General features: G+C 43.0%; 3 protein-coding genes across 5 annotated transcripts; 1 reads left to right on the top strand and 2 right to left on the bottom strand.

The window, feature by feature from the left end:
• Positions 1 to 13,984: 13,984 nt before the first annotated feature.
• On the bottom strand, positions 13,985 to 17,512 carry LOC120026484 (C-C motif chemokine 19-like). The gene is made up of 4 exons (XM_038971357.1): positions 15,077 to 17,512; positions 14,684 to 14,804; positions 14,432 to 14,556; positions 13,985 to 14,271 (listed from the first exon to the last, which is right to left on the bottom strand). Exons 1-4 carry the CDS (start codon positions 15,135 to 15,137, stop codon positions 14,255 to 14,257), a joined length of 324 nt encoding a protein of 107 aa, XP_038827285.1. The 5' UTR covers positions 15,138 to 17,512; the 3' UTR covers positions 13,985 to 14,254.
• Positions 17,513 to 21,675: 4,163 nt separating this feature from the next.
• On the bottom strand, positions 21,676 to 40,424 carry pigo (phosphatidylinositol glycan anchor biosynthesis, class O). 3 transcript variants are annotated; one of them, XM_038970905.1, is made up of 11 exons: positions 40,346 to 40,424; positions 39,256 to 39,734; positions 38,970 to 39,113; positions 38,750 to 38,873; positions 38,381 to 38,540; positions 38,072 to 38,254; positions 34,831 to 36,427; positions 24,557 to 24,760; positions 24,132 to 24,322; positions 23,308 to 23,378; positions 21,676 to 23,101 (listed from the first exon to the last, which is right to left on the bottom strand). In XM_038970905.1, exons 2-11 carry the CDS (start codon positions 39,731 to 39,733, stop codon positions 22,972 to 22,974), a joined length of 3,282 nt encoding a protein of 1,093 aa, XP_038826833.1. In that variant the 5' UTR covers position 39,734; positions 40,346 to 40,424; the 3' UTR covers positions 21,676 to 22,971. The 3 variants fall into 3 exon arrangements, with proteins under 3 accessions (XP_038826833.1, XP_038826832.1, XP_038826834.1); XM_038970904.1 differs by having other exon boundaries at positions 40,226 to 40,411; XM_038970906.1 differs by having other exon boundaries at positions 22,985 to 23,101; positions 23,308 to 23,400; positions 40,226 to 40,411.
• Positions 40,425 to 41,958: 1,534 nt separating this feature from the next.
• LOC120025779 (stomatin-like protein 2, mitochondrial) lies at positions 41,959 to 60,377 on the top strand. Its single transcript, XM_038970421.1, has 10 exons — positions 41,959 to 42,131; positions 51,708 to 51,869; positions 52,010 to 52,109; positions 52,217 to 52,275; positions 52,370 to 52,471; positions 52,556 to 52,690; positions 52,853 to 52,997; positions 58,858 to 58,937; positions 59,021 to 59,149; positions 59,282 to 60,377. Exons 1-10 carry the CDS (start codon positions 42,021 to 42,023, stop codon positions 59,390 to 59,392), a joined length of 1,134 nt encoding a protein of 377 aa, XP_038826349.1. The 5' UTR covers positions 41,959 to 42,020; the 3' UTR covers positions 59,393 to 60,377.
• Positions 60,378 to 67,736: the final 7,359 nt, after the last annotated feature.

Here is a 67,736-nt window from a genome sequence, read left to right as displayed (position 1 = left end):
AGGCTTGTTTCAACATCATGCTATCAACCTAAATGAAGAGATGTATTGAAATACAATGTGAAGCTACAGTTCAGCTATTTCTGCCTGAACAGTGACTCCTACTGGTACATGGGTGAGTAATACACTTCAGTGAGAACAAGGCTACCATCCAAATGCCTACAGTACCTTTATGTAACCTGCTTATCGTTAGAAATAAGCTGTGTTCGTTTCAACACATTTAGGTATTGATCAGCTTTCATACTCATTTGCGTAGACTATCTAAATAACATTGAATAGTTAAAAGTAACTCTAACTTTTCTTATACAAGCTGTATGTGAAAGTAAATTCAGAGTGAGGTTGGGTTTATGTCGGTTACATTGACATCTGATTTGCCAAACAAAGAACATCATCATTTCAATATGAAGCTAGGTATACTATAATTCATCCATGGTTGATTGGATCTTTGGAAGTTTAGAAGTAGTTACCATTAGCCCTAAAATTAGGAAGCCAAATTAGGAAAATTAGGAAGCCAAACATTTACCTTTGAATATTGGATATAAAATATATATGGAATATTGGATGAGATTTTAAAAAATATTTAAAAAAATATTTGTAATGTGTCTACATGGAATTTTCAACGCAATTTCAACATATGGAGCAGGTAGCCTCGTGGTTAGAGCGTTGGGCCAGTAACCGAAAGGTTGCTAGATTGAATCCCTGAGCTGCTAAGGTAAAAATGTGTCATTCTGCCCCTTAACAAGGATGTCCCTAGGCTGTTATTATAAATAAGAATTTGTTCTTAAGTGACTTGCGTAGTTTAAATGTACACTGAACAAAAATATAAATGCAACAATTTCAAAGATTTTACTGAGTCACAGTTCATAAAAGGAAATCAGTCAATTTAAATGAATTAATTAGGCCCTAATCTATTGATTTCACATGACTGAGAATACAGATATGCATCTGTTGGTCACAGATACCTTAAAAAATGGATCAGAAAACCAGTCAGTATCTGGTGTGACTGCACATTTTACAGTGGCTTTTTAATTGTCCCCAGCACAAGCTGCACCTGTGTAATGATCATGCTGTTTAATCAGCTTCTTGATATGCCACACCTGTCAAGTGGATGGATTATCTTGGCAAAGGAGAAATGCTCACTAACAGGGATGTAAACAAATGTGTGCACAAAAAAATCTAGAAATAAGCTTTTTGTGCATATGGACATTTTCTGGAATCTTTTATTTCAGCTCATGAAACATGGGACCAAGACTTTACATTTTGTGTTTATATTTTTGTTCAGTGTAGTTCTGAAGATTATGTTTAAATCAGATTTATGTAACAACCTGCTAGTGAGGTTAGTCAATGTATTTAAGTCAACGTTTGACCCATAATTTCAATGTTTACAAAGCTGGTTGAAATTAGATGATGTACTGGTTGATTACTTTTTTCAAATCCATTGATTCCACGTCATAATACGTTGACAAATTACGTTGAAACAACGTTGATTCAACCAGTGTATGCCCAGTGGGATTGCCATAGATTCTTTATTATGACATATCCCATTCTGAGGACAAATCTATAATTAGGAAGTACATAAACACATTGAGTCGTTCTCGTTCAGATTGTGAATTACAAAGTAGTAATTGGCTGTGAGAGAAACATTTTGACAAATTACAGGTACAGGCAATACTGACTGGTCTCAGACTTATATGGTCCTTTTTTCTCTCTATGTTATTTTTTGCCCCAGCTGGTGTTGTGCTGAGTGTGGCTGCAGAGAAAAGCTGATAAAGATAGATTGTCCCTTCACCACAGTTTAACATGGAGATTACAGTACCAAACTCCTTCCATTTGTTTTAAATGGTTATCGCTCCAATTCTGAGACCAACATATGCTGGCTTGTTTGTGTCCACAAGCACATTTCTATTTACTTGATAAGTGAACATCTGTTGCAGTTTTGATGGTGCACTGTGATGTAATGACGCTGGAGAGGATGGCTGCTGTTTTATTGGCTCAACCGGGTTATTTTGTTAGTTCTTTCGCATTGTTTGTAACTTATATTGTACATAATATTGCTGCTACCGTCTCATATGACCAAAAAGAGCTTCTGGACATCAGAACAGCGATGACTCACCTTGAATTGGACTAAGAATTTTTCTTTAATGAGTCGGACGAGAGGGATTTACTCCAGACACCCGAACAGGCCCTCATCTCTGTCATTTGCAGGAGAAAGAGACGGAAGAGTTATCGCGGAAGGAAATCAGGGCGCCTTGTGAGGATCCGCCGACTAGTGGTTAATCTGCCTTTGCCATCGGTTCTATTGGCCAACGTACAATCACTGGATAATAAATTGGACGAACTAAAAGCACGTATAACCTACCAACGGGACATTAAAAACTGTAGTATCTTATGTTTCACCGAGTATGGCTGAATTACGACATGAATAACATACAGCTGACGGGTTATACACTGTATCGCCAGGATAGAACAGCAGACTCTGGTAAGACAAGGGGTGGCGGTCTATGTATATTTGTAAACAACAGCTGGTGCACCATATCTAAGGAAGTCTCGAGGTTTTGCTCACCTGAGGTAGAGTATCTCATGATAAGCTGTAGACCATACTATCCACCTAGAGAGTTTTCATCTGTATTTTTTGCAGCTGTCTACATACCACCACAGACCGATGCTGGCACTAAGACCGCACTCAATAAGCTGTATTCCGCCATAAGCAAACAGGAAAACGCTCTTTCAGAGGCAACGCTCCTAGTGGCCAGGGACTTTAATGCAGGGAAATGTAAATCCATTTTTACCTCATTTCTACCCGCATGTTAAATGTGCAACCAGAGGGGAAAAAACTCTAGACTACCGTTACTCCACACACAGAGACGCGTACAAAGCTCTCCCTCACCCTCCATTTGGCAAATCTGACCATAATTCTATCCTCCTGATTCCTGCTTACAAGCAAAAATTAAAGCAGGAAGCACCAGTGACTCGGTCAATAAAAAAGTGGTTAGATGAAGCAGATGCTAAGCTACAGGACTGTTTTGCTAGGACAGACTGGAATATGTTCGGGGATTCTTCCGATGGCATTGAGGAGTACATCACATCAGTCACTGGCTTCATCAATAAGTGCATCGATGACGTTGTCCCCACAGTGACTGTACGTACATACCCCAACCAGAAGCCATGGATTACAGGCAACATCCACACTGAGCTAAAGGGTAGAGCAGGACTCTAACCCGGAAGCTTATAAGATATCCTGCTATGCCCTCAGACGAACCATAAAACAGGCAAAGCGTCAATACAGGACTAAGATCGAATCGTACTACACCGACTCTGACGCTCGTTGGATGTGGCAGGGCTTGCAAACTATTACAGACTACAAAGGGAAGCACAGCCGAGAGCTTCCCAGTGACACGAGCCTACCAGACAAACTAAACTACTTCTATGCTCGCTTTGAGGCAAGTAACACTGAAACATGCATGAGAGCATCAGCTGTTCTGGACGACTGTGTGATCACGTTCTCTGCAGCCGATGTGAGTAAGACCTTCAAACAGGTCAACATTCACAAGGCCGCAGGGCCAGACGAATTACCAGGACGTGTACTCCGAGCATGCGCTGACCAACTGCCAAGTGTCTTCACTGACATTCTCAACCTCTCCCTGTAATACCAACATGTTTCAAGCAGACCACCATAGTCCCTGTGCCCAAGAACCCTAAGGTAACCTGCCTAAATGACTGCCGACCCGTAGCACTCACGTCTGTAGCCATGAAGTGCTTTGAAAGGTTGGTCATGGCTCACATCAACACCATTTTCCCAGAAACCCTAGACCCACTCCAATTTGCATACCGCCCCAACAGATCCACAGATTATGTAATCTCTATTGCACTCCACACTGCCCTTTCACAGCTGGACAAAAGGAACACCTTCAGTATGTGAGAATGCTATTAATTGACTACAGCTCAGCGTTCAACACCATAGTTCATTCAAAGCTCATCACTTCGCTAAGGATCTTGGGACTAAACACCTCCCTCTGCAACTGGATCCTGGACTTCTTGATGGGCCACCCCCAGATGGTAAGGGTAGGTAACAACACATACGCCGCGCTGATCATCAACACGGGGTCCCCTCAGGGGTGCGTGCTCAGTCTCCTCCTGTATTCCCTGTTCACTCATGACTGCACGGCCAGGCACGACTCCAACACCATCATTAAGTTTGCCGATGACAACAGTGGTAGGCCTGATCACCGACAACAACGAGACAGCCTATAGGGAGGAGGTCAGAGACCTGTCCGTATGGTGCAAAGCCAACAACCTCTCCCTCAACGTGATCAAGACAAAGGAGATGATTGTGGACTACAAGAAAAGGAGGACAGAGAACAGCCCCATTCTCATCGATGGGGCTGTAGTGGAGCAGGTTGAGAGCTTCAAGTTCCTTGGCGTCCACATCACCAACAAACTAACATGGTCCAAGCACACCAAGACAGTCATGAAGAGGGCACGGCAAAACCTTTTCCCCCTCAGGAGACTGAAAATATTTGGCATGGGTTCTCAAATCCTCAAAAGGTTCTACAGCTGCACCATCAAGAGCATCCTGACGGGTTGCATCACTGCCTGGTATGGCAACTGCTCGGCCTCCGACCGCAAGGCACTACAGAGGGTAGTACGTACGGCCCAGTACATCACTGGGGCCAAGCCTCCTGCCATCCAGGACCTATATACCAGGTGGTGTTAGAGGAAGGCCCTAAAAATGTTCAAAGACTCCAGCCACCCTAGTATTAGACTGTTCTCTCTGCTACCGCATGGCAAATGGTACCGGAGCGCCAAGTCTAGGTCCAAGAGGCTTCTAAACAGCTTCTACCCCCAAGCCATAAGACTCCTGAACATCTAATCAAATGACTACCCAGACTATTTGCATTGCCCCCCCCCCCCCCCTCTTCTAAGCTGCTGCTACTCTCTGTTATCACCTATGCATAGTCACTTTAATAACTCTACCTACATGTACATATTACCTCAATTACCTCGACTAACCGGTGCCCCTGCACATTGACTCTGTACCGGTACCCCCTGTACAATATATAGCCTCGCTATTGTTATTTGATATTTTAATTTTTTTCCCTATTTTTTGTTTTGTTTTTTATATATATATTTTTTATTTTTATGTTATTTTTTTTATTTTGATTAAAACAGTATTGTTGGTTAAGGGCTTGTAAGTAAGCATTTCACTGTAAGGTCTACACCTGTTGTATTCGGCGTATGTGACAAATAACATTTGATTTGATTTTAATAAGATTTTTACTGTATGTCTTTGATTTGCTTTGGTTTCACTGGTTTACACCAAAAGATCATATGCAAACTATCTTCAGTTTTTCCTGAAAAACATTTAGCTCTTTCCTCAGACTCTTGATAATCTGATGATATTAAGCTCATCAGTTGCTCAACAGCTTTTAAAGGCTCAATTATTTCCAGCAAAGTTGGTAGTTTCTGCTTCAGCGTTTTATTACAAGTAAGGTCAGTTAACGCTGTAAAATTCCAATATGCTATCTCACTGGACTAAACAACAATTCAGACCGTAGACTGTGCACACACTTCAAAAGAAGACAGGTGGACTAAAACACACTGCAAAAACACAAAACACACTCAGCAAAAACACTGTCCCTCTTTTTTTCTCTCCATTATAAATTTTCCAACACTATCGATTCTGCTCGCTCCAGGAAGTGAGTGGTAGCCGGTGAAGAGGCTTTCACCCTGTAGTCCTGAAAACATCCTTCCTCTGTGTTGCCAGTAGCTGCAGTAACATAACAGAGCCGTGATAGACAGCCTCTGGGAATCAGGCAGGATTTCATGATCCAATCCGCCAAGAGTGGTGATCCTGAACAGGCTTCATTATCATTATGGTCCCCTGAAGACCTCCAGGGCTATGATCAGCCATGCACATTCCTCTTACATGGCTTCTTAGGAGCACTTAAGGGGATTACTGGAGAATAAGGGACTCCCTGAGTATCCACTCCCGGACTTGGACATTTAGTATGCAACAATAAGACACGGAGCTTTCTGCAATCGACAGCCGCGCAACCCTTGACTGTGGTGTGATGCACTTTAAGCTTATTATAGAAGGGATAGGACTTCTGTATATTTACAATAGAGACTTTAATCTCATCTGCTTAAAAGCAGATAACTGTTAGAATGCCAGTTGGTGAAGAGAGGTGCTGTCACGTTCGTTATAAGGATCGGACCAAGACGCAGCGTGGTATGCGTACATTCTTATTTATTAAAAGAATGAACACTGAACTAACTAACAAAACAAAACATGAAGCTATACAAACGAGTGCTGACAGGCAACTACACATAGACAAGATCCCACAAACACCAAAGGGAAATGGCTACCTAAATATGATCCCCAATCAGAGACAACGATAAACAGCTGCCTCTGATTGGAACCATATCAGGCCACCATAGACATACAAATCACCTAGACCTACAAAAACCCTAGACATACAAAAAACCCTAGACAAAAACTAGCGTACCCACCCTAGTCACGCCCCGACCTATGCCAAAATATAAAGAAAACAGAGATATCTACGGTCAGGGCGTCACAGCACCCCCAAAGGTGCGGACTCCCGGCCGCAAACCTGAACCTATAGGGGAAGGTCCGGGTGGGCATCTACCCTCGGTGGCGGTTCTGGACGCAGCCCGGTTCTGGACGCAGCCCCCCCTCTTTACGCTGATCCCTCCACCTTTGTAGAAACGGACCGTGGATCATCGCCGGAGGCTCCGGACCGTGGATCATCGCCGGAGGCTCCGGACCGTGGATCATCGCCGGAGGCCCTGGACCGGGGACTGTCGCCGGAGACCCCGGACCGTCGGTGGAGGTTCCGGACCGTGGACCGTCGGTGGAGGTTCCGGACCGTGGACCGTCAGTGGAGGTTCCGGACTGTGGACCGTCGTTGGATGTTCCGGACTGTGGACCGTTGTTGGAGGTTCCGGACTGTGGCCCGTCGTTGGAGGTTCCGGACTGTGGCCCGTTGTTGTCATTTAATGATGACATACAAATCATTAAAATCCAGAAGGAAAATATTTACACAAGAAGCCACCTAATATCACACAGTCAAACTCTTAAGTCATTTAGTAAGTTCACCATTCTGCGATTCTCACCGTTAAACATGGCACGGTGTTTCAACACAACGGCTCTTTATGTCATCATTCCGGACTGTGGCCCGTCGTTGGAGTTTCCGGACTGTGAAACATTGCCGGAAGCTCTGGACTGGGAACTGTCGCCGGAAGCTCTGGACTGGGAACTGTCGCCGGAAGCTCTGGACTGTGGAGGCGCACTGGAGGCCTGATGCGTGGGACCGGTACTGGTGGTACCGGACTGATGACACGCACCTCAGGGAGAGTGCGGGGAGGAGGCACAGGACGTACTGGACTGTGGAGGCGCACTGGAGGTCTGATGCGTGGTGCCGGCACTGGTGGTACCGGGCTGGGGACACGCACCTCAGGGCGAGTGCGAGGAGCAGGAACAGGACGTACTGGACTGTGGAGGCGCACTGGAGGTCTGATGCGTGGTGCCGGCACTGGTGGTACTGGGCTGGGGACACGCACCTCAGGGCGAGTGCGGAGAGGAGGCATAGGACGTACTGGACTGAGGAGGTGCACTGGAGATCTGGAGCGTAGAGCTGGCACAATGCGTCCTGGCCGGATGCTCACTTGAGCCCGGCAAGTGCGGGGCGCTAGCATAGGACGCACTGGGCTGTGCAGACGCACCGGAGACACATTACGCAGAGCCGGCGCCGGATACCCTGGTCCAAGGAGGTGTACTAGAGACCAGGAGCGCTGAGCCGGCACCATCCTTCCTGGCTGGATGCCCATTCTAGCCCGGCAAATGCGAGGAGCTGGAATAGAGCGCACCGGGCTATGAATGCGAACTGGAGACACCGTGTGCATCACTGCGTAACACGGTGTCTGACCAGTCACACGCTCCCCACGGTAAGCACAGGGAGTTGGCTCAGGTCTAACCCCTGACTCTGCCAATCTCCCCGTGTGCCCCCCAAATTTTTTGGGGGGGTGAGCTGCCTCTCGGGTTTCCGTGCTAGCCGTGTCCCCTCGTATGGTCGCTGTTCCTCCTGCGCTATCTCCACCTGCTTCCATGGCAGGGTCTTGTCCCCTGCCATTACCTCCTCCCAGGTCCAGGATGTCCTCCAGTCATCTTTCTCCCGGGCCCAGGATGTCCACTCCTCTTGAACACGCTGCTTGGTCTTTTTATGGTGGGATCTTCTGTCACGTTCGTTATAAGGATCGGACCAAGGCGCAGCGTGGTATGCGTACATTCTTATTTATTAAAAGAATGAACACTGAACTAACTAACAAAATAACAAAACGAAACATGAAGCTATACAAACGAGTGCTGACAGGCAACTACACATAGACAAGATCCCACAAACACCAAAGGGAAATGGCTACCTAAATATGATCCCCAATCAGAGACAACGATAAACAGCTGCCTCCGATTGGAACCATATCAGGCCACCATAGACATACAAATCACCTAGACCTACAAAAACCCTAGACATACAAAAAACCCTAGACAATACAAATACTAGCGTACCCACCCTAGTCACGCCTGACCTAACCAAAATATAAAGAAAACAGAGATATCTAAGGTCAGGGCGTGACAGGTGCAATTGGAAGGTAAGCAAAGGAGCCCTCCACAAAGATCCACATCTGGAAAAGAGGCCTATTTGGTGATTTAGTTTGGTTCTTCCTTTGCTTTCCTCCTGCCTTGCACAGACAAACGTAGAAAATGCCTGTCCTTTGCTCTCATCAATAATGATGGTTAGTTATGGAGATTATTTACTCAGCATCCTCATCCTGTTTCACTTTATCAATGCAGAAGTTATCCACTCCCCTCCCACTGTCCAATGATGTTAACAACTGCAGATAAAAATGTAAGATGGAACAAGATACAGAATTGGTTTGAAGGCTTGCTTCCATGTCCTCTAACACATTTTCAAACAGTCCATTTTATATTTTCCAACGTGGCTGTACATTTGGGTGAGGTTTTTTTCTCGCCTGAGTAGCCTCGTTTCACTGCCATAAATAAAATTAAACCATCTAGTGTTCAGCGAAATAACAACACAATGTCAAATACAGGTAGCCTAGTCAAATAATTAACATCCAATCACATTAACCGTTACTCTTTAGTGGGAATTCCATTAACGGTCTGTATGTGTAAAACCCCAAACAGCAAGCAATGCAGATGTAGAAGCACGGTGGCTAGGAAAAACTCCCTAGAAAGGCCAGAACCTAGGAAGAAACCTAGAGAGGAACCAGGCTCTGATGGTTGGCCAGTCCTCTTCTGGCTGTGCCAGGTGGAGATTATAACAGAACATGGCCAAGATGTTCAAACGTTCATAGATGACCAGCACGGTCAGATAATAATGAGAGTGCGCTGACCCTGGTGCTAGAGGGGGTACGCAGCTGGAGGTTGAATGTTTGAAGGGGTACGGGACTATAACAAGTTTGGGAACCACTGCTCTAACACATCCCATACAGAACTAAACTGAGTGGTTTTGAGAACACCTTGGGAAGTCCACAGCCGGACCAGGATGTGATGGACCAGTGAAAACATCGACTCCAGGTTAGCTAATACCTCTAGTCATGACAGGCAAGTCCTGAAAGGATGAGAAGGTCTATAGTTGCCCACAACAACTGTGGTACCTAGTTTCATACTTTAAACAGCCATTAGGTCAGAGTTCAGAACTCTCTTATGATATTCTTCCAATACAGCTAGAGAGGAAGAGGCGAAGCGAGAGGGCTGACTCTGCCCCCCAAAATCTGTCCGTGTGAGAATAAAGACTGAAGGAGACCAAGTGGAGATGTTTTGTATGGAGGTCAATGAGAGTGTCGAATTTGGTCAACATAAAATTTAACTGGTAATTTGCTAAGTGAAATAGACGTTTCGTAATGTTTTGGTTGCTATGAATGTACTGATATAAGCGGACGCACGTGGCTTCCTGGCAACTTTGAGAAAAAATATTTTATATCGTAGTGCCTGTTGTTCACGTGTATCTTCCCTCTCATTGGCTAGAATATTCCCGCCTGTTCCCCCCTCCTCCAGCCTGCCTTCAGCCTTTGAGGAAATGTAGTCCCATTGTTAGAGCAGACAGTCCAGTATCTTGTCAATATAATAGATAATCCTTGATACATTATATCTCAAGTATAAATACAAAAACAGGCTCAATATTCATGCAAGAAAATAGTATACTGTAGCTTCTCCAACAAAGTCTGCTCTTGCAACACACTGATAAAAAGCCTCCCATAGTTTCTCCCAGGCAGACCCAGTGATTACCCTGCACGATTTGGGTAGATGGTGCATTAGTGAACAGAGGTTGGAGGTTAGAGGAGTGTAAGGAGTAGCCCACTGGCTCCATCCATTAGCCTGTGTTCCTTCAGCCAAATCAGTACCACTGCCCCATCCCAAACACACACACAGACACACACACACACCCTCCCATCCTCTTTCAGTGCACTGTGAGAGCTCTGCTCCGGGGGAACTGAAAGAAAGAAAAGAGATATTATCACAGCCCCTCGTCTCTCGCTCTCTCTCTCATCCTCAAAGTGGCAAGGGGTTGAGAAGGGCGGGAGCAGCTCTGTGAAGTGCCCACGTGAGTGTACTGCTGAGGGGAGCACAGAGAGTGAGAGGTAGACAGAAAGAGGCAGAGAGAGCGATAGAGAGACAGAGACAGACAGAGAGAGAGATGGGGAGAGAGAGAAGAACATCATTCCCGTGTGAGAGGCAGAGAGGCAGTGTAAGAGGCTGCTGAATGGGTGTGTGATTGCAGAGTGTAACAGTTACCAGTGGGATTGAACACTGGGAGGACCAGAAACAGGGTGCAGTGCATGAGACTGACACAAAGTGACTATGAAAGGGAATAAATTGAAGGGAAAGAAAATAGAGCAGCAAGAGACAGATGGGAACTTTATTTTCGTACACAAGCCCTTTCCGGTTCCACTGCTGCCAAATTGATGAAGGCTAAACCAAAAAGTGCTTAGATGTAAAAACTTTGTTTATATTTTATAATGAATGAAAAGCATTCCCCAGATATCCTCAATGTTGGTGAAGAAAACTACAGTAACATCCTCACCCTTGCTGAGAAAGCAATTTACCGTGTTGAGAAAGCTGAATGTTCTCTCATATCATAGAGTGTATGACCGTAATCGGTGCGTTCAGGGCTGCAGGCAATGGAGGATTCTGGGACATCTGGGACATCTGGGATGTGTGTGTGTGTGTGTGTGTGTGTGTGTGTGTGTGTGTGTGTGTGTGTGTGTGTGTGTGTGTGTGTGTGTGTGTGTGTGTGTGTGTGTGTGTGTGTGTGTGTGTGTGTGTGTGTGTGTGTGTGTGTGTGTGTGTGTGTGTTGTCCAAGTTCTTTATCTTAGCAGTAGCCCCAGTGGAGAGAGAAATCAGTCTCAGTCCAGGGACAGAAGAGACCGACTCAGATGATTACCCGCCAGCTGGGAAAATACCATATCCAAAAGAAATCAGGATCTGTCTGGTGTGTGGGATCCTATGTATGTGTGCTACTCTTTCTGTAGTATAACATTAGCATTAGACAGCTTTTGATATCAATCAAATCCACCGAAAATGATTCATGTGAATCTCTAAGGTCATATTCAAAGTATCCCCAGCACTAAATATTGTTTGTATGCAGCAAAATGACTTTGTAATTCTATTCCATTACCCTGTAGCCATCCACACAGCAGGTACATATTTCCTGTGGAGCAAAAGGGGAAATGAATCTAATTTACAAAACATGCTCTGCCTCACCTCATCTTCATAAATCACCAGAAGATGACGCACTTTGACCATCACCTCTTCATGACTGTTGATTCTGCTCAAATCAGCCAAATTGACCCTGTATCAAAAAATGGAGACAATCTGCCGCTGTAATGAACTGCCCTCATCTAATGTCTGTATAAATGACTTTCAGTGGCACATCCCATTTGAGGTATTTTTCATACAGCATGGGTTAGAAATACTAGAAACACATTATATATGGATAGTAGATTGAAACTTGATAGGAATATGAATACAGCCCAGGATCTATCACATCCCTGACAGAACAGACTGGTTGTTTCAACTTCAACTGTCAATCTGAGGGAGTTAGTATGTTCCCACATTAGTCTGACAGGTCTGGGTGTGAAGCTGGGATTTAGAGGAGTAGCCTGACGATACTTCACCTAAATGGGGCTCCCATGAATATAGAGATGTCACATTCTCATGAGCCATTAGATGGTGAGTTACAGGGAGACATGAAGCTGATGTCCCAATTGTCACGAACGTTGTTGTAAGAATCAGACCAAAATGCAGCATGGTTTGGGTTCATCATCTTCATTACGTGAACCGGCAAAAAACAATAAAGAACAAAACGAACGTGAAGCTATGCAGTGCTCAAGGCAACTATACACAAACAAGATCCCACAACAAACAGGTGGGAAAAGGCTGCCTAAATATGATCCCCAATCAGAGACAACGATAGACGATAGCCAACGATAGCCTCTGATTGGGAACCATACCAAGCCAAACTAGAAATAAAGAAACTAGAATGCCCATCCTGTCACACCCCGACCTAACCAAAATAGAGAATAAAGGATCTCTAAGGTCAGGGCGTGACAGTACCCCCCCCCCCCCCCCCCCCCCCCCCCCAAAGGTGCGGACTCCGGCCACAAAACCTGACTCTATAGGGGAGGGTCCGGGTGGGCATCTAGCCTCGGTGGCAGCTCCGGTGCAGGACGTAGACCCCGCTCCGCTCGCGGATCCGCCCGCTTCATGTGCCTCCAACTCAATTATCAAGTTTGCAGACAACACAACAGTAGTAGGCTTGATTACCAACAACGACGAGACAGCCTACAGGGAGGAGATGAGGGCACCCGGAGTGTGGTGTCAGCAAAACAACCTCTCACTCAACGTCAACAAAACAAAGGAGATGATCGTGGACTTCAGGAAACAACAGAGGGAGCACCCCCCTATCCACATTGACGGGACAGCAGTGGAGAAGGTGGAAAGTTTTAGGTTCCTCGGCGTACACATCACAGACAAACTGAAATGGTCCACACAGACAGTGTGGTGAAGAAGGCGCAACAGCGCCTCTTCAACCTCAGGAGGCTGAAGAAATTAGTTTTGTCACCTAAAACCCTCACAAACTTTTACAGATGCACAATTGAGAGCATCCTGTCGGGCTGCATCACCGCCTGGTATGGCAACTGCACCGCCCACAGGTTTTCCAGAGGGTGGTGCGGTCTGCACAACGCATCACCGGGGGCAAACTACCTGCCCTCCAGGACACCTACAGCAACCAGTGTCACAGGAAGGCCAAAAAGAGAATCAAGGACAACAACCACCCGAGCCACTGCCTGTTCACCCCGCTATCATCCAGAAGGCGAGGTCAGTACAGGTGTATCAAAGCTGGGACCGAGAGACTGAAAAACAGCTTCTATCTCAAGGCCATCAGACTTATACAGCCATCACAAACACAGAGAGTCTGCTGCCTACATACAGACTTGAAATCATTGGCCATTTTAATAAATGTATCACTAGTCACTTTAATAATGCTACTTTAATAATGTTTACATATCTGCATTACTCATCTCATATGTACATACTGTATTTTATACCATCTACTGCATCTTGCCTATGCCCCTCTGTCAATGCTCATCCATATATTTATATGTATATATTCTTATTCCATTCCTTTACTTTTGTGTGTATGAGGTAGTTGTTGTGGAATTGTTAGATTACATGTTATATATTGCTGCACTGTTGGAACTAGAAGCACAAGCATTTCTCTACACTCGCAATAACATCTGCTAACCATGTGTGTGTGACCAATAACATTTGATTTGATCTGATAACTTGGAAATTTTACCTTTTCCCAATAATATAAGACCTAGGATTTGACTGAATGAAAGTATTAAATCATTGATACCAAGATGAAAAATGCAATGTTTCTTAAAAAAATAAAGAGTTATTTATTTACATAAAATGAGTTATACAATATAAAATCAAGCTTATAGTAACTGTGAGCAACATTTTGACAATAATGTTCTGCAATACACGACACATGACACAGTGTTGGTCAAAAATAATTCAACGGTATCACAGTGCCATCCACCTTAAAATGAGAACTAACTTTCAGTCCCATTCACAAAATATTTGAAATATTGAATCTTCTCAAAGGACGTATACTGGAGCTCCGAGGTTTAAGGATCACCCACAGCCTTTCAGTGTCTTCTCTTGCCTGATGAGAAATAAAGCACATAGAGTAACAGGTTAATACAGAGACAGGTTGGGAAACCTCACTGTTAAAGGAAGAATATAGATGAGCACCATGACTGACTATTTGTGTCATTAATAGAATTGTTTATTGAATTGCATCATAGTTTTACATAGAAGCTCACCATTCTTCCCTTTTCTGGCCTTTCCCTTATGCGATTTCCTCTTCAGTTGCTTGATGAGTTTGGCCACCCAGTTGTTCTTGGTGGCAGGAGGAGCACACAGTCTATGATTCTTCTTCGTGACAAACCTGTTGTCAGAAGTAAATGGCAGATCAGACACATTGCATCAATGCAGTCACACACAGGCAGAAAACATTCACTTGTGGTTAGGGTGATGGGTTCAATTCAGTCTGTAGAAGGTATAATGTTGCTTACACAGTGGCAGCTATCCGACATCCTCCACTGACTGTCTGGATACTGTATGACTTCACCACTCTGTGGGGAAGCTTGGTATCGGTCGTTGTCAAGCAGCAGTCCAAAGCCTGATCTGTGCTTGCTGAAGGGACACACACACAAACACACAGCAGGTTAGATTATACCCTCTGTGTATCCCTTCTGTGTGCATATACCGTTCTACTCAAATTAAATGTCAATATTCTCTTGAGAAGATGAAGAGCGTGTTTACAGTTCTACAGATGATGATAACGACTAGTGATCAAGGCACAGCATCATGTTACTAAGACGTTATTAGAGTAGTTACTATGACGCCAACTTGCAGCAAAAGTAGTAATAACAGCAACTCTGCAGTAGAAAATAAGAGGATCTCACCTGCTACATGGCTCCAGAGGACTGATGCCAACAGAAGAAGTGCAGCCACCCGTAAAGACATCCTGTCTCAGTTGTGCTCTGTCTTAATGCGTTAGACAAGGATCTGCAGATCAATGGACTACTGTGGTTCAGGCACAGCTTTATATCCTCACCGTAGAACTCCTTTCACTTTCACTGTCCTCAAGTCACGCACCCATTTCCCGTAAACCATGCTTCAGCTCAGTACGCCCCTTCACCTCTCACCTTTTTATAGAAAACTAAATAGAGGCTCTGCCAGCGCTTTCTTCTGAGTTTAAGAATACTTTCACTGCAGTTACGCCTCCAGGCAATAATGTCTGTAAATCATTTTCACCATTGATGGGGAGATAAGCAACATATGAGAAATGATAATAGAGGATGGCCTCAGTCCTGTGCGTGGGTGTGTGGCTTGTGTCAACGTGTGTTGGTTTGTGGCTGTTTGTGTGTATGTAGGAGGGGGGCTGTTACTGTAAGTCAGTACTCTTTCTTTTATGTATGTGTTTTACTGTGTGACAGAGGGGACAGACACGTCTGAGGCAGGCTACCTCTATGATGTGTTTGTCTGCCCTTACCTGTCTGTCTCCCAGATATGAATTGTGTGGAACCTTCTCAAATACACTGTAGCATAAAATGTACATTCCAGTGGTTGTCTTACTAACCCCGTGTCAGGTCTAGGCTAAAACGCTTATGAAGACTGATGAGGCATGAAGAGAGACGAAGGCTTAGTGTTTACTTTGATCCTGCGTTGAGCTAAATGTGTCTCCCTTCCAGCTCGTTTTGCTATTATATGCCACCCAGTCTCTATGATGGATCAAGCCAGAGGCACCCTTCTCCTTCCAAACCCAGTGATTAGAACAACTCGTTTTACACTGCGTTTTATCAAAAGGGTACACAATATGGCTTCTCAATACAAAGTACTTATCATTAAATCTCTTACGTTGTTTAGAATATCTCTGCACACAAAATGGACCAGTAGCTCGTAACGAAATAAGCTGCAGAACATAGGACTGGCACTGCCGTTTTCCCATTTTGTTATCTGACACATAACTAAACCCATCAGAGTCCTAATAAACTTGCTTGTTCAAACTTGTATCTCGTAAAGCTTGTTCAGATCGGTTATTAGGAATGATTATCTAATCACTGTGAAGTCTCTTTAAAGTGTCATGTCACATAAACACCACATTATGTCAATTCTTACCAGTTTCACATAACTCTATTCAACGCCTGCCAGATCTATGCTGGGATCTTTGTTGGGTAAGCCTATTCCGGGAAAGAGAGCCCTTGATAATGTCCTGGCATGAAAGATATAGAATCTGCAGGTAAGTAAGGCATGGCACAATAGATGGCAGTCCTCCAGTGGCGGGCAAGGGGATTGTCAATCAGTACTTTGTTCTGCTGTGACAGAGACATGTAATTACCAACGGCTGGAGCTACAGAGACCTGATGATGATGCCAAATGGAGGATGACGGTGCCAATGACTGTTCTCATGTTCTCCTGTTTCATAGGCCATGAATGTTTAGTACCTTAACAATTAACAACCCCTCGCAGCAGTCAAATCCTAATAGACTGTGGCGGTCATCCGTAGGTGAGTAATTTGCCCCATGCTCGCCTCATGTCAACCGTAAAGTTGGAGCTGGCCTGCCGATGCCACTGTCACTACAGAGTTATGTAGTTGTCCAGTCAACAAACAACTAGCCAGTACTAAGAGGGTTGTATGTGTAATGGTATCTCTTGTTTTTGGCCAGAAGCCAAGCAGAAATTCACTGTAACAGTTCCAAGAATACTTGGTTTTTGGGAAGTCATTCCACAGGGATCCCTGACAGATAACATAAGACCAACAATGACACGCTATGTACACCTCTTTTCACAAGAAAGCAATGTCGTACGAAAACCATCCTAGCTTCTAAAATAAGCAGTATGAGACTGTTTAACAATGTATATTGCACACTTATTTCGCACAGCTATTCCTTTATACTCTGACAGTGTTAGTCATGTAATCTTTAGTAATTAACCTTGTGTTCAAGGAAAGGCTATGATAGTGGCACTGCATATTTGTACATGATTATGATGTTAATCTTCTACTGGGTGGTAAAGGAGAGCCAGGGAGTTGTGGAAGGCTGCTTGGCCCTATGGCAAGTGTCACCATGACTAAGGGTCAATAGCTACAATTCCCAGAAATTCGTCAGGCAGTCAGCAGGGGATTCCCAACCTCTCACAGTGCCATGGAAACTGCTGATGTAACCTTGAATCGACAGAATGTATCAACTCCTACCTCACAGCCTGAACCAAGCAATGGAAATGGGCTGCACATGGACTCCTCTCTTCAGGTGGGAGTGCCAGAAATTTGGAAAAACAGTTTTTTCAGCATCCCTTTGTTCTGTTTTTTTTTTTTAATTGGACATTGTTTCATGTCTCAATTAGCAACACATTTCAAGCCTAACTTCCTTGAGCAGAGCTGTTCTGTTGTAATGACTGTGACTAGCAATGACTAGTGTGACTGACAGACCAACTTCGGTGCTGCTTTAAATGAAGTGCAGCTCATAAAGTCATCATAAAGCCTTCATAAACACTACATACATGTGTTACAAATCATCTTTAACCATATGTCATGCTTTGTAAAGGGTTCATAAATGTGGCATAACCACCCATGTCAAATGTGACATAAACCTGTGCTTTAAAGGCCTTATAAATCATATTATATTGAGGCGTCACAAAGCATTTATAACCCTGTCATGCATCTTGGTAGAGCATTGCAACGCTAGGATAGTGGGTTTGAGTCCCAGGAACACCCATACTTAAAAATATATTCACACATGACTGTAAGTCCCTTTCGATTAAAGCTTCTAAATTGTTTATATTATATTACTCAAACATTTCTAGGATGGCCCGACCTCTTTCCCTTTTGGGTGCACAGACAATATTGGACCTGACCTCAACCGCCCCAAAAATGCACACTCTAAAGTGCAGTCATGCACAGCAAAAAACATCGGTAGGGCCTTTTAAAATCTGTTTCCATTTTTCACCTTTTTTCTAACTTTTTTAGAAGAAAAACAACATTGGATTTTAACCCTTATTTTGCCAGGTAAGTTGACTGAGAACACATTCTCATTTACAAAGCAATGACCTGGAGAGGAATGAGCCAATTGGAAGCCGGGGATGATTAGATGGCCGTGATGGTACAGTATGAGGGCCAGATTGGGAGGCAAGCTAGCAGTGGGATGCAGGGTGGTATGCTGCTTGCTAACAATGCCTAGACCACATAATTGGATGACTTTTGAAGTCTGGGAAAAATCTAAGGAAACTTACATTTTCGGGTGTACTATCCCTTTAATTCAGTGAACATGCTGTTGTTTGGTTAGCGTTTTTCTGTAGCTCAGTAAGCCACGTGATGATTATGTATTCCATATTCAGCAACACTCCGTATTATTCAGAGCCCCATGACATTACACCATATATACATTCTACACACCTTACTGAGTATTCCCTACAATACTTTTACTAAAGCACCCAGTATAGTTCTTGCTCTTCACCGGACAGATGCTTCTCTCCGGTTTTGTGATGTAGTTTAATTTATTCCGCCACGGTGTGACTGTTGTCTGTATGCTGTCACAGCCTTATTGTATATAACGTGGCGTATGAACGAATGGGTTATAGAGCAAACAACGCAAATATCACAACATAGGTTGTTACATGGCTTTTTTACTGGCTTGTCTTCTCCAGTGATTTTACCCATGCACAGCTACCGGCTATAAGCCAATATGTATTCCATACACAGTGATTCGAATTGAGGGCATTAATGTGATCTTGGAAAATGTTTTTAAAACCCACATTTAATGCAAATGTCCCTTAAATATGAACACGTGAATTATTGTTCATGTTTAGACAATTATTTTCCTATATCATAAATACAGGTTATTGACAGTTTTCTACTATTTGTTGGGGACTTTTATTTAGAACATTTCTGAAATTCCGTGACCCAGAAGTACTTTTTTAGTGTTGCTGATCATGTGAGTTCAAAAATTTAATTCCCACTTGTGGTGCCACAGGACAGCGAAAAACAAGTAACTTAACCTTTATTTATTGTAATTTAAATTAGTTTGAGTTAGATTACATACTGTACTTACCTCAATTGTTATTTCTAATAATTTCGGTGACTTGACAGCAATTGCAAGCTAGCCGAAATTAAGCTAGCTTGCAGGCTCAGCTAAATAAAATTCCCCTTAGATAAGGCCACGTCTCATAGACATGTCATGAGATTTGTAAAGGAAAGAGGAATATAATAATATGAATCGAATGGAGTTTCTCATCTCCCCATTTAGAGTTTCTGGCGCAGGACAGAAATGCACTTATCCAGAGGGTGTGACAAAAGGCATTTCCTAACAGACCTGCTAGCTTTCTTTGTTGTTACTTTTAAGGTTGGAACCAACATGCAGTACCTCCAGCAGGCAGAAAAGCAATAACTATTTGTCCGCCAGCTCAGGGTAAAGCTACACTATTCACAGCTCTGTGTAATATTCAATGTTATTGCATTGCTTGACTTTTTGAAACTTAATGTATTTATTTATTTGTATTGTTTACGAAAAAATACAAATTAAAGGAAATGTATGGTTTAAACATGTCTATTTGTTTTAGCTTTTATCTATGATTTCCTAAATGTAAATACATGTGTGTACATCATTAAACCTTTTTGTATGTGTTATGACCAAAGGTGTCTGACTTTATAGTCAGAACAGCATCATATGATACAAGGCATTAATGTATGTGTTATAAATGGCCAAAGGGGTATGTCTTTAAATTAAGTACTGCGTCATGAATAACCGAAGGTCTCTCACTTCAAACTAAGTAGTACAGGACACTACACAAAGAGTCAATAAATAGGTTATTAACGTTCTGCTGATTTATGAAGGTTCTCTCGTGATCCACAGGTTATTGTAGGGTGTGAGAGGTATTTAAATGGGTTTGTGTGTGTCAGAACCAAGATGACTTGGAGTAGTCCAACCTGAGACTACTGCACCAGGTATTCCTCTTCTGTTCCCATGCTGGAGACCAGGGCTTGATTACAGCCTGTTACAATGGTGACAACATTCTGTAGCTGATCTTTCAGCAGGGAAGTGGGTGAATGTGTCAAAGACCTGATTGGGCCCAGCACCCCACGATATGGCTTGTTTTTGTGTGCGTGTTTGTGTACTGAGAAACATGTAACTTGGTTCCAGAAGAAAGCCACTTTCAATTTCTTTAGGTTGGGGGCTTTCATCAAGGTAAGTGTTTCTTTAGGTTGGGGGTTCATCAAGGTAAGTGTTTCTTTAGGTTGGGGGTTCATCAAGGTAAGTGTTTCTTTAGGTTGAGGGCTTTCATCAAGGTAAGTGTTTCTTTAGGTTGGGGGCTTTCATCAAGGTAAGTGTTTCTTTAGGTTGGGGGCTTTCATCAAGGTAAGTGTTTCTTTAGGTTGGGGGCTTTCATCAAGGTAAGTGTTTCTTTAGGTTGGGGGCTTTCATCAAGGTAAGTGTTTCTTTAGGTTGGGGGCTTTCATCAAGGTAAGTGTTTCTTTAGGTTGGGGGCTTTCATCAAGGTAAGTGTTTCTTTAGGTTGGGGGCTTTCATCAAGGTAAGTGTTTCTTTAGGTTGGGGGTTCATCAAGGTAAGTGTTTCTTTAGGTTGGGGGTTCATCAAGGTAAGTGTTTCTTTAGGTTGAGGGCTTTCATCAAGGTAAGTGTTTCTTTAGGTTGGGGGCTTTCATCAAGGTAAGTGTTTCTTTAGGTTGGGGGCTTTCATCAAGGTGTTTCTTTAGGTTGGGGGCTTTCATCAAGGTGTTTCTTTAGGTTGGGGGCTTTCATCAAGGTGTTTCTTTAGGTTGGGGGCTTTCATCAAGGTAAGTGTTTCTTTAGGTTGAGGGCTTTCATCAAGGTAAGTGTTTCTTTAGGTTGGGGGCTTTCATCAAGGTAAGTGTTTCTTTAGGTTGAGGGCTTTCATCAAGGTAAGTGTTTCTTTAGGTTGGGGGCTTTCATCAAGGTCAGTGTTTCTTTAGGTTGGGGGCTTTCATCAAGGTCAGTGTTTCTTTAGGTTGGGGGCTTTCATCAAGGTAAGTGTTTCTTTAGGTTGGGGGCTTTCATCAAGGTAAGTGTTTCTTGGTGTAACGTCGTCCCCAGGTTATTGCACAAGAAATATAAGCCTGGGATATCAACCATTCAGAGTTGGCCTTAGTGGGAGTGACCTTAGAATTCTACAGGAGTGACCTTACTGAGTAAAGTAAGTCATCATAATTATGGCTAAACCCTGGCCATTTCCACTATTTATTTGATTTGAAACCTAACTAACGAAGGCCAAGTGTGATGCGTTGGTACACCAGACCTTCCACACATTTGGCCGATAGTGTCTGGGAATGAGATTAGGTTTAATGTGACTAATATGACCTTATTTTAGAGCGTATGCAATCCTTCAGCAAAACATGTCACATTTATGAACCCATTATAAAGCATGACATACTGTTATGGATGCTTTGTAACACATGCAGTGCTTATACTGTGTTCATAAATCCTTCATAAGCTAAACAATTTAAAGCGGGACAAACACTTTCATAAATGTACAAACTATTTAATTTGAGTTTCACAATAAGATCAATTTAGTTCATTGGTTATATTAAACAAAAGTAATATTAACAAAAGTATTTGTAACGAAAGAAATCTATGGCAACTGAACATATCAACTCACCAACACTTATAACAAGGCATGACTCAGATTGGCATAAATATAGTACCCACTACCTTCTGCCAAGAGAAGTAGACATCAATCATTCACTTGAGCAAGGGAGCTCTATTGCATTGGGGCAAATTCAACCTGAGCTCAAATGACATCCCTTCAGTTTCATGCATTGCAGACTAGAGCTGAGAAATGTAACATGTCCTTGTCCAGTGACCTACAGCACACTGTACCTACCACAGAGAAATAAATAAAAACAGTCAATGCTTATGTCCTCAATTTCTACTTTTTCTTTTTTTCCATCCAACGAGGTCACATCACACAAGGCATTCATTAAAGCTATCCTGTCCAAGGGAAAATGTGCTTTATTGGCTCACATAAGACTACTGACCTGTATATTTGGGATTAGAAAACATTGTTATAAATCATACTGTTATTCGAGATGAATTAAGACAGTTATTGCTGATGCTGTAAAATATTGTAATATAATCGTCAGTGTTGGCAGTAAGAAACCACCATTTTTAAATATAAAAACGATAAAAACAAGAGAAGAATTGATAATTTCCTTCAGCAGACACTTGAGATGACAGACATAATGCACTTTGCTGGGATGGATTAATTTCATTGCTTTTTGCACAATCCACCCATTTCCTGTTGACCTGTCATACATAACTGAGCATGAGCCAGAGAGCATTGTGGGTCCCATAGGCCCCTTTCCCATCCACTCTGTAAACAGCCTCATTAACTGGCCACCCGATAGACAATACAATGGAGAGTAATGCTGTGAAGGCTTGGATCTGTCCCATACATGACCAAGGAGAATAAAGTGGAGTATTACAGATGTTCTTCAATGGGTTTAGAGTTTGTTGTATTGAGGATGGACGTGAAAAGTTCCAACCATTCAGTTCCATTGTGGTCCGCCTGCATTGACAGAGCAAGAGGAGAGAGCACCTTTGTTGACATCATACAGCCTACACTGAAGTTGAGTTTGAGAGGACAAGTCACCCAAACACCTCAGTCCCTCTAGATACTTACGGCTGCCCTTATGGCGAATTCCCCTGGGTCACCCCAGGACCCCCCCCCTCTGTCCATCCTTGCACCCCCCCAGAACCAGAGAGGGATGTACAGTGTAGGGTGCCTTACAGTGGGCCCTGGTCAATTGCAACAGTGCAATAGCAGCTCTACTCGGACGTGTCAGGGAGTAGTCTCTTAAACCAGCGCCCCACTGCCACGTCCACCCTCATCACCAGGGTCACCCCCACCAGCACAAACACACTGCTCACCAGGAACCCTGAGGCCTCAAACATCAACCTGCAAATATATAGGAAACATGTTAGAGAAGACATAATGCTTAATAGCATGCTAGAGAAGACATAATGCTTAATAGCATGCTAGAGAAGACAGATGACACATTTTGAGAGCATGATCAGGGACTTAGACAAACCCAGTAACACAGAGTAGGATGGAATGACACAAAGCCAATACTGTGGTTACTGTGAGTTGGGAAAGATACTCACTTGGGTGCAAAAACCTTCCACACCATTAAATGTCTCCTGAGGATAGCAGCTGCACAGACTGATGCAAAGACCTGAAAGAGGGGAGAGGAGGTCCTGAGTCAATGGCAGAAAAATGTGTTAGGGATGGGCATGGTAATTCTACGTTATTATTCAAACACTTGTGAGAGTATTCATTTTGATAAATGTAGGTCTATTTTAAAATGTTGTCTAACTGAAATGGTCCAAGTTACCTTGTTACACACAAGCATATTTTCATGACATTTGAAATTCTTAATTTAATAAAAAACAAACTTTAAAAATGTAGTGTTTATGTACGGTCCATTGGGCTACTGCTGCTTCAGACTTCACATGGCTGACAGTACACTGTTTACAGCTGTAAATGTAGCCTACATTACTGAGGACACACAAAGTGATTATTTTAATATCATTGTCTCTCTCATGGACTATGGGTTATGTTTTACATGAAAAGACATTTTATACTATTACAGCATGTATCCCTCCGGTCAGCCCTGACAACGATATGCTATTTTCCCCACTTCAAAAAAATGATTAGCCTACAGGCACGCACCAACAGAGACCTGACACAGATCAATGCAAAAAATCTCACCAGAACAGAATCAGTTCTACAATGGCAAATGTCAGACTTCTCTTTCACTGTTGCTGTTAGCCTAGGCTACTGCTAGCCAGAAACTACCGGAGAATAGCACCCAGAAAACAACTGCATACGGTTGTGGCATTTTGCGTCATTCTGATTAGTCAAGAGCAATATTTTTGTTATTTAAATAAAATTCAAATATGCATGATATTATTCTAATAGTGCTTACCTGTGCCCCGTTAATGAAGAGGTAGCGTGTTGCGAGCTGTAGAAGGGCAGAGCTGAACTGCTGGGGACTCTCCCTTAGTCTCATCTCCATGATAGCATTGTCCTCTCCTTCCTCCCCACCCCCTCCTCTTCCTCCTCGTCCCCCTCGCACCTCACACACCAGCGGCCAGAAGAGAAGCAGCGGACAAGCCACTGTATTCACAAACATACAGCATAAACTGAGCATCATATTCATGATCAATATTCAGGTACACTGTATAGCCATCAATTAACTTAAGTGGTTGTCAGTATTGAAATGTGGTACAGTATTACGCATAGACTGAAATAATGTCAGGAGGGATATGATTATAGCCACATTAACCACGATGTCAATCAATCTAAACACATTAGAATTCTTACTGTACAACACAGTAAACAAGTGAGTACCTGCAAAGAGGATGTGTGAGGAGAAGGTGTTGAGGGTGACCAGTGAAGCAGGGAGTATGGTGCCCGTGTGCCCACCAGGGAAGCCCACAAAAGCAGCAGCCCACTGGATGGATGGGAACGTAGGCAGATGGCCTGTGGCATGGAAGAACTGAGTGGCAGCCAGGGACCACAGCACTACCGGGGTCCAGGGCACAGAAAAGTCACCTGGCAGAGGGAGAGACAAGTCAAATCAAAGTAAAACCTTATTGGTCGCACACACATATTTAGCAGATGTTATTGCAGGTGTAGCGAAATGCTAGTGTTCCTAGCTCCAACAGTGCAGTAAAATCTAACAATACACACAAATCGAAAAAGTAAAAGAATGGAATTAAGAAATATTAGGACGAGCAATGTCGGAGTCTGTCTGTCTGTATGTATCTAGGTATGCACACTACCGTTCAAAGGTTTGGGGTCACTTAGAAATGTCCTTGTTTTTGAAAGAAAAGCACATTTTTTGTCCATTAAAATAACATCAAATTGATCAGAAATACAGTGTAGACATTGTTAATGTTGTAAATGACTATTGTAGCTGGAAACGGCAGATTTTATATGGAATATCTACATAGGCGTACAGAGGCCCATTATCAGCAACCATCACTCCTGTGTTCCATTGGCATGTTGTGTTAGCTAATCCAAGTTGATAATTTTAAAAGGGTAATTGATCATTAGAAAACCCAATGGCAATTATGTTAGCACAGCTGAAAGCTCTTGTCCTGATTAATGAAGCAATAAAACGGACTTTCTTTAGACCAGTTGAGTATCTGGAGCGTCAGCATTTGTGGGTTTGATTACAGGCTCAAAATGGCCAGAAACAAATTATTTTCTTCTGAAACTCGTCTGTCTATTCTTGTTCTGAGAAGTGAAGGCTATTCCATGTGAGAAATCGCCAAGTAACTGAAAATCTCGTGCAACGCTGTGTACTACTCCCTTCACAGAACAGCGCAAACTGGCTCTAACCAGAATAGAAAGAGGAGTGGGAGGACTCTGTGCACAACAACTCATTTCCGGTCACAACTTGCAGACTTGTTTACCTGTTGCTGTGCGTTTTGTTGCCAACCTTACTTTGCTACCTGACAACTTTACGGTTTTTACTTTTTAATTACCGTTTATATTTTTAGTTTTTCCCTCACAACTTTTTTTTTTCATTCAACTTTTTCACTCCGGACGCTTTATCTGGACATGGTTCGTCAGGACCTCCACCATCCGAAGCTAAGTAGTAACATTAACATGATGCCTTCTAATTGCAGTCGCTGTACTCATAATATACAGGAGAACGATCGCCTTACGGCGAGGATAGCTGTGCTGCAAGCCCAGCTTCAGATGCAATCGTTAGGAAAGGGTAATTTCAGTGTAGGAAAGGATGAAACAGCGTCTGTGCCACCAGTAAGTACAGATAGTAGTATAAATCCCCTTGCACAGTCTCCGTAGCCGGACAACTTCCTCATGGCTTCTGGAGGGAAATGCTGTAGGAATGCTCAACCGGTGTCGCTCATTCAGCCGTCAGAAACTTTCAACCGGTTTTCCCCATTAAGCAGCGAGTCGGAGTCTGAGACCGAGCCTTCTCTTGTCTCTACTCCTCCCGTTACGGGGTCTGAGACGCCGAAACTTCCCACCATTAGCTCTGACAAATTGAAAACCCTAGTCATTGGCGACTCCATTACCCGCAGTATTAGACTTAAAATGAATCATCCAGCGATCATACACTGTTTACCAGGGGGCAGGGCTACCGACGTCAAGGCTAATCTGAAGATGGTGCTGGCTAAAGCTAAAACTGGCGAGTGTAGAGAGTATAGAGATATTGTTATCCACATCGGCACCAACGATGTTAGGATGAAACAGTCAGAGGTCACCAAGCGCAACATAGCTTCAGCGTGTGAATCAGCTAGAAAGATGTGTCGGCATCGAGTAATTGTCTCTGGCCCCCTCCCAGTTAGGGGGAGTGATGAGCTCTACAGCAGAGTCTCACAACTCAATCGCTGGTTGAAAACTGTTTTCTGCCATTCCAAAAGATAGAATTTGTAGATAATTGGCCCTCTTTCTGGGACTCACCCACAAACAGGACCAAGCCTGGCCTGCTGAGGAGTGACGGACTCCATCCTAGCTGGAGGGGTGCTCTCATCTTATCTACCAACATAGACAGGGCTCTAACTCCTCTAGCTCCACAATGAAATAGGGTGCAGGCCAGGCAGCAGGCTGTTAGCCAGCCTGCCAGCTTAGCGGAGTCTGCCACTAGCACAGTCAGTGTAGTCAGCTCAGCTATCCCCATTGAGACCGTGTCTGTGCCTCGACCTAGGTTGGGCAAAACTAAACATGGTGGTGTTCGCCTTAGCAATCTCACTAGGATAAAGACCTCCTCCATTCCTGCCATTAATGAAAGAGATCGTGATACCTCACATCTCAAAATAGGGCTACTTAATGTTAGATCCCTCACTTCAAAGGCAGTTATAGTCAATGAACTAATCACTGATCATAATCTTGATGTGATTGGCCTGACTGAAACATGGCTTAATTAAGCCTGATGAATTTACTGTGTTAAATGAGGCCTCACCTCCTGGTTACACTAGTGACCATATCCCCCGTGCATCCTGCAAAGGTGGAGGTGTTGCTAACATTTACGATAGCAAATATTAATTTACAACAAAAAAAAGATGACGTTTTCATCTTTTGAGCTTCTAGTCATTTAATCTATGCAGCCTACTCAATCACTTTTTATAGCAGGCCTCCTGGGCCATATACAGCGTTCCTCACCGAGTTCCCATCGGACCTTGTAGTCATAGCAGATAATATTCTAATTTTTTGTGATTTTAATATTCACATGGAAAAGTCCACAGACCCACTACAAAAGGCTTTCGGAGCCATCATCGACTCAGTGGGTTTTGTCCAACATGTCTCTGGACATACTCACTGTCACAGTCATAAACTGGACCTAGTTTTGTCCCATGGAATAAATGTTGTAGATCTTAATGTTTTTCCTCATAATCCTGGACTATCGGACCACCATTTTATTACGTTTGCAATCGCAACAAATAATCTGCTCAGACCACAACCAAGGAGCATCAAAAGTCGTGCTATAAATTCTCAGACAACACAAAGACTCCTTGATTCCCTTCCAGACTCCCTCTGCCTACCCAAGGACGTCAGAGGACAAAAATCAGTTAACCACCTAACTGAGGAACTCAATTTAACCTTGCGCAATACCCTAGATGCAGTTGCACCCCTAAAAACGAAAAACATTTGTCATAAGAAACTAGCTCCCTGGTATACAGAAAATACCCGAGCTCTGAAGCAAGCTTCCAGAAAATTGGAACGGAAATGGCGCCACACCAAACTGGAAGTCTTCCGACTAGCTTGGAAAGACAGTACCGTGCAGTATCAAAGAGCCCTCACTGTTGCTCGATCATCCTATTTTTCCAACTTAATTGAGGAAAATAAGAACAATCTGAAATGTATTTTTGATACTGTCGCAAAGCTAACTAAAAAGCAGCATTCCCCAAGTGACGATGGCTTTCACTTCAGCAGTAATAAATTCATGAACTTCTTTGAGGAAAAGATCATGATCATTAGAATTACGAATCATCAAATTACGGACTCCTCTTTAAATCTGCGTATTCCTCCAAAGCTCAGCTGTCCTGAGTCTGCACAACTCTGCCAGGACCTAGGATCAAGAGAGACAATTAAGTGTTTTAGTACTATATCTCTTGACACAATGATGAAAATAATCATGGCCTCTAAACCTTCAAGCTGCATACTGGACCCTATTCCAACTAAACTACTGAAAGAGCTGCTTCCTGTGCTCGGCCCTCCTATGTTGAACATAATAAACGGCTCTCTATCCACCGGATGTGTACCAAACTCACTAAAAGTGGCAGTAATAAAGCCTCTCCTGAAAAAGCCAAACCTTGACCCAGAAAATATAAAAAACTATCGGCCTATATCGAATCCTCCATTCCTCTCAAATATTTTAGAAAAAGCTGTTGCACAGCAACTCACTGCCTTCCTGAAGACAAACAATGTATACGAAATGCTTCAGTCTGGTTTTAGACCCCATCATAGCACTGAGACTGCACTTGTGAAGGTGGTAAATGACCTTTTAATGGCGTCAGACCAAGGCTCTGCATCTGTCCTCGTGCTCCTAGACCTTAGTGCTGCCTTTGATACCGTCGATCACCACATTCTTTTGGAGAGATTGGAAACCCAAATTGGTCTACACGGACAAGTTCTGGCCTGGTTTAGATCTTATCTGTCGGAAAGATATCAGTTTGTCTCTGTGAATGGTTTGTCCTCTGACAAATCAACTGTACATTTCGGTGTTCCTCAAGGTTCCGTTTTGGGATCACTATTGTTTTCACTATATATTTTACCTCTTGGGGATATCATTTGAAAACATAACGTTAACTTTCACTGCTATGCGGATGACACACATCTCTTCAGTGGGTCATATGATTGAGTGTAGTCTGGCCCAGGAGTGTGAAGGTGAACGGAAAGGCTCTGGAGCAACGAACCGCCCTTGCTGTCTCTACTTGGCCGGTTCCCCTCTCTCCACTGGGATTCTCTGCCTCTAACCCTATTACAGGGGCTGAGTCACTGGCGCTCTTTCATGCCGTCCCTAGGAGGGGTGCGTCACTTGAGTGGGTTGAGTCACTGACGTGATCTTCCTGTCTGGGTTGGCGCCCCCCCCTTGGGTTGTGCCGTGGCGGAGATCTTTGTGGGCTATACTCGGCCTTGTCTCAGGATGGTAAGTTGGTGGTTGAAGATATCCCTCTAGTGGTGTGGGGGCAGTGCTTTGGCAAAGTGGGTGGGGTTATATCCTTCCTGTTTGGCGCTGTCCGGGGGTATCATCGGATGGAGCCACAGTGTCTCCTGACCCCTCCTGTCTCAGCCTCCAGTATTTATGCTGCAGTAGTTTGTGTGTCGGGGGGCTAGGGTCAGTTTGTTATATCTGGAGTACTTCTCCTGTCTTATCCGGTGTCCTGTGTGAATTTAAGTATGCTCTCTAATTTTCTCTCGCTTTTTCTCTATTTCTTTCTTTCTCTGAGGACCTGAGCCCTAGGACCATGCCTCAGGACTACCTGGCATGATGACTCCTTGCTGTCCCCAGTCCACCTGGCCGTACTGCTGCTCCAGTTTCAACTGTTCTGCCTGCGGCTATGGAACCCTGACCTGTTCCCCGGACGTGCTACCTGTCCCAGACCTGCTGTTTTCAACTCTAGAGACTGCAGGAGCGGTAGAGATACTCTTAATGATCGGCTATCGACATTTACTCCTGAGGTGCTGACTTGCTGCACCCTCGACAACTACTGTGATTATTATTATTTGACCATGCTGGTAATTTATGAACATTTGAACATCTTGGCCATGTTCTGTTACAATCTTCACCTGGCACAGCCAGAAGAGGACTGGCCACCCAGTCCAGGTTTCTTCCTAGGTTTTGGCCTTTCTAGGGAGTTTTTCCTAGCCACCGTGCTTCTACACCTGCATTGCTTGCTGTTTGGGGTTTTAGGCTGGGTTTCTGTACAGCACTTTGAGATATCAGCTGATGTAAGAAGGGCTATATAAATGAATTTGATTTGAGAACTGAGCAAGAGGACAAGTACATTAGTGTCTAGTTTGAGAAACAGACGCCTCACAAGTCCTCAACTGGCAGCTTCATTAAATAGTACCAGCAAAACACCAGTCTCAATGTCAACAGTGAAGAGGCGACTCCGGGATACTGGCCTTCTAGGCAGAGTTGCAAAGAAAAAACCATCTCTCAGACTGGCCAATAAAAATAAAAGATTAAGATAGGCAAAAGAACACAGACACTGGACAGGCAAAAGAACACAGACACTGGACAGAGGAAGATTGGAAAAAAAGTGTTTTGGACAGACGAATCTAAGTTTGAGGTGTTCAGATAACAAAGAAGAACATTCGTGAGAAGCAGAAATAATTAGAAGATGCTGGAGGAGTGCTTGACGCCATCTGTCAAGCATGGTGGAGGCAATGTGATGGTCTGGGGTGCTTTGGTGGTAGTAAAGTGGGAGATTTGTACAGGGTAAAAGGGATCTTGAAGAAGGAAGGCTATCACTCCATTCTGCAACGCCATGCCATACACTGTGGAAGGCTCTTTATTGGAGCCAATTTCCTCCTACAACAGGACAATGACCTAAAGCACAGCTCCAAACTATGCAAGAACTATTTAGGGGAGAAGCAGTCAGCTGGTATTCTGTCTATAATGGAGTGGCCAGCACAGTCACTGGATCTGAACCCTATTGAGCTGTTGTGGGAGCAGCTTGACCGTATGGTACGTAAGAAGTGCTCATCAAGCCAATCCAACTTGTGGGAGGTGCTTCAGGAAGCATGGGGTGAAATCTCTACAGATTACCACAACAAATTAACAACTATAATGCCAAAGGTCTGCAAGGCTGTAATTGTTGCAAATTGAGTATTCTTTGACGAAAGCAAAGTTTGAAGGACACAATTATTTCAATTAAAAATCCTTATTTATAACCTTGTCAATGTCTTGACTATATTTCCTATTCATTTTGCAACTCATTTCATGTATGTTTTCATGGAAAACAAGGACATTTCTAAGTGACCCCAAACTTTTGAACAGTAGTGTATGTACAGTGCCTCCGGAAAGTATTCAGACCCCTTGACTTTTTCCACGTTGTTACATTACAGCCTTATTCTAAAATTGGATTAAATCGTTTTTTTCCTGTGTGAGACACACACAGTACCAATCAAAAGTTTGGACACGCCTACTCATTCAAGGGTTTTCTTATTTTACTATTTTCCACATTGTAGAATAATAGTGAAGACATCAAAACTATGAAATAACACATGGAATTTAACAAATGTTAAATCTTTTCTATTTTAGATTCTTCAAAGTATCCACCCTTTGCCTTAATGACAGCTTTGCACACTCTTGTAGTGTGTATTAACCCAAAAAAAGTGTTAAGAAAAATATATTTGAGATTTCTTCAAAGTAGCCACCCTTTGCCAAGAGTGTGCAAAGCTGTCAAAGCATTCTGACAATCAGCTTCACCTGGAATGCTTTTCAAACAGTCTTGAAGGAGTTCCCACGTATGCTGAGTACTGTTGGCTGCTTTTCCTTCTCTCTGTGGTCCAACTCATCCCAAACCATCTCAATTGGGTTGAGGTCATGTGATTGTGGAGGCCATGTCATCTGATGCAGCACTCCATCACTCTCCTTCTTGGTCAAATAGCCCTTACACAGCCTGGAGGTGTTTTGGGTCATTGTCCCGTTGAAAAACAAATTATAATCCACTAAGCGCAAACCAGATGGGATGGTGTATCGCTGCAGAATGCTGTGGTAGCCATGCTGGTTAAGTTTGCCTTGAATTCTAAATAAATCACTGAGTGTCCTCAGCAAAGCACCACCACAACTCCTCCTCCATGCTTCACGGTGGGAACCACACATGCGGAGATCATCCGTTCACCTACTCTGCGTCTCACAAAGACACAGCGGTTGGAACCAAAAATCTCCCATTTGAACTCATCAGACCAAAGGACAGATTTCCACCAGTCTAATGTCCCTTGCTCATGTTTCTTGGCCCAAGCAAGTCTCTTCTTATTATTGGTGTCCTTTAGTAGTGGTTTCCTTGCAGAAATTCGAACATGAAGGCCTGATTCACGTAGTCTCCTCTGAACAGTTGATGTTGAGATGTGTCTGTTACTTGAACTCTGTGAAGCATTTATTTGGGCTGCTATTTCTGAGGCTGGTATCTCTAATGAAAGTATCCTCAGCAGCAGAGGTAACTCTGGGTCTTCCTTTCCTGTGGCAGTCACCATGAGAGCCAGTTTTATCATTGCGCTCAATGGTTTTTGTGACTGCACTTGAAGAAACGTTCAAAGTTCTTGAAATGTTCTGGATTGACTGAGCTTAACTGTTTCTCTTTGCTTATTTGACCTGTTCTTGCCATAATATAGACTGGTATTTTACATCTTCTGTATACCACCCCTACCTTGTCACAATACAACTGATTGGCTCAAACGCATTAAGGTGGAGAGAAATTCCACAAATTAACTTTTAATAAGTCACACTTGCTAATTAAAATGCATTCCAGGTGACTACCTCATGAAGCTGGCTGAATGAATGACAAGAGTGTGCAAAGCTGTCATTAAGGCAAAGGGTGGATACTTTGAAGAATCTAAAATAGAAAAGATTTAACATTTGTTAAATTCCATGTGTTATTTCATAGTTTTGATGTCTTCACTATTATTCTACAATGTAGAAAATTGCAAACATAAAGAAAAGCCCTGGAATGAGTAAGTGTGTCCAAATGTTTGACTGGTACTGTGTGTGGGTCATATATATAGTGCCTTGCAAAAGTATTCATCCCCCTTGGCGTTTTTCCTATTTTGTTGCATTACAACCTGTAATTTAAATAGATTTTTATTTGGATTTCATGTAATGGACATACACAAAATAGTCCAAATTGGTGAAGTGAAATGGAAAAAATAACTTCTTACAAAAAAAATTTTAAATAATAAAATTTAAAAAAAGGAAAATTGGTGCGTGCACATGTATTCACCCCCTTTGCTATGAAACCCCTAAATAAGATCTGGTGCAACCAATTACCTTCAGAAGTTACATAACTAGTTAAACAAAGTCCACCTGTGTGCAATCTAAGTGTCACATGATCTGTCACATGATCTCAGTATATATATACACACCTGCTCTGAAAGGCCGCAGAGTCTGCAACACCACTAAGCGGCACCACGAAGACCAAGGAGCTCTCCAAACAGATCAGGTACAAAGTTGGAGAAGTACAGATCAGGTTTGGGTTATAAAAAATATATCTGAAACTTTGAACATCCCACGGAGTACCATTAAATTAAAGATTATGCACCACAACAAACCTGCCAAGAGGGCCACCCACCAAAACTCACAGACCAGGCAAAAAATGCATTAATCAGAGGCAAAAAAGAGACCAAAGATAACCCTGAAGGAGCTACAAAGCTCCACAGCGGAGATTGGAGTATCCGTCCACAGGACCACTTTAAGCCGACACGCCACAGAGCTGGGCTTTACGGAAGAGTGGCCAGAAAAAAGCCATTGCTAAAAGAAAACACGTTTGGTGTTCGCCAAAGGGCATGTGGAAGACTCCCCAAACATATGGAAGAAGGTACTCTGGTCAGATGAGACTAAAATTTAGCTTTTTGGCCATCAAGGAAAATGCTATGTTTGGCACAAACCCAACACCTCTCATCACTCCAAGAACACCATCCCCACAGTGAAGCATGGTGGTGGCAGAATCATGCTGTGGGAATGTTATTCATCGGCAGGGACTGGGAAACTGGTCAGAATTGAAGGAATGATGGATGGCGCTAAATACAGAGAAATTCTTGAGGGAAACCTGTTTCAGTCTTCCAGAGATTTGAGACTGGGACGGAGGTTCACCTTCCAGCAGGACAATGACCCTAAGCATACTGCTAAAGCAACACTCGAGTGGTTTAAGGGGAAACATTTAAATGTCTTGGAATGGCCTAGTCAAAGCCCAGACCTTAATCCAATTGAAAATCTGTGGTATGACTTAAAGATTGCTGTACACCAGTGGAACCCATCCAACTTGAAGGAGCTGGAGCAGTTTTGCCCATCCCAGTAATTGCTACAAAAGGTGGCTCTACAAAGTATTGACTTTGCAGGGGTGAATAGTTATGCAGTTTTTTTTGTCTTATTTCTTGTTTGTTTCACAATAAAAAAACATTTTGCATCTTCAAAGTGGTAGGGATGTTGTGTAAATTAAATGATACAACCCCTCCAAAAAATATATTTTAATTCCAGGTTGTAAGGCAACAAAATAGGAAAAATGTCAAGGGGGGTGAATACTTTTGCAAGGCACTGTATATTCTGAAGAATAGTATAATGTACAGCAATAGTTAAATAAGATAGGCCTTGACTACAATACAGTATATACATATGAAGTGGGTAAAACAGTACGTAAACATCATTAAAGTAACCCGTGTTCAATTACTATGTACATAGGGCAGCAGCCTCTAAGGTGCATGGTAGAGTAACCAGATGTTGCCGGCCAGTGAACGTTACTAAAGTTCAGGGCAGGGTACAAATAAGTCAGGGGCAAATAAGATAAATCCATAATAATTAGTATCTCTAGTCGTTAGTTTGAGACAAACATGCAACATATGCAAAAGTAAAAATTACAGGCATGTTATAAAAGATGAAAAGAGGACCAAATAGTCAGACCATTGATCACACACTGTGAGCAGCTTACCAGAGTGCGCCCCCTGCAGGGAGTTGAGGGTAGTGGAGGAGGCGTGTATCTGCAGCAGGGCTCCCATCTCCAGGAGCAGCAGGAGGAAGGACAGGGACATGCCCTCTGGATGCAGCAGCAGCAGGCCCAGCCCTAGCAGGCCGCACAGCAGGACCACGGGGGCCGAGTAGACCGTACCCAGCCCGTAGGCCTCCACGGCAGGCCGGTCGCCCCCCTCAGGAACCCTGGCTGGTTCTCCATCCTCCAGGGAGCGGCGCATGCGCTGGTAGAGCTGGGGGATAAGGTGGTGCAGCTCTGCCTGGGTGCTGATGCCCGTGCTGGCCCGGTAGCGGGGTGGGGGGAGCGATACAGGGCCTCGGACAGGGGTTGCAGCCCTGCTCTTGATAAATACGGTGAGCGGATCCAGCCATAGCAGCGCCAGCCCTACGCCCAGCAGAGAGAAGGCAACCCTGGGGAGGGCCCGCTGGCCCAAGCTGATCAGCTCAGCCAGGTTCCGGAAGCTGTCCTCTGGGGTGGCAGCCACAGCCCAGTGGAGCCCCAAACAGACAGACAGCAGAGGTAGGATCCAGCGGGCCGTGAACACCGTGCCACTAGGGCTGTTCAGGTTGCCGTAGTGCCGCAGCCAGCGCCGCAGCAGGTAGGTCCAGGCGCCCAGAGAGGCCAGAGACAGGATGTAGTGCAGGTTCTTCAGACGGCTGTCCTGCACCCGTGACAGGGGGGAGAGGAACGGGGAGGGCTGGCAGGAGCCCTGCTCCTCACGACAGCCGTGGAAGAAGAGGGAGAGGTAGAGAGAGCCCACTAACACCCCCAGGCAGGCCAAGAAGGTGCTGCTCTCCCTCCTTATGGCTAAGGGGGATAGAACCGGGGAGGGCAGCAGCCCGGCGGGTTTCAGGGGGTCATGGACAGGGGGTAGCAGGAGGCCGTCCCAGTTGAGATGGAAGGGGACATAGAGGCTCATGGAAATAAGCAGAAAGGTGACCACACGGCCCTCTGCTATTACATAGCTGTCAGAGAGCAGGGAGGCACAGCGCAGGAGGAGCACCAGGAGGGGAGGGGTTAATAAGAAGCGAGGCAGGGTCAGCCAGCCACGTCTTGGGGCCACCTCTCCACCCTCAGCCGCTGTAGTCTTCCTGGCCCGTCGGGCTCTCCAGAGGACCAGTACCTCAGAGGAGAAGGCTGCAGCCGCCAGGCACCAGGACCCCTCAGCATAGCCCTGGGTGAACAGCTGACTTGCAGCCACACACACCCCCACCACAGTGGCTGCCACCAGAGGGACCCTCAGCAGACCACTCTCCCTCACCAGCACAGAGGACATCTCAGAGAGGACGTAACACAGCACGCAGGCACACGCCAGGACAGCTATGCCGGCAGCCATCTTGGCTGGGTTGAAGTGGGCCCAGGTGGCGCGGCAAGTGTCCCGGACAGAGGTCAGGTACCCCTGCAGGGAGGCCACTAGTTCTGGGGTGGGAGAGCGGCCCTCTTTGACGGTGCGGAGGTACTTGGAGGAGAGGCGGGAGAAGTCTGCCTGCAGCTGAGACAGACTCTCTGGAGGGATGTCTTTGGCCATGCTGGAATAGGTCTCTAGGAAACGGTTGACCTTCAAAAAGACAAAAAGGGTCAAATGTATAATTTGTGTGGTCACGATAACAGAATTTTGGCTTCGATACCAGGTTTAGCATCACAATACCATCACCATGCGCGATACCACGTCAAAACAAGACCTATTAGCCAAAGTCACAGAACGGGACTTGATCCAGAAAGATCTTTTGAGTTCAATATCATTCATGACATTTTTCAGAGAGAGCCATGTATGCATTAATGAATCAATTTTACAATCAAATTGACTTTGTTTTTACCAATATATACTGAACAAAAATATAAACGCAACATGTAAAGTGTTGGTTCCATGTTTCATGAGCTTAAATAAAAGATCGCAGAAATTATCCATACGCACAAATTGCTTATTTCTCTCCAATGTTGTGCACAAATTTGTTTACATCCCTGTTAGTGAGCATTTCTCCTTTGCCAAGATAATCCATCCACCTGACAGGTGTGGCATATCAAGAAGCTGATTAAACAGCTTGATCATTACACATGACAGCCCAGGACCTCCACATCCGGCTTCTTCACCTGCAGGATCGTCTGAAACTGAGGAGTATTTCTGTCTGTAATAAAATCATTTTGTGGGGAAAACCTCTTTCTGATTGGCTACGCCTGGCTCCCCATGGCCTAATGAATTTATTTCAATTGACTGAAATTGTTGCGTTTATATTTCTGTTCAGTATAACTACATAACGGTAATCATATATTTGAATGGTAAATCTCTATTGATAAATTGAGTCAATCAAGATGTAGCCTATCCACATTACATTGAGTTATTGAGCTTGTCTTGGCTGATTTCAAAGGGCTATAGACATAAAACAATCTGTTTCCTTTCCATTTGGGACTTATTGTATTGAACTGATGAACAACATTTGAATAGAAGTGCGAGATGTCTCTAAGACCTAATTACACACAGAGAGAGAGAGACAGGAGAGACGTGGCTGAGGCGAGGGAGATGAAGTGAATGAATACATTTTTTGGCAATGACTATGTTTTTGGTGACAATGAGCTTTAAAAATCAACATATTTTGCATTATGGTTTGCATATTATCACAAACAAAGTACGAGGGTCATAAATTGATGTTAGCTTCACCTGTAAGCTAGCAAGGAAAGTTAGCCTACAAAGCTGGAAGCTACCTGTATCTTCTTGCATTGTAAAGTGTTCTAGCCTGTAATGGAAATTGTTTTCTGAACAGTTGCAACATTTCTACATGCCATATTATTGAAGTGTGTTAACTTCAGTGTAGCATGAGTGAGGAGCTAACATGCAGCCCAGACTCCCAGTGAGGGAAGCGGTTCCTCAGTACAGGCTAAAGCTAGCAATGAATAAGTGGAGCAGGTACGGTGAGCTCGCGCTATAAGGGGACATCAGCTGCACTGATAGACAGAGTGGATCCTCTCTCAAATCAGTAGATGTGAGAGAAGTACTGCAAGTAACAAAAATTCTAGTACTGAATCATTTTCCATGTTCTAGTATCAAAAAAGTACAGAAGTTTCAATATACCGTGCAACACTTAATAATACAAATTAATATAAGCTTGTATTCATGGTTAGAATATGCACAGAAATGTGCAGTCAATTGTAATGTTCAACATACATCACGTGTGCATCTGACATGATAACAGATCTTTGGGATTACCTGTTTGGCATTGATCCACAGTGCCTCTGCCTGGCTGAGACCTGCTGGTGCACCCCCTGTCTGGCTGTCTGCAGGGAACAGAGGCAGCAGGACCTGTCCCACACTGCTGTAGGGGATGGGGATGCCCAGGAGCAGGGCCAGGGTAGGCACCAGGTCTGTCTGGGGCACCACCTCAGGATCACTCTACAGGGAGACAGAGACAAAACAAGGGTCATTCAATGTGGAATGATCAATGCAACACTCACTATTCATATCATGATTGTTGAGGATATTATAGGAATGGTGGGAATGTGCAGCTGCTATACTCACCTGTGAAGGGGATGCTGGAAAGAGGGGAGAGGGGCTGTAGAGGAAAATGGCAGCATCAGTCTCCTTCTGACTCTCCCCCCCGTGGTCACCTGTATCTGTCATACCGTGATCTCCCATAACCACTAATAGGGTGTCATTCTGCAGCCGATCAAGCACAGATCTTGGGGACAAAACAATGGTCAGAATGGTAGAGCCATAGTATGTCATCTGACATACCGCACACAGTATTTTAGAGAGCGTTGTACAAATGCAATCCTAAAGATAGTTCTTTAAAATGCCATTGATATTACATTCTGTACTACTGAATCTAAGAGAGTATTATATAGCCTAGTGCTACTGTGGCCAGGAGACCTTATAATTCCCACTGACCTGATGACCCCATCCATCTGGGTGAGCTTGTCAGCCATAGCCGGGTGGTCAGGACCAAACCTGTGGCCACAGTGATCCACCCCCAGGAAGTGAGCTACCAGCACATCCCAGTCATCACTTACCACTGAGGAAGAGAGGAGAGAGAGAGGGAGATGTGCAGGAGAAGTCCAATACTGTACACCACAAATGCAAATGTGTCTGGCTGTCTGCCAATGCTTACTGATGTTGTACAGGTGCTGCAGAATTCCATTGTCCACTGTGTGCAGATCCTTGACATTGAAAGAGGGGAAGGGCAGGGAACGGTGGAACTTTTTTGGGAAGAGACTTTCCCATGTGTCATCACCCATGAAGACCACTCTCTTGCCTATAGAAAGGAGAAAGGGAATAATCAGGCAAAGCTGAGTTCAAATTTTCGTCATGTCCCATCTGTGCCTTTCTGAGTATAACCTTGAATATTTTACTTACAGGATGGCGAATTGAGCCAGACTTTATAGACTGTCACTCACCCACTTCTGCTAGCTGGTGAACTAGGTTGTCCTCCAGGATGGCGCTGGAGGCAAAGTTATTGCCCACATCAATGAAGGTGGGCAGGGAGCCTGTGGTGAAGCCCTTGATCCTCTGCATAGTGGTGGTGGGGGGGTCAGCACGGAATGGGAACAGGCGTGCATGGGTGGGCTTTGATGAGGTCACTTCCTCCAGCACGGGCAGCTTGTTCTCGAAAGGGCGGGGCTCTTTGTTCGCGGGGTCAAAGCGGGCAAAGTCGATCTTCAGGGCGTCTATGATGAGAACCACAGCCTTGCGGAAGCGTGGCTGTCCTTGGCAGAAGTCCCCCTGCTGGCCCCCTGGCAGCAAAACATCCCCACAGGTGCTGGTCCGGTTGACCTCCAGCCTCACCAGCAGGAAGCCCCCCACAAACAGGAAGATGCCGATGTAGAACATGACACACAGCCACAAGAGCAGAACTAGGATGGGGAGTCTCTTCATCCTAGGGACAGATCATAGACTGTATATGGGCCAAATGCATGAGTGTAGAAACAATTTGCTGGTTGTAGCTGGAATCTTGATCATGACATAAAAATATCAATAGCCAACTGATAATCACGGTAATTGCTATAGTGGCAGCATTTCTAACGTGATTTAAAAATAGTATAGAATATTGCAATATATGTACAGATTCAACCTCTATGTAACCGTAGGCTACCACTAACAGCAAACTGGCTAACGTTCCCTAGCTACTGGTACACAAGAAGTGCCATAGCATCCATAACCATGGGCCAAAAAGTGAAATTATCTGACGTGTCTTTTCCTTAAGACTGGCTTCGTTAGAACTCAAGTTAGCGAGCTGGACTTGTAACTTGTTACCACGTAGCTATTTTCCATGATCTGTTTTAAATGCAACAGCCATATCGCTGATCAGTTGCTAGTGCTAGCTAGCCTAGCTACCAACGTGTACCATTACTAGCTAACGTTACTGACCTTGTAGAGCTCCGTGTTGTCCTCTCTGAGACGGGGCTTGTCGATAACGAGTGTATACACGACAGCCAGCAACGAGACAGGTGCCTCAGGTACACACAGTGCGATAATATTCCCTCTTACCTTCATTGGGACTCCAGTTCAGCTATTCATTCAACTGCCAGCGCCTAGCAGAGCGGAAGCGCATGTCCCTACACGGTCACCTCTCGCTGTAACCCCACTTCCGGTATATACTTCTTCTTTGGTATTATTGTGGTGTGCAAAAAAATAAAAAATTGCATGCTACCACCTACTGTATCGGCTGTGTATCAGCCTACTATTCTGTAGTACGAATTAATTACACGATGTGAAAACATTGCCCTACCAAGTAACCCTGCACACATTAAAATCTCACCATTATTCCACTACTTTGCCCCTATCTGATTCTACTCCAGGCCAGCAGCCTGGGAGGATGGAACACTATCGTTCAAAACATCCTGTAACTCTTCCGCAGTAAAATCTAAGACACCCAAGTACTTCTCTGCAACTGCCACCACAACATCTATCCTCTGTGATTTACGTTCCATTCCTGCGGTACAATCGACAACCAGGGCCATGAACACCAAAAAAGCAACCTTACTGAAGCACGTTATTCATATCACTATAGGCCTCGGCCTACTCACAGGTATCCTCTTAGGATCTCTCACCCTGGACCCATTTTCCTCTACTATTCTCTTCACTGCCTCAGCATACGACACCTTCTGCACTACTCTGATCCTGGCAACATCAACCTGCATTTCTCTCAATGGACATCTCAGATCTTCAGCACCATGGGCACCACCAAGAGTTTACACACCAGTAGTGGAAAAAGTACCAAATTGTCATACTTGAGTAAAAGTAAAGATACCTTAATAGAAAATAAAGTCAACCAGTAAAATACTACTTGAGTAAAAGTCTAAATGTATTTGGTTTTAAATATACGTATAATATAAATATAAGTATCAAAAGTATATGTATTTGCTAAAATATACTTAAGTTTCAAAATAATTAATAATGATTTCAAATTCCTTATATTAAGCAAACCAGACGGCACAATTTATTTTTATTTTATTTTATTTACGGATAGCCAGGGGCATACTCCAACACTCAAACAGAATTTACAAAGTATGTGTGTTTAGTTTGTCCGCCAGATCAGATGCAGTATGGATGACCAGGTATGTTCTCTTGATAAGTGTGTAAATTGGACCATTTTCCTGTCCTGCTAAGAATTCAAAATGTAAAGAGTACTTTTGGGTGTCAGGAAAAATTTATGTAGTAAAAAGTACATTCATTTCTTTAGGAATGTAGTGAAGTAAAAGTTGTCAAAAATATAAATAGAAAAGTAAAGTACAGATACACCAAAACACTTTAGTACTTTAGAATATTTTTACTTAAGTACTTTACACCACTGTTACACACACAACTTTTTCCACCAATACTACACATGCCTTTGTCTCATGTCCTCCTGCATCAAAACTGGTCTATGATGACATTCGCACTGCAACATATAGAAAGTGCTGGAAATTCAGACTCGGGTTATTGTCAAGGCCTACATAACAATGATTAAAAACATCTGAAAGTGTTAGAAATATTAAACATTCACAATGTATTTTTTATTATATTTACAATAATGTAAACGTATCTTTTTTTCAGGAAACTACGCATCATCTGGAAAGATAATCGCCAAAGTTCCATTTCCCCTATCAACAGGGGGACGTGTTTAACCAGTGCACCAATTCGATGTTGTAACTTCGTTTCCTGAATCGGCCGAGGGTCACACATGAACAAATATTCATTCATTTCACCTAAACAACATAGCTACATATCAGCCAACAATTACGTTAAGAAAATGTTCCGAACATTATGCCGGACTGGTGGTGCCCTTTTAATGGTAAGACACATGCTAATTCAAGCTAGCTAACGTTAGGTCATTACAGTTAGTCTACTGAGTTAGCTTGCTACTGTACGCCAGCTAGCTTGCCTTGCTATCATGTGTTCACTGAGATGTTAGTCAGCGAACTAGATAACTAGTTACACTATATATACAAAAGTATGTGGATATCCCTTCAAATTAATGGATTCGGCTATTTCAGCCACACTGTTGCTGACGGGTGTATACAATCTAGCACACAGCCATGCGATCTCCATAGACAAACATTGGCAGTAGAATGGCCTTACTGAAGAACTAAGTGACTTTCAACATGGCAACAAGTCAGTTCGTCAAATATCTGCGCTGCTAAACCTGCCCTGGTCAACTTTAAGTGCTGTTATTGTGAAGGTGAAACGCAAGGTGGTAGGCCACACAAACTCACTGAATGGGACCACCAAGTCTGTCCTCGGTTTTGAACACTTGCCACCGAGTTCCAAACTGCCTCGAAGCAATGTCAGCACAATAACTGTTTGTCGAGAGCTTCATGAAATGAGTTTCCATGGCCGAACAGCCGCACACAAGCCAAAGATCACCATGTGCAATGCCAAGCATCGGCTGAAGTGGTGTAAAGTTCGCCGATAGAGAACTCGCCGAAACGTGTTCTCTGGAGTGATGAATCACGCTTCACCATCTTGGTGATGGATGAATCTGGGTTTAGGGAATGCCAGGAGAACGCTACCTGCCCCAAAGTATAGTGCCAACTGTAAAGTTTTGTGAAGGAGGAATAATGGTCTGAGGCTGTTTTTCATGGTTCGGGCTAGGCCTCTTAGTTCCAGTGAAGGGACATCTTAAAGCTAAAGCATACAATGACATTCTACACGATTCTGTTCTTCCAACTGTGGCAACAGTTTGGGGAGGGCCATTCCTGCTTCAGCATGACAATGCCCCTGTGCACAAAGCGAGGTTTGTCTATTGATGTGAAGAACTTGACTGGCCTGCACGGAGCCCTGAATTCAACCCCATCGAACACCTTTGGGATGAATTGGAAAGCCGATGTGAGCCAGGCCTAATCGCACAACATCAGTGCCCGCCCTCACTAATGCTCTTGTGGCTGAATGGAAGCAAGTCCCTGCAGCAATGTTCCAACATCTAGTGGAAAGCCTTCCCAGAAGAGTGGATGCTGTTAGAGCAGCAAAGGGGGGACCAACTCCATGATAATGCCCATGATTTTGGAATGAGATGTACGACAAGCAGGTGTCCACACTTTTGGCCATGTAGTGTATGTCGTTGGCCAGTTGAAAATGCCCTCAACAGTACAATCAAATTAAATGTTATGTCACATTACCCGAATGGTGCTTCAGAGTTTATAAACCTAAATCTGCGCTCTTTGTTGCTATTATATTTAGTGTTGCACGGTGTACCGGTACCACGGTAATATCATGGTACCAAAACGTTTATGAACCAACATTTTAGAATACCATTTCATATGATAGATACTACTGACTTTTTCAGCCCTACCCATCGTAAGAACTTGCTTGTGCCTGTTATAAAATCTTTATAAAGTCAGTTTTGTTTATAAATTCAGTTGAATTTACGCTACTGCCGCTAGTCTCTTGTATGTGCAGATCCAATAATATCCACTTTCATGTGCATATCACTTGTGGCATCTGTAATCGCCAACCGCATCCCCTATCAGCCCTCACTCACCTGCTTCTCTCCGTCCACTCTTTGCTTGCATCTATTCCTCAGTCAGTTTGAAAAAATATATAATTTAGCCGGGATGCAGACCCTGATGAGTCTTCTGTTACAATGTATCAACATTGCTCTTTTGTATCATTTCATCACCTGTTATAACCAAGAGCACAGACCAGTCTGAGTAGCCTTTGCAAGCTCACTGTCATGCAGCCTCTGAGTGTCGGAGATGAAAAAAGCACCGCTCCGCGACAGGCATGCTTGCAGCTTTACAGCAAAGAAAATGGTTTGTCTCTAGCATAAACGGTTCCAAAAATGTGCCATATTACCAGAGAAGCCTTTTTTCTTTCTATCGGGATTCACACTCATTTTATATAATTTCACAAACCATGTCGAGGGACACCTTAAACTAATCCTGGGTCGCTAATTATTGGTTTGATAATATACAATGTTGTTCAGTCATGTTACCTAGCTAGCTAACAACCTGGTAACTTGACAGTAGGTTTAGGCACATTTTAATGGTACATAAAGAAAGGAAAAGAGCCTGCTACTCACGAGATGTGTACTTAAAAAGGTAGGATTCATTCATATAGGCTAAATGTAAGCCTAAACTATCGTTGCGCCTCCCATAGCCTGTTCTGGACTTGGATTGTGAAGAGACGTCTTGTGGGGTATGCATGGGTGTCTGAGCTGTGTGCTATTAGTTTAAACAGACAGCTCAGTGCATTCAGCTTGTCAACACTTCTTACAAAAACAAATAGTGATGAAGTCAATTTTGAGCCATGAGAGATTGACATGCATATTAATGTTAGCTCTCATGTATATTTAAGGGCCAGCTGTGCTGCCCTGTTCTGAACCAACTGACATTTTCCTAAGTCCCTCTTTGTGGCACCTAACCACACGACTGAACAGTCCAGGTGCAACAAAACTAGGGCCTGTAGGACCTGCCTTGTTGATAGTGTTAAGAAGGCAGGGCAGCACTTTATTATGGACAGACTTCTCCCAATCTTAGCTACTGTTGTATCATAGTTTAAAAAAAAAAAACTATTACAGTTACAATCCAGGGTTATTCCGAGCAGTTTAGTCACCTCAATTTGCTCAATTTACACATTATTTATTACAATATTTAGTTTAGGGTTTAGTGAATGATTTGTTCCAAATACAATGCTTTTAGATTTGGAAATATTTAGGACTAACTTATTCCTTGCCACCTGTTCTGAAACTAACCTCAGCTCTTTAAGTGTTGCAGTCATTTCAGACGCTGTAGTAGCTGACATGTATAGTTTTGAGTCATCCGCACACACATAACACTGGCTTTACTCAATGACATGTCATTAGTAAAGATTGAAAAAGGTAAGGGGCTTAGACAGCTTCCCTGGGGAATTCTTGATTCTACCTGCATTATGTTGGAGAGGCTTCCATTAAAGAACACCCTCTGTGTCCTGTTAGACAGGCAACTCTTTATCCACAATATAGCAGGGAGGGAGGGTAAAGCCATAACACAAGTTTTTCCAGCAGTAGACTATGATCAATAATGTCAAAAGCCGCACTGAAGTTTACTAAGGGTTGGTAACAGGCTGATTGGTCGACTATTTGAGCCAGTAAAGGGGGCTTTACAATTCTTGGGTAGCAGAACTACTTTTCCTTCCCTCCAGAACTGAGGGCACACACATTTCTAGTAGGCTTTGATTGAAGACATGGTAAATAGGAGTGGAAATATCGTCTGCTATTATCCTCAGTAATTTTCTATACAAGTTGTCAGACCCCGGTGGTTTGTCATTGTTGATAGACAACAATTTTTTCACCTATTCCACACACAGAATTCAAAATGACAATGCTTGTCTTTCAAAATTTGGTCAGTTATACTTCTATGTGTAGTGTTAGTGTTTGTTGCTGGCATGTCATGTCCAACTTTGCTAATCTTGCCAATGAAAAAATCATTAAACTAGTTGCCAATATAAGTGGGTTTTGGGACGAATGAGCCATGTGATTCAGTGAATGATAGAGCTGAGTTTACCCTTTTGCCCAAAATGTAATTTAAGATGCTCCAAAGCATTTTACTTTCATTCTTTATCATTTATCTTTGTTTCATAGTATAGTTTCTTTTTTAAAATTCAGTTTAGTCACATGATTTCTCCATTTGAAGTATGTTTGCCAATTGGTTGTTCAGCCAGACTTATTTGCCATTCCTTTTGCCTCATCCCTCTCAGCTAGAGGTCGACCGATTAATCGGAATGGCCGATTTTAATTAGGGCCGATTTCAAGTTTTCATAACAATCGGAAATCGGTATTTTTGGACCGATTTGGCCAATATTTTTTTTTTACACCTTTTATTTAATCTTTATTTAACTAGGCAAGTCAGTTAAGAACACATTCTTATTTTCAATGATGGCCTAGGAACGGTGGGTTAACTTCTCTAGGGTAGGGGGCAGCATTCAGAATTTTGGATGAAAAGCATGCCCAAATTAAACTGCCTGCTTCTCGGGCCCAGAAGATATGATATGCATATAACTGGTCGATTTGGATAGAAAACTGTTAAAATAGTGTCTGTGAGTATAACAGAACTGATTTGGCAGGCGAAAACCTGAGAGAAATCCATTCGGGAAGTCGTTTTTTTTGTGTTGGTTTTGTTGTTTTCTATTCAATGCCATTACAGTATCCATTGACTTAGGACTCAAATTGCAGTTCCTATGCCTTCCACTAGATGTCAACAGTCTTTAGAAATTGTTCAGGCTTGTATTCTGAAACATGAGGAAGTAAGAGCAGTCTGAATGAGTGGACCCTAAAGTGTCACAGAGCTTTTTCATGCGCGCGACCGAGAGATAGCCTTTCTTGTTTACCTTTTATATTGACGACGTTATTGTCCGGTTGAAATATTATCGATTATTTAGGTTAAAAACAACCTGCGGATTGAAAATAAACATCGTTTGACATGTTTCTATGAACTTTACGGAGACAATTTTGATTTTTTTGTCTGCCTGTTTTGACTGCGTTTGAGCCTGTGGATTACTGAAGAAAACGCACAAACAAAACTGAGGTTTTTGGATATAGAGACTTTATCGAACAAAAGGAACATTTATTGAGTAAATGAATGTCTGCTGAGTGCAACCATATGAAGATCATCAAAGGTAAGGGATTAATTTAATCTCTATTTCTGACTTGTGTAACTCTTCTACTTGGCTGGTTACTGTTTGTAATGATTTATCTGCTGGCCTATTCTCAAATAATCGTAAGGTATGCTTTTGCGTAAAGCATTTTTAAAATCTGACGCCGTGGTTGGATTCACAAGAAGTTAATCTTTAAACCTATTTAAAATATGTTTTGTTTTCTGAATTTTAAAATTAGTATTTCTGTATTTGAATTTGGTGCCCAGCAGTTTCACTGGCTGTTGAAGAGGTGGGACGCTAACGTCTCACGTACCCAAGAGAGGTTAACTGCCTCGTTCAGGGGCAGAACGACAGATTTTTACCTTGTCAGCTCGGGGGATTCAATCTTGCAACCTTACAGTTAACTAGTCCAACGCTCTAACCACCTGATTACATTGCACTCCACGAGGAGCCTGCCTGTTTCGCAAATGCTGTAGAAGCCAAGGTAAGTTGCTAGCTAGCATTAAACTTATCTTATATAAAACAATCAATCAATCATAATCACTAGTTAACTACACATGGTTGAGGATATTACTAGTTTATCTAGCATGTTCTGCGTTGCATATAATCGATGCGGTGCGTATCGTTGCTCCAATGTGTACCTAACCATAAACATCAATGCCTTTCTTAAAATCAATACACAGAAGTAGATATTTTTAAACCTGCACATTTAGCTAAAAGAAATCCAGGTTAGCAGGCAATATTAACCAGGTGAAATTGTGTCACTTCTCTTGCGTTCATTGCACGCAGAGTCAGTGTATATGCAACAGTTTGGGCCGCCTAATTTGCCAGAATTTTACGTAATTATGACATAACATTGAAGGTTGTGCAATGTAACAGGAATATTTAGACTTATGGATGCCACCCGTTAGATAAAGTACGGAACGGTTCCGTATTTCACTGAAATAGACCGCAACACCGCCCCCATGGCATTTCTGTATTTTCCGTAGATGTCATAACCATATATTGCTACCACTGTATCATCAAAGGTATTATCTAAGTGAGATGATAGTTTCCGGATTCTACCATATTAATGACCTAAGGCTCATATTTCTGTGTGTTATTATTTTATAACTAAGTCTATGATTTGATAGAGCAGTCTGACTGAGTGGTGGTAGGCAGCAGCAGGCTCGTAAGCATTAATTCAAACAGCACTTTCCTGCGTTTTGCCAGAAGCTCTTCGATAGGCTTGAAGCACTATCAACTCCCGAGATTAGGCTGGTGTAACCGATGTGAAATGGCTAGCTAGTTAGCGGGGTGCGCGCTAATAGCGTTTCAAACGTCACTCGCTCTGAGACTTGGAGTCCCCTTGCTCTGCATAGGTAACGCTGCTTCGAGGGTGGCTGTTGTCGTTGTGTTCCTGGTTCGAGCCCAGGTAGGAGCGAGGAGAGGGATGGAAGCTATACTGTTACACCGGCAATACTAAACTGCCTATAAGAACATCCAATAGTCAAAGGTTAATGAAATACAAATGGTATAGAGAGAAATAGTCCTATAATTCCTATAATAACTACAACCTAGAACGTCTTACCTGGGAATATTGAAGACTCATGTTAAAAGGAACCACCAGCTTTCATTCTGAGCAAGGAACTTAAACGTTAGCTTTTTTACATGGCACATATTGCACTTTTACTTTCTTCTCCAAAACTTTGTTTTTCCATTATTTAAACCAAATTGAACATGTTTCATTATTTATTTGAGGCTAAATTGATTTTATTGATGTATTATATTAAGTTAAAATAAGTGTTCATTCAGTATTGTTGTAATTGTCATTATTACAAATACATTTTTAAAAATCGGCAGATTAATCGGCGTCGGCGTTGAAAAATCATAATCGGCCGACCTCTACTCTCAACCATACAATGTTTAAATTCTTCTTCAATCCAAGGGGTTTTAATAGTTCTTAGTCATTTTCTTAATGAGTGCATGCTTATTAGTAACTGGAATAAGCAATTGTATGTGTCAAGTGCAGTGTCTGGTTGCTCCTCATTACACACCATGGACCAGCAAACGTTCTTTACATCATCAACATAGGAATCACTACAAAACGTATTGTATGACCTCATACTTTGGTTTTCCAAGATATGGCTACTATATTGTGATCATTACATCCGATGGATTTGGATACTGCTTTCAAGCTTATTTCTGCAACACTAGTAAAGATGTGATCAATACATGTTGATTTCATTCCTGTGCTGTTTGTAACTACCCTTGTCAGTTGACTGATAACCTGAACCAGGTTGCAGGCACTGGTTACAGTTTGAAGCTTTTTCTTGACTGTGCAGTTTGAAATCCATTGAAATCACCCAGACAATAGAGAGGTATATCACATACATTATCAAGAATTTCAAACATATTATCCATATACTGACTGTTAGCACTTGGTCTTCTACAGCAGCTTAGAAAAGTTTGTGGCCATACGCACATCCTTAACATAGGTGCTGGGCTAATAAAGAATACTAGTTTAGAACAAGAAGCAGCTTCCCACAAGAATGGGCTTTAGGTGAGGCAGATGAACCGGTAGCCATATTATTTAAACAGTATTTAACATGAGATCCTCTCAGCTTTACAGGAGTGTGGTTCGGAATATAGACCGCAACACCGCCCACATGGCATTTCTGTATTTTCCGTAGATGTCATAACCATGTATTGCTACCACTGTATCATCAAAGGTATTATCTAAGTGAGTTTCAGAGATAGTCAGAATATGAATGCCATCTATAACTAGCAAGTTATTGATTTCATGAACCTTGTTTCTTAGGCTACATATGTTAATGTGGGCTATTTTTAGCACTTTTCTGGGATGCTTGATATTTTTTTATGCTTTACTGGGAAGGTTATCAGAAGTAGACATGCTCGTGTTGTATATTTGAGCTGATAGTGCAGGGTGAGCTGCACATGGTGGACTTCCTACTAGGGCACACTGCCTCAGTGCTAATAGTATTACTCTGGTTCATAGGCACATGATTACTGCATACAATAGCTGTTGGATCAACAGAGACGTTCAGGGCATTTAGAAGGACAAATTAAGTTATTTACGTTGTTTGCCAACGCCCCTGGGCTAATGTACATTTGCTGCAGCATTATAACAATTTAGCAACACAATGGTATGGATTAACTGAGCTGGTCTTGGGTCATTAAGTCATTCTCAACGTGAAATGCGTCGAACAGAGTCCAGGAGCCAAGATGATTTGGACGGAATCCGTCATTCCTGTAGAGCATCTTCTATTTCCAGAAGGTGTCGAAGTTATCTATAAAAGTGATTCCAACATAACTACAGTAATCTTTGTGCCAGTAGCCTGCTGAATCTTTCACAACCGCGGCCCGAGGATGGTACCGGACCTGAAATAATTGGCTGCTTTTTGGGATCTTTCAATGCTAGAATCAGTTATTTTAAAATCAATTTACAGAAGTTCCTTGAACTAGCCCTCGTCATTTGACCCCACATGGACTACGACAGCGTCAGCTCCCGGCATCTGTCTTAGAACAGTCAGAAGCTGCCTTGTAATGTCCTGTACTCGTGCTCCAGCATAGCACAGGGTTTTTTCCCCGGGAGCCAAGATGTTTCTTGGTTTCTGTTCATCTCTCTACTTTTAGAAATGTTTATATTGACAGTACATTTGTACATCCACTGTATATCTGTACAGCCACTACTCATTCTCTTATAGCTCTATGTTCTCTCTACCTATTTGTATGTAAATGTAACGGGTGTGAAATGGCTAGCTACTAGCTAACTAGCTAACTAGCTACTAGCGTTTCAATCAGTTACGTCACTTGCTCTGAAACCTAGAAGTAGTGTTGCACCTTGCTCTGCAAGGGCCGTGGCCTTTGTGGAGCGATGGGTAACGATGCTTCGTGGGCGACCGTTGTTGATGTGTGCAGAAGGTCCCTGGTTCGCGCCCGAGGTCGGGGCGAGGGGACGGTCTAAAGTTATACTGTTACATTGGTGCCGTGACCCGGATCACTGGTTGCTGCGGAAAAGGAGGAGGTTGAAAGGGGGGTGAGTGTAACGGATGTGAAATGGCTAGCTAGTTAGCGGGTACGCGCTAGTAGCGTTTCAATCAGTTACGTCACTTGCTCTGAAACCTAGAAGTAGGGTTGCACCTTGCTCTGCAAGGGCCGCGGCTTTTGTGGAGCGATGGGTAACGACGCTTCGTGGGTGTCAGTTGTTGATGTGTGCAGAGGGTCCCTGGTTCGCGCCCGGGTCGGGGCGAGGGGATGGCCGTAAAGTTATACTGTTACATTGGTGCCGTGACCCGGATCACTGGTTGCTGCGGAAAAGGAGGAGGTTGAAAAGGGGGGTGAGTGTAACGGGTGTGAAATGGCTAGCTAGTTAGCGGGTACGCGCTACTAGCGTTTCAATCAGTTACGTCACTTGCTCTGAAACCTAGAAGTAGTGTTGCACCTTGCTCTGCAAGGGCCGTGGCCTTTGTGGAGCGATGGGTAACGATGCTTCGTGGGCGACCGTTGTTGATGTGTGCAGAAGGTCCCTGGTTCGCGCCCGAGGTCGGGGCGAGGGGACGGTCTAAAGTTATACTGTTACATAAACACTGTAAATTCTAAGGTCAGTGTTCGGTCTCTTAATGTTGTCTCTAAATGTTGTCTATCACTAGCAGCACCATATCACAAAGTACAATTCTGAGTGTGTAAATGTACTTGGTGAATAAAGGTGATTCTGAAGTTGCAACTCTCATGGAGTACCCTTCTGATGCAACAATGTGTAATGTACATTGATGGTGATTTTATTGTTTCCCTCCAGCATTCCCAGAGAACAGTGCCCACAGTCCCAGCGTTGTGGGCGACACAAGCCCAGCAGCGATGGGCGTCCAGTCTGCCCATGAACACTGTGGTTCTGTTTGTGCCACAACAAGAATCCTGGGTTGTGGAAAGGATGGGCCGCTTCCATCGCATCTTAGAGCCGGTAATTTAACCATTGTTTTCCAATTAGCCAGTGATCTGCACCCTTAATTACACTTTCACACTATTTCACAGTTTAAATCCCGAATGCATAAAAATGATCAATTTACTAATTTGTCTTTCACTTTTCTGGATATTCTGTAGGGCTTGAATTTCCTAATACCAATACTGGACAAAATTCGTTATGTGCAAAGTCTTAAAGAGATAGTTATTGATGTCCCAGAGCAGTCTGCGGTCTCTTTAGGTGAGTGACAACTGTGTCACTGTTGTCTTCACTGTAAGCCAGTCCTCATTATTCTCAGTCAGTCAGTCCTTGTCTCGGAATTAACTGATATCTGATTACATCCACAGATAATGTGACACTACAGATAGATGGAGTCCTCTATCTTAGGATATTGGATCCTTTTAAGGTAAGTTTGTGAAGTCCATGATTGCTTGAGGTTGTTGTTCATGGAAGTTTTTGCTTGTTTGTAGATATTGATAACAAAATGTACTTCCTTCCAGGCCAGCTATGGAGTTGAGGACCCAGAGTATGCTGTCACCCAACTAGCCCAGACCACCATGCGGTCAGAGCTGGGAAAACTGACCCTGGACAAAGTATTCAGGGTGAGTCTCGGTTCTTTTTTACAAATTGTGTTTGATACTTTTTTAACCTAATTTCCTTGTTTTTATATTTCTCTATTTCTCCAGGAAAGAGAGACCCTTAATACCAACATAGTCCACTCCATCAACCAGGCGTCAGATGATTGGGGAATCCGTTGCCTTCGTTATGAAATCAAGGATATACATGTTCCACCACGTGTCAAAGAGTCCATGCAGATGCAGGTGAGAGGGGCTGCTGCCAACAAACTGGGAGACAGGTCTTGAACCTCAAACTATTTCTGAGCATGATCTTATCTATAGATTAGTGATACATTGCACATTATTAAGACTTAGCCTATCAGTTTTGTATGTTTACACTCTTTCTGACTGCCTTCCGTTGTGTAGGTGGAGGCAGAGCGTAAGAAGAGAGCCACTGTGCTGGAGTCTGAAGGTCACAAGGAAGCAGCCATCAATGTTGCTGAGGGTCGCAAGCAAGCTCAGATCCTGGCCTCGGAAGGACAGAAAACAGAACAGATCAACAAAGCAGCTGGTAGGTTAATACACATATCTAGATGACTTATGGTCTTTGTTAACTACTAAGGATGGTGTGAAAGTTGGACCGTTGTTTTTGATGAAAAGTAAGTTTTGTCTGAGTCAGAACGGCTTCTGTTTGCTTTATCTGCCTTAGTTGAATGTAAGTCGGTCTAGATAAGTGTCTAAATTACGTAAATGTTTCTGGTGTTGTGCGAGGCAGCTTGATGTACTGAGCTTTCAGAAAGTATTCAGTCCCCTTTTTCCACGTTACAGCCTTACATGCTGACCAGACCGGACACGTCGTGTGCGCGAGCGTCGCAAAATAAATGTAGAAATCCATGTTATTCAATTATTGCACCCACACTGCTCGCGCGCACCAACGAGCGTCTGCGACGCCAAGGGCTAAAATAGAAGTCGTTCTTATTTCTGACGCAGATCGTGCTGAAAGTCATCTTCTCATTGGTTTATAGAAGCAGGTACCCACGTGCCATCTCCTCATTGGTTATACCCACGTGGGTGATTGAAAGACGAACCTTGTTGCCTGTTGTCGTGGTAATACAATGAAAGTTTAGATGCGATCACCATATAAGTGCAAAGATGAAAAAGCCTGGAAGGAGGAGAGATGACTAGAAATGATTCGGTTGGCCATTTTATGTGTGGATTAATTGTCGGAGTAGAGGTCCTTGTGCATTTCAGGTAAAATAACAACTCAATGTTTATATCCCAGGACAAATTAGCTAGCAACAGCAAGCTAGCAAGTGCAAGCTAACTAGCTAAATTGCCATCCATGTTTAATGCTTTTCGACCTGTCCCCAAATTAATGTCATTGGTTCAGAGTTTGTTTTGATATTTTAACCTGCGTGTCGTGATCGCGTTTGGTGTGGGGGGGCAAAATACATTTATGCACGATAGCGCACGATGGCGCACGCGCGCAGCCGGTTTGGGTTTCGTGTTACTCTAAAATTAAATTAACTCAGCAAAAAAAGAAACGTCCTCACTGTCAACTGCGTTTATTTTCAGCAAACTTAACGTGTAAATATGTGTATGAACATAACAGGATTCAACAACTGAGACATAAACTGAACAAGTTCCACAGACATGTGACTAACAGAAATGGAATAATTTGCCCCTGAACAAAGGGGGGGTCAAAATCAAAAGTAACAGTCAGTATCTGGTGTGGCCACCAGCTGCATTAAGTACTGCAGTGCATCTCCTCATGGACTGCACCAGATTTGCCAGTTCTTGCTGTGAAATGTTACCCCCACTCTTCCACCAAGGCACCTGCAAGTTCCCAGACATTTCTGGGGGGAATGGCCCTAGCCCTCACCCTCCGATCCAACAGGTCCCAGACGTGCTAAATGGCCATGGCAGAACACTGACATTCCTGTCTTGCAAGAAATCACGCACAGAACGAGCAGTATGGTTGGTGGCATTGTCATGCTGGACGGTCATGTCAGGATGAGCCTGCAGGAAGGGTACCACATGAGGGAGGAGGATGTCTTCCCTGTAACGCACAGCGTTGAAATTGCCTGCAATGACAACAAGCTCAGTCCGATGATGCTGTGACACACTGCCCCAGACCATGACGGAGCCTCCACCTCCAAATCGATCCCGCTCCAGAGTACAGGCCTCGGTGTAATGCCCATTCCTTCGACGATAAAACGCGATTTCGACCATCAGCCCTGGTGAGACAAAACCGCGACTCGTCAGTGAAGAGCACTTTTTGCAAGTCCTGTCGGGTCCAGCGACGGTGGGTTTGTGCCCATAGGCGACGTTGTTGCTGTTGATATCTGGTGAGGACCTGCCTTACAACAGGCCTACAAGCCCTCAGTCCAGCCTCTCTCAGCCTATTGCGGACAGTCTGAGCACTGATGAAGGGATTGTACTTTCCTGGTGTAACTCAGGCAGTTGGTGCCATCCTGTACCTGTCCCGCAGGTGTGATGTTCGGATGTACCGATCCTGTGCAGGTGTTGTTACACGTGGTCTGCCACTGCGAGGACGATCAGCTGTCCGTCCTGTCTCCCTGTAGCGCTGTCTTAGGCGTCTCACAGTACGGACATGGCAATTTATTGCCCTAGCCACATCTGCAGTCCTCATGCCTCCTTGCAGCATGCCTAAGGCACCTCCACGCAGATGAGCAGGGACCCTAGGCATCTTTCTTATGGTGTTTTTAAGAGTCAGTAGAATGGCCTCTTAATGTCCAAAGTTTTCATAACTGTTACCTTAATTACCTACCGTCTGTAAGCTGTTAGTCTCTTAACGACCGTTCCACATGTGCAGGTTTGTTAATTGTTTATTGTTCATTGAACAAGCATGGTCAACAGTGTTTAAACCCTTTACAATGAAGATCTGTGAAGTTATTAGGATTTTTACGAATTATCTTTGAAAGACGGGGTCCTGAAAAAGGGTCCTTTTTTTGCTGAATTTATATTTTTTTCCTCATCAATCTACACAAAAATACCTCATGATGACAAACCAAAAACACGTTTTTAGAAATGTTTGCTAATTTATAAAAAAAAGTAACATACCTTATTTACATAAGTATTCAGACTCTTTGCTATGAGACTCGAAATTGAGGTCAGATTCATCCTGTTTCAATTGATCTTCCTTAAGATGTTTCTACAACTTGATTGGAGTGCACCTGTGGTAAATTCAGTTGATTGGGCATGATTTGGGAAGGCACACACCTGTCTATATAAGGTCCCTCAGTTGACAGTGCCTGTCAGAGCAAAAACCAAGCCACGAGGTGAAGGAATTGTCCGTAGAGCTCCTAGTCAGGATAGTGTTTTGGCTCAGATTTGAGGAAGGGTACCAAAACATTTCTGCAGCATTGAATGTCCCCAAGAACACCGTGGCCTCCATCATTCTTAAATGGATGAAGTTTGGAACCACCAAGACTCTTCCTAGAGTTGGCCGCCTGGCCAAACTGAGCAATCGGGGGAGAAGGGCCTTGGTCAGGGAGGTGACCAAGAACCCAATGGTCACTCTATCAGAGATCCAGAGTTCCTCTGTGGAGATGGGAGAACCTTCCAGAAGGACAACCATCTCTGCAGCACTCCACCAATCAGGCCTTTATGGTAGAGTGGCAGGCGGAAGCCACTCCTCAGTAAAAGGCACATGACAGCCCGCTTGGAGTTTGCCAAAAGGCACCCAAAGGACTCCGACCATGAGAAAAAAGATTCTCTGGTCTGATGAAACCAAGATCAAACTCTTTGGCCTGAATGCCAAGCGTAACGTCTGGAGGAAACCTGGCGCCATCGCTACGGTGAAGCATGGTGGTGGTAGCATGCTGTGGGGATGTTTTTCAGCGGCAGGGACTGGTAGACTAGTCAGGATCTAGGGAAAGATGAACAGAGCAAAGTACAGAGCGATCCTTTATGAAAACCTGCTCCAAAGCGCTCAGGGCCTCGTCCCTAAGCACACAGCCAAGACAACATAGGAGCAGTGGTGGAAAAAGTACCCAATTGTCCTACTTGAGTAAAAGTATAGATGCCTTTTTAATAGAGTTACTCAAGTAAAAGTCACCCAGTAATATACTACCTGAGTAAAAGTATCAGGTTCTAAATATACTTAAGTATCAAAAGTAAAAGTATAAATTATTTCAAATTCCTTCTATTAAGCAAAGCAGGTGGCACCATTTTCGTGTTTTTTATATTTATGCATAGCCAGGGGCACACTCCAACACTCAGTGTGTGAATTGGACCTTGTTCTATGTCCTCCTAAGCATTCAAAATGTAATGAGTGCTTTTGGGTATCAGGTAAAAAGTACATTATTTTCTTCAGGAATGTAGTAAAGTAAAAGTTGTCAAATATAAATGGTGAAGTACAGATACCACAAAAAACTACTTAAGTAGTACCTAATTATTTTTACTTAAGTACCTTATACCACTGGACAGGAGTGGCTTCTGGACAAGTCTCTGAATGTCCTTGAGTGGCCCAGCCAGAGCCCGGACTTGAACCCGATCGAACATCTCTGGAGAGACCTGAAAATAGCTATGCAGCGACACTCCCCATCCAACCTGGCAGAGCTTGAGAGGATCTGCAGAGAAGAATGGGAGAAACTCCCCAAATACAGGTGTGCCAAGCTTGTAGCATCATACCCATGAAGACTCTAGGCTGTAATCACTGCAAAGGGTGCTTCAATAAAGTACTGAGTAAAGGGTCTGAATACTTATGCAAATGTGAGATTTCGGTTTTTATTTTGAATAAATTTGTCCTGTTTTTGCTTTGTCATTATGGGGTATTGTGTATAGATTGAGGAGAAATAAAACAACTTAGAGGTCGACCGATTGTGATTTTATTTCAACGCCGATACTATACAGATTAATCGGCCAATTCTTTTTTCTTTTTCTTTTTTTACATTTATTTTCTTTTATTTGTAATAATGACAATTTCAGCAATACTGAATGAACACTTATTTTAACTTAATATATTACATCAATAAAATACATGTAGTCTCAAATAAATAATGAAACATGATCAGTTTGGTTTAAATAATGCAAAACACAGTGTTGAAGAAAGTAAAAGTGCAATATGTGCCATGTAAAAAAGCTAACATTTAAGTTCCTTGCTCAGAACATGAGAACATATGAAAGCTGGTGGTTCCTTTTAAAATGTCTTCAATATTCCCAGGTAAGAAGTTTTAGGTTGTAGTTATTACAGGACTATTTCTCTCTGCGATTTGTATTTCATATACCTTTGACTATTGGATGTTCTTATAGGCACTATAGTATTGCCATCCTAATCTCAGGAGTTGATAGGCTTGAAGTCATAAACAGCGCTGTGCTTCAAGCATTGCGAAGAGCTGCTGGCAAACGCAGGAAAATGCTGTTTGAATTCATGCTTACGAGCCTGCAGCTGCCTTCCACCGCTCAGTCAAACTGCTCTATCAAATATCAAATCAGACTTAATTATTATATAATAAACACACAGAAATACGTGCCTTTGGTCATTAATATGGTCAAATTCGGAAACTATCATTTTGAAAACAAAATGTTTATTCTTTCAGTGAAATACGGAACCGTTCTGTATTTTATCTAACAGGTGGCATCCATAAGTCTAAATATTGCTGTTACATTGCACAACCTTCAATGTTATGTCATAATTATGTAAAATTCTGGCAAATTAATTACGGTCTTTGTTAGGAAGAAAATGTCTTCACACAGTTCGCAACGAGCCAAGCGGCCCAAACGGCTGCATATACCCTGACTCTGCTTGCACAGAACGCAAGAGAAGTGACACAATTTCCCTAGTTAAAATAAATTATTGTTAGCAGGCAATATTAACTAAATATGCAGGTTTAAAAAATATACTTGTGTATTGATTTTAAAGAAAGGCATTGATGTTTATGGTTAGGTACATTGGTGCAACGACAGTGCTTTTTTTCACTAATGCGCTTGTTAAATCATCACCCGTTTGGTGAAGTAGGCTGTGATTCGATGATAAATTAACAGGCACCGCATTGATTATTTGCAACACAGGACAAGCTAGTTAAACTAGTAAAATCATCAACCATGTGTAGTTAACTAGTGATTATGTTAAGATTGATTGTTTTTTATAAGATAAGTTTAATGCTAGCTAGCAACTTACCATGGCTCCTTGCTGCACTCGGGTAACAGGTGGTCAGCCTGCCACGCAGTCTCCTCGTGGAGTGCAATGTAATCGGCGTCCAAAAATGCTGAAACTTGAAATCGGCCATAATTAATCGGTCGACCTCTAAACTTAATACATTTTAGAATAAGGCTGTAATATAATAACATTTGGAAAAAGTCAAGGGGTCTGAATACTTTCTGAATGCACTGAACAAGTACACCCACAGGACAGGACCCTAGCCTTTGTGACCGTTTCTGATGAGACTCTTGTTATCTTCACCTAGGTGAGGCCAATGCTGTCTTAGCCAAAGCAGAGGCCAAAGCTAAGGCTATCCGGCTGTTGTCAGACGCTCTAGCTGAACAGGTAAAATAGTTGTGATGGCTTCATCGTTTGTGTGCGCGCATCTAGATGGCACATTGACCCAACTGTGATTGTGTTTCGAACAGAATGGAAACGCTGCAGCCTCCCTCAGTGTGGCTGAGCAATACGTCTCCGCTTTCTCCAACCTGGCCAAAGAGTCCAACACCATCCTGCTGCCCTCCAACTCTGGTGACATCAGTGGCATGGTCACACAGGTCTGTCTCTGTTTAAGAAACAATTTAATTATGTTTGATTGCTCAGCCTTTCTTCCCTGACCCTCCCTTTCAACACACCCTGTCTCTCCGTCTTCTCTCTCAGAACAGTAACAGTCTATATCTTCCCCTCAGGCTATGACTATTTATGGCAGCCTGGCTAAGCAGAGCTCAAAAAAGGTAGAAAGTGTGTCCCCAGAGTGGGCGATGGAGAAGAGTGAGGAGCTTGTACCACCAGCCCAGTAGTGAAGGACGTCAAGAAAGACCACTCAAAGCAGTCACCAAACCGGAAGCAGTGCCAGACAACCATGAGGCACCAAGACATTGTTGCCTGGTCAGCACCACTGTCTGGCCCAAAGGACACACTATCTGTTGCAGATTGAAGGACATTGAAACAGGAACAGGATAAGAACTTAAAGACTTGCTTAGAGGCCTGGAAACATCAACCCATTTGGGAGGATTCATGGCACTTAAACATTGTTTAATTTTGATTGAGTGTTATTGCACACGTTACATACATATGTTCCAATTACAAATCCACAAGCTGTCATATTGGTACTCTTCTCTTGCATCAAATACCAAATGACTGCGATGATGGTAAACTAGTAACCTGATTTAGAGCATTCTGTTAAGTGCTGTATTGTTTTATATTTCCAACTATTTGTCCTTCATATGTTTTCGTTTCAATATGTCATGAATGTTTCACTTCATGTGAGAGCTTGTGACCTTACATTAAGAGCCTCCCAGAGCAAGCAGAGGGAATAAGGTCAGGTATATGAATAGAGGTTAGGATGCAATCTCCCCTGGAATACTTTAAATTTGGCTGCATTTAGACGGGCAGGCCATTCTGATCTTTTTTCTTCTAATTGGTCTTGACCAATCACATCAGATCTTTTTCAGATCTGATTGGTCAAAAGACCAATTAATGAAATGAATGATGCCTGTGTAAATTATAAACTACATCAAGTTAAGTCACCAAAAGTACTTGTAAGAAAATGACCTTGGATGGAAATATATTGTTGAAGTGGAATGTTTTATTTCACACCAATACCGAATGGGAAGGGGCCTCTGTTTTGGAGGAAGGTTTTGCATAACATAGCAAGTTGATTGATTTAAATGGCCAATATACCAATAATGGTCATCCATGATGATACTGTCACTATTAAAGGAATTGTGATTGACTTTCGGGATGATTGTAACACCTCATCACAATAAATCTTGGTTGAGAAAATTATTGGTTTGAAAGATTTGGATGTGGACACAGCAGTGATTTATCTACATATTGTAGTAAATATACATACAGAAGTCATGCTCTCTGAAAATGAAAACTATCTCAGTGAGATTTCTCCTAAGGTGCAATTTTCGGAGGATTTTTTACCTTCGATATCACATGATTTCCATCAGTATGCATGTTACACATAGGAAAAGCCTCAGGGGGGGGCTGTTGTGTTATTCAGTGGTAGTTTGTCTACAAAGCTGCTGTACAGCCTTTCTTAACCATTTCTGATGCACCGTGACTGGGGGCTCAACTCCTTATGTCGTCCTCCATCCTCATTTCGCCTGCTTTTGAAAAATGTCAAAGGTAATCTCGGTGGCAAAGAGAGGAAATGTGGAAACAAATGCCCTTGTATGAAATGAGACTAGGCCGCTAGCACGTCATCAGGCAGGAGGAATCCCAAAATATGTGTTAAGTGCCCCAAAAATTAAGCTTCTTTTGCTAGACATTTTATAGATCAAAGGATAAGTAGAGAATATTTTTCTCCTCTGAGAAAAGAGCTGATTCAAAGGGGAATCAGCAGATTTTAAAACACGTTCATGCTAGCTGTAGGGAGGATGCTCTTGTGCATCCTCTGCCGAAGTAGATATTCAAGGTGAGCATACTGTTCGCCTACTAACGAATTGACACTTAGACCACCTATCGGTTTCTGGGTCACAGAGGAGAGGATGGAATTTTGTATAATTGTGAATTGTTCAATATCGTCAATTATCCCATGAACCACCCAATCAAAGCTTTACATGCTGACCAAACCAACCATCGTGCGTATGTTGATTTTCACTATCCCCACCAGATGTGTTCATGACGTGCAGGTTAAAATACCAAAAACAACTGTGAACCAGCTATATTGGTCAAATTCTAGGTTATCCTGATGGTTATATAGGCATAATGACATCACTCAGACTCAACAATGACAAGGTATTGGCCACCTAGATATGTACATAATGTAGTATATTTTAAATAGGAAACACTGTCAGCAGGAAATATAATAGTCTAGAATATCCATGTGAATGGACAATAAAGGGCTATCAAAATGTATTGTTGATGGCTACATTGTTTGTGATATTGTAGGATTTACTCATGTGACACCATTGCTTCCAAGCAGTTTTGTGATGATCGTTTTAATCATTAAGAAAATTAATCCAATCCTTAGTAGGTATTTATTTATTCTTTCAGCATGGGTTGTTGTCATACGCTTTCCCGACACATTTTACTGAACATACATGGTGATATTTGTATCCATTTATGTCTCTATATAAAAAAAAACGTGTCTGGAAAAAAGCAAAAGCATACTTTTTTAATCCTTAAGGGAAGATAAATATGTAGTCTTATGTTGTGTGCAAATTTGATATAGGCCTATATTTAGACCAAAAAGTTACACTGTTTTAATTCTATATTTTTTGTACAGGTGAAAACTACCAAACAGGCCACTAACTGGGAGCGACAACTCTGCGTCACCACCTGCTCCCTCAATCTGTGGTTTTAGTCTCTCTTCATTGATTGGTCAGAACGTTCTGTACGGTCCGCCCTTTTCAGAGATTATGCTCACTCAATGGATGGACTAGATGTCATTAGAGAGTATTTCGGCGCCGCCCTCTTATCTCGGTGCCCTCAGGTTAGTCTAATGAATTTTATCATGGCGTGCCCATGGCAGGGGGCTATTGCTCTCTGCCGAACCTTTATGTTGCCCTTTACAGCATCTCAAGCCCACCTGTAACAACTTAAAAAAGTGATTGGAGACATTGTTTGCAATGTTACCGGGTTGAGCGCATTTTTTCTGAGACGTTTGGTACATTTTTTAACTAGAGGGATTGTCAGAGAAAAGCTCTTGCCATGTCTCTACTTTGTGTAAGAGGTGAGTTATTCCCTTTTTCTTTAATACATTTCCATATATTTTTGACTTCATAAATCGAAAGCAAAACAATTGTTTCAAGTGAAGTAACGTTAGATTGTGAACCCCAGCAGTAACCGGTTTGAAAGCCGGATAGAACAAACTGGATGAATTGAACTTTTGCGGCCGTGATTATTTATTTTTTTCCTTGTTGAAGCAAAGTTGTTTCCGTATGTGTCTCCCTTATGCAGATGTAAAAGATATATACGCTCGAAGTTAATATATTGTATAAAAATAGTTTATTTAGGCAATTTTATTTGGATTTGGAGATTATTTATTACATAATTCTGAGATGGGAGCCGTCACCTCTACCGCCAGCTGTTTTCCAGTGTTTCTGCTCTTGTCAGCTGATTTAACGTTTGTTAATTTGACATGTCAGTTTCCAATTTACAACATTAGGAAAAAGTAGTTTTACTTGCTAAATATTTTTTGCTTGTGTAATGGTTGTAATTGGCTATCAAAAGTATATTTAGAATTTGCCACCTAAATTAGATTATTGTATGATTGTGTGCTCTTATGGTACACAATCTGGTTTTGCAATAGTGTTATCGTTTGTGTGGTGTGTCTGATTGAGACACTGGACAGCCTTTTATCTTCAGTTTGTGTGACGTCTACGATCACCATTGCCATGTCCTCTAAACATCTCATTTACTTCACAAAGAGTAGCCTATAATCCAATTTGTGTGTTAGTGTTTCTGCTTAACATCTAAAGTGTCTTAACAAGACTGTATACTGCAGTTCAGGTAACATTTAGCAAATAAGGTTGTCTAAAGTCAACTTAGGCAAAACCACATTTCTGCTCTTATACATGTATACTATACAGCCATTATTCATTCATGCTTGACTGGCATTTTTGTTGGGGTTAAGCTGGCTGCCCATGTTTTTCAAATCTTTTTCTGGGGGTACTTGATACTGGCACAATTTATGCTTGTGCAGTGACTCCTTGTTCAATTGATGATGTAATTAGTCATTGAAATTATGCACAAAATACCATCAAGGAATAGAGGCAAAAAATACAATTTTGCTTGACTGAGTTCTCTGAACTTGTCAATTATTTATACTGTAAGAAAAGCTTTTCCTTGTTCTTTCTTTTTCAGTTCTGAAAAATACTAAAATTAAGCAAAATATCACTCAGATATATCTATTAATGAAACTGAAAAATAATTACTAGTATCCGACTAGTTTTATTAGCTCCCCCTCTGTCGTCAATACCTGTGGCTCAGGATCAATACCCATGGCGGCTGGTACTGGAAATCTCTCTTTTTGGCACTGATGGAAATGGGATGAAAAGCAGGCAGGTGTTGACTGTCAAGTATTTCAGGCCTATCTCCATCAAGACTAATAATGTTTAAACAACATTTTATGCCCGACTTCTCATGTTAGTGTACATAGCAGACCAGGTAATAGACCAGTGTCGACCATGCTTGAAGCATTATTTTCATTATCTCTTCAAACATTCTATTTTGGCAGGTACATAATGGCACAGATGTGTGATTGTGGTCAGTAGGAACAGCAGTTGGCAGAGGTACGTTTTGAATGAACTTGTATGCCTTGTCATAATTTCATTGTAATCAGGCTCCTCCCACCTAACAAGTGAGGCGTCTAAGTTTTTAGCTCACCTAATTGAGTCAGTGGCTTTTGTTGTCACGTCCAGACTTAGAGCAGGTGCATGATACCAGATGGTGAGGTAATAAAACAGTAGAAATGATAGCTGTCTTCTCTTGGCACCTCTCCATGGGCTAACCTTAATTCTCCCCATCCAGTAGAATCTTGTTTGACACCTCATCAGGCCAAGCCTCAACCTGGGCCCGTCACAGGCCAGAGAGATGAGGGCTTGTGGCAGTGTATGGGTCATGAGGAGTCTGGACAGGTGAACGCAGCACATCCAGAGACGAACACTCTAATTTACAGTAATTTAGCATGTTTGTTTAATATGCTGTGGTTTCCTCGAACACGTTCGTCCTAGAAAATGTACAACATCCATTTATTGATTAGTATTGAGAAAATGGAAACTGGAGCCACCGTAGTTTAGTCTACCAACCTAAACATAGTAGTGCATTGAATCCTAGACCGGATGGTCGGCCTGTATGTGATTGGCTGCTGTGACTCACCCCTTCCCCCATACAGCAGTGTCATGGTTTTTTGTTTATTTATTGCCCCTAGAAAGGCCCATCTCCATGGTGATGTCTTTACACAACAGATATGTGTTCTAGCCCTCCAAGTGTGACAGGTGGACAGTCAGAGACCCCTGCTGTGTGTGGATCAGGGCTGGGCTGGGTGGACAGTACACATGGACCTCTCATAATATGGTCCTGCAAACCTAGGGATTGTATTGTGTGGATGCTGAATAGGCATCCTGGTTTGGTAGATGATTATTATTGCAGACTGAGTGTTTTAGGAGTACCAACAAGCCTTTTCAAATGCTAAGTGTGCCATTGACATGGAGAGGGATTTATTCTGTGGCTCCTCTGCATAACACTGATGTGTGTCTCTTAGTGCTATAAAAAACACTGTTTGTGACCGTCTTGATGAAATGAAAGCACACTGCATGATGAAATGGGTCATGTTGACTTTGTCATAGATTCAGCTGCGTCAATAATCTGATATATAGATAGAGGGACAGAAGGATAGCTTGAGATGTATGGTCTAGGCCTATTAATCATGAAGATGGTGTGAGAGGGGAAAGATGTCATGTTGACAGGGCGAAAGAGAATTGGTCAGAGAGGACAGCGAGATTGAGTATAAAGTGCAGTGAGAGCGAGGGAGAGAGCTGAGAGATTGCAACAGTAATCCCCTGGCCATCTGTTGCTCTGTCTCGCTCGCTCTGTCTCTCTCTCTGTTTCTGTTTCTCTCTGCTCTCTGGTCTGCTTTCCCGCCCATAGGCTCCACCTGATCAGCTCCAGTGCAGTGTGTAAATACAGAACAATAGAAGCCTCTGACCCTGCTCTTCTCTTCCTGTCTCCCTGTGCCGCCTGACAACACTCCCTAGGCATGCGTGGCCCTAGTCAGCAGTGTGTCCGTCCCATCCGCAATATGTGGTCACGTGACTTGCCTCCTCTGAGCCCAATTTAAGGGTTACCAGTACTAATCCTCCGAGCTGAGTAACAGTCGCAAGCCAGGCAGGCGTCCAGTGGATTCACTGGTGGAAATCCCTTAACTCAATATTCAAATGCACCTTGTGCTGGGCTGCTGGCAATTCCCAAACGTATCTTAAAATTTGACTGGATGTGATCAATGATATAGTTGGTATCTAGTATTCTTATTGGACCTTTTTTCTGTTCCATCATGTTTTTGCTCTGCTGCTGTGTGTTTTCAGTCTACTAAAACTAATATACCCTATTTTCAATTATATGTAGCCAATTGTTTCCTTTTACTGCTTTGGATACAGTTGGGGTTCTTTTGTTGTTCCTATCATTTGGTAAAGAAACAAAGATGTGGTCAGACATCAGGTGAGCACACAGTAGAGAAGATTAGTAAACAGTAGGTTGATAGGGGAACTGAGCAACTGCCCCTGGCCAAACACTGATGGCTTCCTCCAGTCACAAAGATGGACGGCTGAGCAGAAGAGCGATAAGAATCAGTTTCCATCATAAGGGCCCCTCGCTTTATGGCCCTCTGCTCTGTTCGCCTCCGCTTACAATGACGTCAGCTTGATTGGGACATTATGCCTGCCGTCGTGCCAGCTCACAGGCCAGTGTCACAGCCTGGTGGCCTAAAAGAGCCTCTCTGGAAACACTGACGTCACACTCCTGACCCTCTGCTTTTCCACTGCTCCCTTTCCTATTTCCGCAGAGCCAGTGGGAGAATCGCAATTGGTTTTCCTTGGTTCCTCCAAGAGGAAAGATGGAAATAAATGAACTTGTATGAAATGACTCTTCTCTAGCGTGTCATCATCAGGCAAATGACAATTACAGAAGTGGAATCCCAAAATAATGTGTGAAGTGATAAATAGAATGTAGCTAGTTGTGCTTGACTTTTTATATATAAAAGGATAAGTAGCGTATCAATTTGTGCGCATGCTTTTCTCATCTGAGAAAACCAACAGCAGTTTTCAAAGGAAGTGTGGTGGATTACAAAACTCTTCCCGCAGTAGGATACACCTGAACATCCTCCCCCACAGGAGGCAATCTAGGAGAGGAGCAAATTCCTCCGTTCACCTATTAACGAATTGGTGCTCTCCTACATATGGCGACCGCTTGTTGGTTTCCGGGTCAAGGAGGAGTCGGAGTGGACAGACCTTTGCCCAATTGAGAATATCTCAGTGTCAGGGAGTGGACGGGAGTGTGTGTGTGTAGAGAATGGAAGATGGCAGGTGCATTTTGAAAGCGCTCTCTCCTCCACCTCCTCCATTTCCCTCCTTGGGGTCATCTCTTTGCCATGTTGTTGCTAGGGAGATTAAGAGGCTAACTAAGATGGGCAAATAAATAGTCACACTCACTTGGGCTGCATGTTATTCTAGCTGTGTACAGAGCGAGAGAGGGGGAGGAGCTGTACGTGCTGATATTAAAATCATGTAGAGTCAGCTCCTGTCACTCACCGCCACCCGACACTGCCCATCTGCCATCCCAGCCCTGTCGTTTAGTCGCCGGTACATAAGGCTGAAGCAGCCATCACAATTAATCCCCTCTAAACCATCTTTCAAATCCATAACCCTTATTGTATAGATACAGGAAAGGTCTAAAGTCAGCCAGGTCTAAAAATACACGAGTGCACTAGATGTTTTTCTGCTCTCGTTGTCCACATAGTAGATGAAAAGAGAATTTGCTAATTGTGTTGTTTTTTAAACATCTGCTAGGCTTATCATCATATCATTGCCATTGTTGTATGTTACAATCTGCTTTGTGATACCTATATTTTGTGTAGATTAATCTGCCATTCAACCAATGACTACCTGTTCACCATTCTGACTTGTACTTCACACACCTTACACTGGAATGATAGGTATGACTGACTTTCTGCAAACTGAAGGTCATTAGGCCAATATTAGGCTATCCCTAGACATTTGAAATATCTTCATGCCTAGAAGAGCCTCCAGGCTTCTGTCATAATGGTCAATTTTTAAGTAAAAAAGAAATGATTGCAGGGGAAGTTTGGTAAAACTAATTCCGTCTGAATCGTCCACTGGAAAAACGGACATGCTGTGGTAACATTTATATAACCAACGTTCTATAGTAATACTAGTCCTGTGTGAATAGGATTTAGGGCTCTCCATATTCCAGTCTATCAGGGTTTTGTCCAGGCAAAGGTTGGGATTATGGATCCAGTGCCAGAGAACATAGCCTATCTGGGAGGGCTAGCTCAGTATGGGAGTGTATTGTGTATTATGGGATTTGACTGTGAAAGATTACAGGACAGAGGTCAATATGAAAGTGTGGCCTGACAAAGTAGTGGTAAATTTATTAGAAACATCTGAATATTTGCAT

This window comes from Salvelinus namaycush, chromosome 31, assembly GCF_016432855.1.
Source record: "Salvelinus namaycush isolate Seneca chromosome 31, SaNama_1.0, whole genome shotgun sequence".
Taxonomy (NCBI): Eukaryota; Metazoa; Chordata; class Actinopteri; order Salmoniformes; family Salmonidae; genus Salvelinus; species Salvelinus namaycush.
Note: the sequence above shows the minus strand (reverse complement) of the source record. Positions and strands in the feature narration are given on the sequence as shown.

Bases quoted from the DNA above. Each gene is read 5' to 3' on its own strand.
- LOC120026484 (XM_038971357.1), bottom strand. From the start codon at position 15,137: ATGTCTTTACGGGTGGCTGCACTTCTTCTGTTGGCATCAGTCCTCTGG. The intron at 14,805-15,076 runs GTGAGATCCTCT...GTGTCCCTTCAG, and splicing joins CCTCTGGAGCCATGTAGCAG to CAAGCACAGATCAGGCTTTG. The intron at 14,557-14,683 runs GTAAGCAACATT...TTCTGACAACAG, and splicing joins TGTCGGATAGCTGCCACTGT to GTTTGTCACGAAGAAGAATC.
- LOC120025779 (XM_038970421.1), top strand. From the start codon at position 42,021: ATGAACAAATATTCATTCATTTCACCTAAACAACATAGCTACATATCA. The intron at 52,998-58,857 runs GTAGGTTAATAC...ATCTTCACCTAG, and splicing joins ACAGATCAACAAAGCAGCTG to GTGAGGCCAATGCTGTCTTA. The intron at 58,938-59,020 runs GTAAAATAGTTG...TGTTTCGAACAG, and splicing joins CAGACGCTCTAGCTGAACAG to AATGGAAACGCTGCAGCCTC.
- pigo (XM_038970905.1), bottom strand. From the start codon at position 39,733: ATGAAGAGACTCCCCATCCTAGTTCTGCTCTTGTGGCTGTGTGTCATG. The intron at 38,541-38,749 runs GTCAGTGGGAAT...TTTGTCCCCAAG, and splicing joins CAGATGGATGGGGTCATCAG to ATCTGTGCTTGATCGGCTGC. The intron at 36,428-38,071 runs GTAATCCCAAAG...GTCTTTTTGAAG, and splicing joins TGTGGATCAATGCCAAACAG to GTCAACCGTTTCCTAGAGAC.